This window comes from Gobius niger (genome assembly GCF_951799975.1).
Source record: "Gobius niger genome assembly, chromosome: 10".
NCBI lineage: Eukaryota > Metazoa > Chordata > Actinopteri > Gobiiformes > Gobiidae > Gobius > Gobius niger.
Window position 1 is genome coordinate 4,679,577 of NC_136861.1, and position 66,128 is coordinate 4,745,704.

The following is a 66,128-nucleotide window of genomic DNA, read 5'->3' on the forward strand; positions in this document are numbered from 1 at the left end:
TTCAGTAAAATCACGAGTTTCACCAAAAATGTGACGATGTTAAAATCTTTTCTCCATCGTGGCCCAAACGACAAAGGTTCTGGAGCAAATCGTGAAATAAATAACTTCATTTGAACAGTAGAAAATACAGGGATTATTGAAACTGATGAAACCTGGCAGTGGCTGAAGTGGGACGGACCAACTTTGGCACAAAAGGGTTTTTATTGATGTTCACGGGAGAAAAAAAGAGGTTTTTGGACTTTTAGGTCTATTAGGTTGAACTTAAGTTGACACATATTAACCTGTAAAATGATAAAATGATTCATTAGTTTGATCTCACACACCTGTGTTAACATTTGTTAAAGTGCTGGAGGAGAAATGGGAGTTTTTTCTCTTTGTTTCCCCTGTGGCTGCTTCGAACATGACCATAGATGAGCTCAGGAACATTCACTGTGTCCACTTGTGTTACTGGTGTTATTTGACACTAGAGTTAGAGATGTTCAAACCTCTGACCAGTGTCTCCATCTGCAGGCCGTCATCGGAAGTGTCACTGATCAGCTGTTCTTAACCCCTTAACTCCCACCTGAACCGAGCACATGTTCTACAGTTTGGCTTTACCCCAATCCAAAAGCTTCTGGAACAAAGGTGAGAAAATAGAAACAAAACTGAGACGAAAACAATGATGGAAATGTGACAAAAACTGACGAAAAATTTGACAAAAAAATGACAAAAAAATTACAAAAATGTGACAAAAAAATGGACAAAAAAATGGAGAAAAAAATGACAAAAATGTGACAAAAAATGACAAAAAAATGACGAAAAAATGACGAAAAAATGACGAGAAATTGACAAAAATGTGACAAAAAATGACAAAAATGTGATAAAAAATGACAAAAAAATGACGAAAAATTGACAAAAATGTGATAAAAAATGACAAAAAAATGACGAAAAATTGACAAAAATGTGAAAAAAAATGAAGGAAAAAAATGTGACAAAAAATGACAAAAAAAATGACAAAAATGTGATAAAAAATGTGATTAAAAAATCACAAAAAATGACAAAAAAATGACAAAAATGTGATAAAAAAAAAGACAAAAAATGACAAAAATGACAAAAAAATGACAAAAAAAGACAAAAATATTACTAAAAAATGACAAAAATGTGACAAAAAATGTGACAAAAAATGTGATAAAAAATGTGACAAAAATTGACAAAAATGTGACAAAAAAATGAAGGAAAAAAATGTGACAAAAAATGACAAAAAAAATGACAAAAATGTGATAAAAAATGTGATAAAAAAATCACAAAAAATGACAAAAAAATGACAAAAATGTGACAAAAATGTGACAAAAAATGAAAAAAATGTGACAAAAAAATGGCAAAAAAGTTACAAAAATGAGTTGAATACCCAACAAAACAATGATGGAAAAAAAAATGTGATGACGTGAGGAAAAAGATCCTCTGGGTTCAGGAGTTAAGAGGTTAAGTCTGATGGACGTGTCAGACTCAGGTGTGAGACGGGAGAAAAACCCTCCTTCTTAATTTTCTTTGCAAATATCACAATTGCCATGATTTGATGTTTTGTTTCACACGGGCTGAAAAGTGTGAGAGCCTGATCTTTCACGTCTTTTTCAAAATGTGCCGCTCATAGAGTCATGTGTCGAGTTCAAACTGGATAAAACTAATTCTTAGAAACATCGACATTAAGACAAAAAGTCTGGATCCGTTAATGACGAGGTAATGGAGTCTTTGTGGAAAATAGAAAAAGTCTTTATTGTTTTAGGAGCAAAAAACACAAAGAAACATAACAGAATAAACAGTGACAGACTCTCATTATGACCTGGTCCAGTTAAACATCAAAATATCTTCATGTTGATAAAGTGTAGATTTAAATCAAAACAGATCGACAGTGACACGACTCGGGAGGAACAGAGTTTTAGTGGAGGCAATTTGAGCTCTGACTGTTTTGATTAAAGAGAGAGGACAGTAACATGGAGCTGTAGGTTCTACACTGTTACTGTGATGCTCTTTGGTGAGATCTTCAGAGGAGAATCACGTGTGCTTAAACCTGGAACGATCTCAGTGAAAGAGTCTGTGACTGTGTGAAGGTCTGTGTTTGTGTCGGGGTCAGTGAAGGTCAATGTGTTTGTGTCAAAGTCCAGCTTCACTCGAACTCTCTGCAGGTTCTTCACCGAGAGACGTTTATCTGGGGCTCGGGGAGAAACGGCTGAATATTTACCATCAGTGAAACGTATGGACCAAACTCCAAACTCAGTGTTCGCTCCTCTCTGAACATATCCACTCACACCCACAGCCCAGCCCTGACCCCCGACCTCCACTTCCCAGCTGTGAGTCCCAGAGACAAACCTTTCTGATCCAACTACAGAACCATTGTTATTTCTCCCTGAGTTCTTTGGGACCTTCTGCTTCTTTCCTTTTCTCACTGAGGTCAGATCTTCAGACAGAATGAGATCAGAGCCTGCAGTGTTTGGCTCCAGAACCACAGGGAAGAACTGCACCAGTTTCTTCATGTTCATCCAGATGTTGAAGCCCAGGTTTCCCAGATGTTTGGCCTGGTCTATCAGAGCTTTTTTCCCCATCTGTGGCTTCTCCACCAGGGGGCAGCGCTGCAGCCTCTCCTCTGCAGTCTTGTGCTGGAGCAGGAAGGAGGCGTCTGCTGCTCTCAGCTGCTCCTCTGTCTCTGAGATGGTCTTGGACAGAGCCTCCATGTCTCTGCTCAGGGCGGCCATCTTGTCCATGTTCTGGATCTTCTGCTCCTCTTCCTCCCTCAGAGCCTTCATCCTGGACTCTTCCTCGTCCCTCAGACACTGGTGCAGTTTCTCAAACTCCGCTCTGATCTGTGTCTGTGTTTGTTTGGTCTGGAGTGAGATATGAGCCGCTGCTTCATCAAACTGTGCTCTGCTCTCATCCAGGACCTGAGGAGAAACATCAGAGTTATTTAGAGTCAGACTTCCCTTTCTGTAGCAGGACATGTTGATGTTCCTCTGAGCTCTGTGGACACGTTCTTCTGACTGGAACAGGAGGAGGAGGTCTCTTACCTTCAGTTTGTCCTGTAGAGGTTTGATGTTTCTCCTCAGCTGCTCTCTCAGGTCTGAGGCTGCCTCCTCGATGGGTCTGAACCTGTGGTCTTTGTGAGTCCTGGAGTCTCTACAGACCAGACAGATCAGCTCCTGATGGTCCAGACAGAAGAGCCGCAGCTTCTCAGAGTGAAGGCTGCACTCGGGCTGCTGTGGAGATGGAGATGTTTGCTCTGCAGATGGAGCAGTCTGCCCTTTCTCCTCTGTGAACGTCTCCACCAGGTTCTTCAGGACCAGGTTCTTTGGAGGATTATCCCTGGAGGACCTTCTCTTACAGACTGGACAGGTCTTCAGTACTTTGTCCTCCCACCAGTTCTCCAAACAGACCTTACAGAAGCTGTGGCTGCAGGTCAGAACCACAGGATCTCTGAAGAGCTCACAGCAGATGGGACAGCTCAGGTCCTGCTCCAGTCTGGACGCCATGTCGGAAAGAGCTCTGAAGATCAGACATAACAAAAGAGTCAGATGGAGTGAAAGTCGTTATTAAAAGGTTTGGAAACGGAGAAAGTCACGACAATTTGAAACAAAAAACTCTAAAACTTGAAAACCAGAGATAGGAATAAGAACTAAAGGTCATTCACTGGCACCAATTCATTTTCGCCATATATATAAAAAATAAAAAATAAATTTTTTGCATCTCCAATAAAACGTTTTGAATCCAGAGTCATGAAATTAATGCGAGACTTTGTGGATTGGAGAAAGAACAGGTGAAGAACAAAGGTGGTTCTTCTCCGACTTTTTCATGATGTAAAACTTTTTCAAGCTTTACATCATGTTATTATGTCATTCCCTCATTAAAAACATGCCTGAAGTGTTGCCTTGGCACATTCACGTATTTTTGAGTCATCTGTAAAAACTCTGATGGCGGCCATTTTAGGGATAGGTTTGCCTGAGTCCTCCTAGGAACGCCCCAACCTCCTGGAGACGCCCCCACCTCCTGGAGACGCCCCCACCTCCTGGAGACGCCCCCACCTCCTGGAGACGCCCCCACCTCCTGGAGACGCCTCCGAGCTTTCGTCACCAGCCGAGTAACCAGCCACTGCCCCTCAGCAGAACCCCCTCCCCGCAGTGTCCAGCCCTAAGATGTAAACAGTCGGAGTCTTCATGGAGGATTAGCTTCACAGGGCTGTCAACTCTCACGCTTTCCTCGTGAGACACACACATTTGAGTACCTTCACACGCTCTCACGCTACAGCCCTCATATCTCACGCTCAACCAAAATATATCCCAGACTTTTAGCAGCGAGCGTAGACGCTTTATTTTCATGTTTGTGTTTGTTCGCGCCGCAGCTCGTCTGTGAGATCAGATCTTTACAAAGTGCCTTGTCGTCGCCTCTACAGCAGGTTACAATCAGCCAAATCCAATCAGAGTGAAAATCTCTTAAACTACAAAGATGTTTACCCACAGGTGAGAGCAGCTGTTAATAGCGGGGAGGAGCCAAGCAAAACTCCTCCCTATGGTCTTGCTCTGTGGGCTGAACTGAACTTTAGTGTCGCTGACGAAGCCTTTTGAGCCACTGAGTGTGAGAGGCGAGACATCAGAGATCAACTCAAACGCAAAATACACCGTAATAAAAACATACGACTTACAGTTTGGTGCTTTGCTGGAAGGTTTTTTTAACGCTGAAGCGGCGTGGTGATTGCAAAAGTGTCTGGGGAGCAAAGCAGCGTCTCTGTCCCGCTGTCGCTGCTTTGCTCTCAAGGCTTTTCATGAGGAAGCGGCGCCGCATAATCGCTGATGAATAAATCCACTTCAAACATGTCCACGGTTCAGCTCGTCTGATGCAATCTTTGTCCATCCAACACGACCCGGTGTTTACCCAGTATGTAAATACAGACACGCCCCTTTTTACTGCACACTCCCAAATCTCTCTAAACAAGCCGGTCTGAACCTAAAAGTTTACACTTTTAAATATGCCAATACTGCAGCTTAAACATGGAGAGGCTTCTCCGTGACTTCAACTAAGCGATTCTGCAAAAAAGTGAAAATCACCAATTAAAAAAAAACAACCTTCTTTTGCATTTCTCTCAAAACTTGGGCTGCCGACTTGTGTCCCTGGTTCTCACGACGAGGCACATATTTGAGTGCAAAATATACTTTACTCTACTCTATACTATATACTCTATACTAATTACAAAACATTAAGTGGAAACAGCAGATAATTCTCTAAAATGTGTGCGCATGGACGCAGCACACTCCTCCACTCCTAAAAGTGTCTCCAGTCAAACAAACTATATTTTTGGACTTCGTTTGCCAGATGTGGCCGTGCCGCCTGTGCCGCCTGTTCCGCCTGTGCCGCCTGTGCCGCCTGTGCCGCCTGTGCCGCCTGTGCCGCACAAACATGCTAAACGAATGACTCACCTGGAGGGCGACATTCAGCGTCTGAAGTCTGAGCTGGTGAAGAAAGAAGCTTTGTTCCAGGAGTTTATCAAATCCATGAGATTAGCCTCTCTCACCGCTGCCCCGTGGGACCCTGCCCTGTGGGACCCTGCCCCGTGGGACCCTGCCCCGTGGGACCCTGCCCCGTGGGACCCTGCCCCGTGGGACCCTGCCGCCTGGTGCTCCACTCCAAGAGAAACATCCTTGGTTAAGGAGGTGCTGGTCCGTGGGGCTACATCAAACAGACTCGCGAAAGGCCGTCCACTGTGCCCATCAAAACGTTACGCTGTCCTGGAAGAAACTCCCTCGGCGACACTGCCTCACAGGCCCAGGCCAAGTCCCTGTTAGTTCTGCTGGACCTTAGTTCTGCCTTTGACACAGTGGACCATGGGATGTTACTAGATTACACCGTATGAACCACCTCGGGCCCTGACATCCTCAGGGAGGGGTCCAGGTGGTTCAATATACACTGATGTATTGTTTTATGTATTTTTAATGTAATTCTATTGTGTTTATATTGTATTTTTTTAGCACTTTAGTATAACCAGTTAAAAAGAAAAAAAAGAACATGAAAAGCATCCGTTCGGATGTATGAATATGCAACAAAATAATAATAATAATAATAGCATGTGCCTGGGAGAGGTAGAACAACACCACTCCCAAGTAAACAATTAAATAAGAATCAGAGTAATGTAAACCCACGCCAAGTCACTACATATTAAAAAATACAGAGTCAAATACAAATACAACGTGTCAAATATACAATACTCATACAATCATTTCCTTCATGAGTCTCTGCTCTGGACTCAGCACAAATACTCAGCCTTAAATTTATGTTTATTTATACATGTGTAATGAGGTGGATGAATCCAGAAGATGGACATGTCTGTTCCAGACTTTAACTCCATCATATCTGACTGACCGTTGATCACCAGATGTTTTATATAACGGCAGATGAAGGGGCCGTTTTAGAGCCTGCCGCGTAGGATAACGATGAACCTGATGGTTCTGCATAAAATAATGTTTTATATACGAAGGCCAGTCCTCATCATACAGTGATCTAAATACAAAGGTACAAGTCATTAAAGTATTTATATCAAAAAGAGAGTTTTATTTCAGAAAACAGCGGTGCTTTGGAGCATCAGGTTTGGAAAGAGTCGCTTTACGGACAAACTTCTTTTGTAGAATGAACATTGTGTTTCGGTAAGTGGTGAAAGTATTTCCACAAACAATATTACCATCATTTAAATATGGATAAATAAGACTGGAGTAAAGTGTTAAGAGACATTTACGATTTACTCGGTTTCTAATTTTACTTATGATTCCAATAGACTTATCTTTTTGCAAACCTTTTGGACCTGTTTATCGTCCATCTGAACTCCTAAAAAACATGTCGATGAAACACTGTTTATTTCTTCATTATTAATATACATTTTGATTTGATCTCTGTCATATGTTTTATTACCAGCAAACAACAGAAAATTAGATGTATTAACATTTAATGACAATTTATGGTAAATGGTCTCAACTTATAAAGTGCTTTTCCTCCTACATTAGGCACTCAAAGCGCTTTACAGCTAGAATCCACTCACCCACTCATGCTCTCATTCATACACCAATGCACGCAGACACTGGGGGCCATGTGGGTGAAGTGTCTTGCCCAAGGACACAACGGCAGTGTGCACTTTCAGGAGGTGGGATTTATTCGCTCTGAACCATTCTGAATAATTTTGAAGATCATGATTTATATTTTTAATCAGAGCCTTTAAATCCCTGTCAGAAAGAAATAGATTGGTGTCGTCAGCAAAAAGAACTGGAAAGGTGGTCGTAGAAACAGAAGCAAAATCATTAATATAGATAATAAATAATAATGGTCCCAAAACTGAACCTTGCTTATGCTTTTTATTGCTTTCTTTTTTAATTGTGTCTGGTGTTGCTGTGAGGCACATTGACTTGTACATGTACATGAAATGTGCCTCACAAATAAACTGGCCTCGCCTTAAAATCATCAGATAAACAGTTTATCATCAGAAAACAGTTGGTTTGGTTTTTACTTCCTGTTTCACTGTCGACCTCCGTGTCTGCTGCTCACACGGGAAGGTCTGATTCTCTTTGTTCTGCAGACGAGTTCATTCATGTTGTAACAGGAAGAGATTCTAATGTGTTTGACTGAAGACAAACAGTAGAATCAGAATCAGATGCCCTTCCCTGTTTCAGCTGTAAACCTGTGTCAGAGTCTCTCCCTGAACACGATCTCCCTCAAACTGAAAACTGTACTCGATAAAACATCTCTTCTATTACTGTATAACTCCCTCATACTTCCTTACCTAAATTATGGCCTGGAAATATGGGGAAACAATTATAAATCCAATACTCATCCTATTTTCCTACTCAAAAAAAGGCAATAAGAATTATGACTAAAGCAGATTTCTATCACCAACGAACCCTGTCTTTGTAGAGCTGATCCGACTGAAAATCCATGATCTTGTTGATCTAGATACATTAGTAATAGTGCACAAAGCATTTAACAATCTTCTCCCTCCCCCAGGAGCTTTTTGAACACAGGAAAAGTCAGTGTAACCTCCGAGGAACTGCTATTTTCAAAAAAGCAAAAGCTAAAAAGAATAAAAAGAGTCGATGTATTTCTGTAAGAGGTGTTAATCTGTGGAAGATCAGTTAAAACTGTCCCAAACAGTCAAAGCTTTCAAAAAGTTGTTTAAAGCGGCTAAAATTCAAGAATATATAAGCTTAGGATGAAAAAAATAAAATAAATAAAAAATAATAATGAAGACATGATTTAGTTTCAACTAAATTAACATAAAACAAATGTATGTGACATATTTGTTGGAATATTGAAATGTATGTTACTAACTCCAGATACTTATGCTTATTTCTCTTCTGTTTGACACTTGATATTGTTCATTATTAATGTTTGTGTTTTGTTTTTTCTCTGGTGGAAGTCTGTAAACTGGGTTAGAAGTAATAAGTTTTCACTTCAGCCTAAACCCTTTCGGTCGTGTTGTACACAAAGAATTGGAAATGTTTTTTACGTTTAAAGGAATGAACTGACCGAATAAACTACTACTACTACAACTACTACTACAACTACTACTACTTCCCGTTCTCTGACTCTGTGGATCTGTGACTCTCAGCTCTATTTAAACCCCATTAATGTGAGAAACGCTTCAGACTCACCTCAGTCCAGGCTCCACAGTTTCACACAGACGTTTGTGGTCGAAGCAGCAGCTCTGTGTCTCAGGCTGTTTCCTGCTGTGGGACAAGAGCCGTTTCTCAATCTGTGGCTGTTTCCCAAAGCCGAGGTGCCGAGACTCTGTGGGGCTGGGGGTGACAGTATAATTATATTTTAGTAACTAATAATAAATACATAAAAAGCAGTCAGAGATGATGAACCCGATCTGAAAATACACAATAAAAATATAAGTTGAGCCTCACATTTCCCTTTAGTGCTATATTATCTCCACAGCTGTTTGATAAAGCTGCCGTAGCAAATGATCCATGTGGCTGAAGTGTCGATTAAGTGAAAGCAAAAGCACAAACTGCTTCAAGTAAGACATTTACTGAGGCCTCTCTTTAACACAGGGGTTCCCAAACTTTTTATTTTTCTGGGACCCCAAACATTGACTTGTAAACGACTCGGGGCCCCATTGTATAAAGTTATTGCCTCTTTTGCTACTAGAGGGAAGAAAAATGTTTTTAAATGAAGTTAATATGTATTTAATCAGTTTATTTTGAAGATTTCAATGGATTTCACAAATGATATGCAATTTTACACTCAAAATATATAAAAAACAGTAGCATTTTTCTTTTTATTTCATCCTGAAATCATCTGTGGACCCCCACCTAAAGCCTCACGACCCCCCGAGGGGTCCCGAGCCCCACTTTGGGAACCACTGCTTTAACACACTGACATGTGACGACAACATGTAATTTGTCTCTTTTATAAAGTTTGGCTTGTGCAGAATCTTATTCCATTTTTTTATTTTTTATTATTATTATTAAATGTGCACCTGTCAATCAATGAATCCCTCGAGGGCGGGGCCGAGGGGGGTGGGGGGATTGGTGCAGTGGCTTATGGGATGGCACATAGCTCCTTATCACCGGTTAGTTAGCATTAGAGGTCCCTATGCTAAAGTGGCTATGATAGTTAGCACCAGAGGTCCCTATGCTAAAGTGGCTATGATAGTTAGCACCAGAGGTCCCTATGCTAAAGTGGCTATGATAGTTAGCACCAGAGGTCCCTATGCTAAAGTGGCTATGATAGTTAGCATCAGAGGTCCCTATGCTTAAGTGGCTATGATAGTTAGCACCAGAGGTCTCTATGCTAAAGTGGCTATGATAGTTAGCACCAGAGGTCCCTATGCTAAAGTGGCTATGATAGGTAGCACCAGAGGTCCCTATGCTAAAGTGGCTATGATAGTTAGCACCAGAGGTCCCTATGCTAAAGTGGTTATGATAGTTAGCACCAGAGGCCCCTATGCTAAAGTGGCTATGATAGTTAGCACCAGAGGTCCCTATGCTAAAGTGGCTATGATAGTTAGCACCAGAGGTCCCTATGCTAAAGTGGCTATGATAGTTAGCACCAGAGGTCCCTATGCTAAAGTGGTTATGATAGTTAGCACCAGAGGCCCCTATGCTAAAGTGGCTATGATAGTTAGCACCAGAGGTCCCTATGCTAAAGTGGCTATGATAGTTAGCACCAGAGGTCCCTATGCTAAAGTGGCTATGATAGTTAGCACCAGAGGTCCCTATGCTAAAGTGGCTATGATAGTTAGCACCAGAGGTCCCTATGCTAAAGTGGCTATGATAGGTAGCACCAGAGGTCCCTATGCTAAAGTGGCTATGATAGTTAGCACCAGAGGCTATTATGCTAAAGTGGCTCTGATAGGTAGCACCAGAGGTCCCTATGCTAAAGTGGCTATGATAGTTAGCACCAGAGGTCCCTATGCTAAAGTGGCTATGATAGTTAGCACCAGAGGTCCCTATGCTAAAGTGGCTATGATAGTTAGCACCAGAGGTCCCTATGCTAAAGTGGCTATGATAGTTAGCACCAGAGGCTCCTATGCTAAAGTGGCTATGATAGTTAGCACCAGAGGCCCCTATGCTAAAGTGCCTATGATAGTTAGCACCAGAGGTCCCTATGCTAAAGTGACTATGATAGTTAGCACCAGAGGCCCCTATGCTAAAGTGGCTATGATAGTTAGCACCAGAGGCCCCTATGCTAAATTGGCTATGATAGTTATCATTGAGGCTCCTCCCCCTAACTCCTTCCTAACTGACGGACCAATTTGGACGCTTCTTATCATGAGTTACTCTTTACTTGTACTCGAGTAAATACATGGGCTTCAGCTCCCTCAGATACTTGGAGGTGGAGCTGGAGTGTGAGAGCCTCTGATCTCTTGGTCTTGATCATAGAGTCATGTGTCGAGTTCAAACTGGATGAATCTGTTTGAAAAAAGATGTTTAATTCTTAGAAACATCGACATTAAGACAAAAAGTCTGGATCCGTTAATGACGAGGTAATGGAGTCTTTGTGGAAAATAGAAAAAGTCTTTATTGTTTTAGGAGCAAAAAACACAAAGAAACATAACAGAATAAACAGTGACAGACTCTCATTATGACCTGGTCCAGTTAAACATCAAAATATCTTCATGTTGATAAAGTGTAGATTTAAATCAAAACAGATCGACAGTGACACGACTCGGGAGGAACAGAGTTTTAGTGGAGGCAATTTGAGCTCTGACTGTTTTTCATCAGGAACTTGATTAAAGAGAGAGGACAGAAACATGGAGCTGTAGGTTTCTATATCACGGAGTGGATGGCGTTTTTGAAAATGTGCTTTGTTTTTTTAACTTGTGTTTTTTTACCTCGTTGCTTTGACTACCTCAACACATGACTTGGCTGTCCAATGCCCAGGGGTGCGTAATCAACACACCTGTTGGTGGCGGGACGGGAGAAAAGGCTGGATAAAAGGGGAGACGAAGAGGGCAACGGGGGGACAGAACTACAGAAAGAACGTGGGCCTGTGGCGGACGCCGTAGGGGCACGAGGAGATACAGGACGAGCAGATAAGTCTGGACGGAGGAAGACTGAACCTATGGTGGTGACGGGGCGACCGCGTGAAGACGTAAGGCGAGGACAGAGCGACCCGATGCGGACACGGGGCAGGGCATCAGGAGCCAGTACAATGACGCGTGGTCTGGGAGGGAAAAAGCAGCTGAGAGAGTCTGGGAAGAGCACCACGAAGCGGAACACCAGCAGCGGGGGAGTGGGAAGCTCCCCCTGCGGTGTAAGCATTAAGTACTTGGAGTAGTGGTGCTCATTGGTGGCTCACTTAGAGAAAGTCTCCGGTGTGTTGGCTTCTCTGATGGCCCCTCTTGTGCTCTTTGTGCAGGTGACCCTAAGGCGTGGACCCGGACAGCTCCAGGACCCAGAGAGCTCCCCACCAGTCAGCCTTGCTCCTGCCCCTTGAAGAAGGGGACTGCGTGAGTGCCTCCACGACGACCCCATAGCTTTTCATCGTTATATTATTTTTAGTCCAAACATCCATATTTTTATAACTCTATTAATAAATTGTAAGACCTTTTAAATGTATTTGTCATTATTGGTTGCACTACCCCACGGCTCTCATTACAAACATAGTTCAATAATAACTTTTCTCATCGGCCATGCCAATTTCGAACTTACAATAAACCTCAAACCTGTGACATCTACACTGTTACTGTGATGCTCTTTGGTGAGATCTTCAGAGGAGCGTCATATGTGTATAAAAATGGAAAGATCTCAGTGAAAGAGTCTGTGAATGTGTGAAGGTCTGTGTTTGTGTCGGGGTCAGTGAAGGTCAATGTGTTTGTGTCAAAGTCCAGCTTCACTCGAACTCTCTGCAGGTTCTTCACTGAGAGAGCCAGATCTGGGGCCAGGGATTTGGTAGAAACAGCGAAGTATTTACCTTCAGTGAATTGTATGAACCAAGATCCTCTAACCTCAGTGTCCGCTCCTCTCTGAACATGTCCACCCACACCCACACCCACAGACCAGACCTGACCTCCACTTCCCAGCTGTGAGTCCCAGAGACAAAACTTTCTGATCCACGAAAATAGCCATCACTAAGTCTCCCAGGGTTTTCTGGGACCTTCTGTCTCTCTCTTGCTCTCCCTGAGGTCAGATCTTCAGACAGAATGAGATCAGAGCCTGCAGAGTTTGGATCCAGAACCACAGGGAAGAACTGCACCAGTTTCTTCATGTTCATCCAGATGTTGAAGCCCAGGTTTCCCAGATGTTTGGCCTGGTCTATCAGAGCTTCGTCTTCCATCTCTGGCTCCTCCACCAGGGGGCAGCACTGCAGCCTCTCCTCTGTAGTCTTGTACTGGAGCAGGAAGGAGGCGTCTGCTGCTCTCAGCTGCTCCTCTGTCTCTGAGATGGTCTTGGACAGAGCCTCCATGTCTCTGCTCAGGGCGGCCATCTTGTCCTTCATGTCCTGGATCTTCTGCTCCTCTTCCTCCCTCAGAGCCTTCATCCTGGACTCTTCCTCGTCCCTCAGAAACTGGTGCAGTTTCTCAAACTCCGCTCTGATCTGTGTCTGTGTTTGTTTGGTCTGGAGTGAGATATGAGCCGCTGCTTCATCAAACTGTGCTCTGCTCTCATCCAGGACCTGAGGAGAAACATCAGAGTTATTTAGAGTCAGACTTCCCTTTCTGTAGCAGGACATGTTGATGTTCCTCTGAGCTCTGTGGACACGTTCTTCTGACTGGAGCAGGAGGAGGAGGTCTCTTACCTTCAGTTTGTCCTGTAGAGGTTTGATGTTTCTCCTCAGCTGCTCTCTCAGGTCTGAGGCTGCCTCCTCGATGGGACTGAACCTGTGGTCTTTGTGAGTCCTGGAGTCTCTACAGACCAGACAGATCAGCTCCTGATGGTCCAGACAGAAGAGCCGCAGCTTCTCAGAGTGAAGGCTGCACTCGGGCTGCTGTGGAGATGGAGATGTTTGCTCTGCAGCTGGAGCAGTCTGCCCTTTCTCCTCTGTGAACGTCTCCACCAGGTTCTTTAGGGCCAGGTTCTTTGGAGGATTATCCCTGGAGGACCTTCTCTTACAGACTGGACAGGTCTTCAGTGGTTTGTCCTCCCACCAGTTCTCCAAACAGACCTTACAGAAGCTGTGGCTGCAGGTCAGAAGAACAGGATCTCTGAAGAGCTCACAGCAGATGGGACAGCTCAGGTGCTGCTCCAGTCTGGACGCCATGTCGGAAAGAGCTCTGAAGATCAGACATAACAAAAGAGTCAGATGGAGTGAAAGTCGTTATTAAAAGGTTTGGAAATTAGGGATGTCATAAAGCGGAGCCCCTCTCCCTCTATTAAGGACATGTTCTCCACCCGTCTCACCCGCAAAGGGGACCCTACGCACCCATCACACAGTCTCTTCAAAGTGATGCCTTCAGGGAGGAGACTGCGGGATCCACGGGCCAGCTCCAGTCGACTGAAGAACAGGAAGCTGAACTCCCTGCCTTCCCTGTCCTCCCACCCCTCTCCCCCCACTCCACAATCAAGGATGAGAGAAATATAATTTCAAATCATTCACAAATAAAAAGTCTTTGAATCTTTTGAAAGGTTCCTTGTTTTCATGCAGAGCTGTCATTTAGCTTTCACGGCGAGTCGGAAGGAAAAATCCAATAGTGGTTTTGAGAGTGCTCGTAGGTGCGCACTTTATACCAGTATCGGGTATCGGGCCGATACCACACGCTTGTACTCATACTCACACTCATTCATCAGGTCGCGATACCAGAAACCGATACCACTTGACGTGTGGCCGGTGCTTCTAAAGGACGCAGCTCTCTAAAAAAATCCAAAATAAAGACATACAGCATGTTTATATTGAGCCACAATGAGCAAAACAATGAAAATGCTGAAGCTGCTGGATAAGTTACTATAAACACAGGAGAAAATCCACACGGAGCTGAAGTGAAGGAGAAAAGAGACCATTTATCTGCAGTAATAAGTAACATCTCAATACTATTGTTAAATACAAATATATAAACGAATAAAGCACAAGCATTGAGGAGCTTTAGGACATGAGAACCACAAACCAACCCGACAGCTCCGCTCCTCTGACAGCCACCAACTCCTGGTCCCCAAGACAAAGCTCCGCACTATGGGAGACAGGGCGTCCCAGGCAGCTGCTCCTCGACTGTGGAACGCCCTCCCCAACCATCTGAGGGCACCACAGTCTATCGAGGTTTTTAAAAGTAAACTGAAGACCCACTTATTTTGTGCGGCTTTTTCTTAGTATGTTTATTTTGTGTTTTTAACTGATAATATTCCTCGTGTTTTGCTTGTTTTTTGTGTCAATTGTAGCACTTTGAGATGTGTTCTTCATATGTAAAGTGCAATGCAAATAAAATGTATTATTATTATTATTATTATTATTATTATTATTATTATTATGAGCTGTTCGGTCTATGATGGACAGAGCAATAAAAAAAGGAATAATATTGAATGAAAAATGAATGTAAATGAGTAAATTAACTAATTACAAACCAATCAGCTGTGAAAAAGTCCGTCTATAAACCGTCGATTCACTTCAAAAAGCCTGTTGAAGAAAATGCCTTGTACTCGTATCGGTATTCGGTATCGGCAAGTACTTCAATCAAAGTACTCGTATCGGTTTTAGACAAAGTGGTACAAATACAGTGTGTGCTTGCGCCTGTTCTGAACTTATTAATCAGGAACACAAGAAAGCAGCAGAGATCACTAAACTTTTCCCAGGTCATTTTGATCTTTTCCTCTCGATGTCCTGCAACATGACGCAAAAAAACAAATGACTGAGTACCATAATGTATCCCCTTGATTTTAAGAAAGTAACTCTATTCTAAATACCCTCAAACGAAAGAGTGACTGTACCTGAATGCACGTATTCTAAATACTGTAACTACTGCCCAACACTAGTGAGAACTAATATCTAGTATAATGTTAATGTTTATTCATTCAAAGTATGAGGCAAAGCACAGTCCACTCAGTCCCACTGGCAGAGAAGTGAAACCATGAAAACATTTTAATAAATCCCTTTGCACCAAACCAGTCGACAGGGGCGGGTCAAAGCAGTTCATCTACAGCTGGAGCCAAAGGTGCGATCTACAGTTTATTATATCTCTGCCCTGGACCCTTTTTCAGATCAGTGACAGAGTCTATGTGGCTGCAGATCATTCACAGCGCTGTTTCATCACGTTTTAAACCAAAGGCTAAACTTAAAGTGCACCTTATGACACATTAGACATCATTTTTGTTAAAACATAGTTAAGATGTTGCTAAAGATTTGTTTAGTTTGACCATCTTTGTGATGTTTATAGTTTCACTTCCTTATTGGACACTGACAGGAAGTGAGTTTAGTGGTTTAGGTTTAGTGTTAGCTTGGATTAGTTTAAGTGTTGTCCTGCAGACGTGACGTTAGTTCCTGTGGAAAAGTGGAGCTCCACTGACCTCGTGCCTCTGATAGTCATAGATGTACATAAAGCCTAGATGTGTTAAAGGGATGTTTCAGGATGTTTGACATAGGGCTTCATTTCCTAGTTATCCAGAGTGTTGCTGGTACCTGGAGATATGTTTGTTTGTAATTCATGCAGTTCTTATTTTTGAAGAGTTAGGCTAATGCTAGGCTAGTGCATGTCTATGGTATCAGCTAGCCTGCATTAAAAACTCCACAGAGCACCTGAGGCAAATCATTTATAACACCAGACCAACCATATAAATGTCTGTGTCCATAGAATCATTTAAAATACCTTATGTTTGAGCAGCATCAGCTTCGTGGTTGTATAAGCTACGCAGCGGTGGAGTGATCTGCGAGAAAATAGTCCCTCAGAATGTGATCATTCATGTGATGCAGGTCATTTATATGGTTAGTCTGGTGTTATAAGTGATTTGCCTCAGGTGCTCTGTGGAGCGGGTCACACTGTTTTTAATGCAGGCTAGCTGATACCATAGACATGCACTAGCCTTGCATTAGCCTAGCGCCACGAAACTCTTCAAACATATGAAATATCTCCAGGTATCAGCAACACTCTGGATAACTAGGAAATGAAGCCCTATGTCAATAATCCTGTAATATCCCTTTAAGGCAGAGTCACTTCCGGCATAACTGGCGGCCATCTTGCCACAGGGAAGCTTTCTGGCGAGCTCGAGTGAGTGAGTGATCAGCACCAACACAAATCCTCATATCTCACTCAAATCTTCACGGATTTACAAACGGTTTGGTTTCTTACACACGTGATTAACGTGACTATAATTCTGAATGGAACATGTTGAAATAGAGATTTTCTTTTTTATTCATATGTATGCAGTATCATACCTACACCTCTGAGGTTTATAACAAGCCAAAGCGAAAATTGAGCAAGTTCTGGTTATTTAAAAGTACATCCACCATAAAACACAATGTTATGAGTGAGCTCCCTGTGGTAAGATCCTCCATGAGACATCTAGCCTTTATATATATCTGTAGCATTGAGGCTCCTTTTCCTAACTCCTTCCTAACTGACAGCCCAATTCGGACGCTCCTTATCATGGCGGACGCACATCGGGTTTGGCGTAAGACCTTTTACCAATTTACTGGTTTGGGAAGGGGCCAAGGACTTATTAGTAGCCACTAACCCTGTATAAGAATTATTTCACAAAGCCACCCTGAACCTCATAGGGTCAGGGAACCCCGATCTACATCCACCCCGCAATAGACAAAGGACACGCAGGTCCGTAGAACTGAAAGAACATTTTTATATAAAAAATACTTTCTTCTATTAGGTCTTAATAATAAAAAGTTTAGATCAACATTTCATTCGCTGAACTGCGTCTCTACAAACAAATATGTGATAAGGTCCATTGTTAGTTGTTAAACAGAACCCAGTTAAAGGTGAGGGGTCGGGCCATGTAAGAAATGAGAAATGAGTCAAACTGCTGGAACTTTACCTTTATCTACTGTATGTCACTTCCTGTCAGTAGCTTAAAGAATCAAATAAAAATAACTTTTCTGCCCAGCATTTCTTCATGAACTTGCAACATATGATCGAAATGAGTCATGTTTTCAAAAGCATTAAAACCTGTCATATGGACTTTAAGGGAAGGATTCATTGGTCTCATTGAAGACTTTGTCCCTTTATTTGTTGAAAGCAAACACCAATCCACTTCACCACCTTGGAACAGGAAGAGATTCTAATGTGTTTGATTGAAAACAGTAGAATCAGAATCAGATGCCCTTCCCTGTTTCAGCTGTAAACCTGTGTCAGAGTCTCTCCCTGAACACGATCTCACTTCCTGTTCTCTGACTCTGTGGATCTGTGACTCTCAGCTCTATTTAAACCCCATTAATGTGAGAAACCCTTCAGACTCACCTCAGTCCAGGCTCCACAGTTTCACACAGACGTTTGTGTCTGATCCGGGTTTCCTGGTTTGGGACGAGGCGTGTGCAAAGACTCACAAACTTCTGACGGAGGTTTTTAAAGACACAGATGGAACTCACCTCTTTACTCAAGTAAGAAACAGATACTTCATTATAATTTTACTCAGGTAGAAGCAAAAAGTATTGTGTGAAAAAACGACTCTAAGAAGTTCTTGGAAAGGTTACTTATGTACTTGAGTAAATGTAACTGAGTACTATCCACCTCTGCATTTCTGCCACATTTCCCCCAGTCCTCCCCATATTCTCACATTGAAGATATTGTACATTTCTTTATCTTCCAAACAGCAATTTTGATATTATCTCGTAGACGATTTATAGATATATTGTCTACAAGATAATATTGAAATATCACAACTATAACACCACAGAGCCCGGTCGTACTTTTAAACTCTTAATATTGGAATGCTTTTAAGAGTCAGTGTTAAATATGAACGGGATTATCACTTCCAGACTCCAGTAAAGGAGCGTAAGTGTCCTGGACTGTTGAGCTCGATTTACTCCAGTTACTTCACATGCTGTAGCCATTGTTCACCAGCAGATGGCGCTGCTTCACTGAGGAAGTGATGGAGAAGGAAACAGCTGCAGATATTTTCTATACATTTCTCTGACTGTAAAAGTTAACTTCTTACCCCCGCCTTAATCATTTTCTCCATTTCAGCTTTGCCCAAATCCATAAGGTCACAGCCTGTAGAGCAGATTTGAAAGAAGTTGTTTATTAGTTGGGTTTTTGTCAAGTTGGCGTCGTTTTTGTCACTTTTTAATGTTTTTTGTCACTTTTTTGTCGTCTTTTCAATTTTTTTGTCACTTTTTTGACGCTTTTGACGATTTTTTGTTTTGTTTTAGTCACTTTTTGTCGTTTTTTTGTTGTTTTGATCACTTTTTTGTCTTGTTTTTGTCACTTTTTTGTCTTGTTTTTGTCACCTTTTTGTCGCTCTTTCATCGCTTTTCTTTCTCATGTTTTTGTTGCGTTTTCATCCTCGTTTTGTCGCTTTTTTAATATTTTGTCAGTTTTTTGTTGTTTTTAAATTTTTGTCGTTATGTTTTTGTCAATTTTTTGTCTTTTTTTGTTTCTTTTTTGTCACTTTTTTGTCGCTTTTTTTTTACGCTTTTTCACCTTTTTTATGTTGTTTTTATCACTTTTTTGTCATTTTTTGTTTCTTTTTTGTCATTTTTTGTCACTTTTTTGTTGTTTTTTAATTTTTTATCGTTATGTTTTTGTAACTTTTTTGTCGCTTTTTGTTTTTTTTTTTACGCTTTTTTACCTTTTTTATCACTTTTTTGTCATTTTTTGTTTCTTTTTTGTCTTTTTTTGTCACTTTTTTGTTTTTTTTGTCACTTTTTGGTCGCTTTTTTAACGCTTTTTTTACCTTTTTTATCTTGTTTTTGTCACTTTTTTATCGCTCTTTCATTGCTTTTCTTTCTCATGGTTTTGTTGCTTTTTCATCCTCGTTTTTGTCCGTTTTTGTGGCTATTATGACCCTTTTTTCCTTTTAGATTTGGATAAAGCCAAACTGTGTGCTGGTTCCCGTGGGGGTTAAGAAGTGTGTCAGAGGAGTTTAAAGCACAAACCTCTGAAGTCCTGACCCTAAAGGGTTTTCTCTGTTTGCAGATAAACCAGCAGCTGAAGGCAGAGCTGAAGGTTGAATTCCCGCTCAAGGTTCACCATCATCGGACCGGCTCCGTGGACCTGCAGCAGATCATCCACAGGTCCGTCCTCTTCTTACTCGAACTATACAGACAATCTGACCTTTAAACAATGTGGTAGATCTGATCTCTTTATGTTAACCCCTTAACTCCCGCCTGAACCGAGCACATTTTCTCCAGTTTGGCTTTACCCCAGTCCAAAAGCTTCTGGAAAAAAGCTGTGAAAATAGCAACAAAACTGAGACGAAAACAATGATGGAAATGTGACAAAAAAGTGCCAAAAATTTCACAAAAAATTGACAAAAAATGTCATCAAAATGATGACCAAAAAAAATGACAAAAAAATGATGACAAAATGACAAAACATTTACAAAAAGTGACAAAAAATGGACGGAAAAATGACAAAAATGTGACAAAAAATGAAATAAAATGAAGAAGAAAAGTTACAAAATGAGTTGAAAACCCCCCAAAAAATGATGGAAAAAAAATCTGACGTGAGGAAAAAGATCCATTTAGATGAGTTTTGTAGATCTTAGCTTTCAAATGAGGCGTTACACTGGCCTACAGGATTTGGGTAAAGCTGAACTGGAGAAAATGTTCTCGGTTCAGGCGGGAGTTAAGAGGTTAAAGACTTGAAAATGAAGCTGTCATTTGAGTCGACAGTTTTGAAAATCTGAGAAAAATGTCATTTGCATAATAATTTGGAACTCAGTGTATTGTCTCGTTTAAACCACTTAAAGTTGACATTATTCGTCTGAAATCATTTTCCTTTGTGTAAATCATGGTGTTGACAGAGCTCTGTGTGTTTTTCAGCTGGAGGAGCTCGACCTCAAAGACTGTGAGTTTGTGCTGAGATAAAAGTCTGTGGAAATGTGGGGAAAGTCACTTCCACTGTGTTTTTCATGTTTTATTTGTGAAAATGAGCTGATTTCAGATTATTTATGTAATACATTTTTAGGAAAACAAGACTTTGTTTGTCATTTATTGAAGAGAATTGAGCTGCACAAACTTATTTAACCCCTTAACTCCCACCTGAACAGAGCACGTTTTCTCCAGTTTGGCTTTACCCCAATCCAAAAGCTTCTGGAAAAAAGCTGTGAAAATAGCGACAGAACTGAGACGAAAACAATGATGGAAATGTGACAAAAAACTGAGAAAAACATTGACTAAAAAGTGACGAAAAATTGATGAAAAATTGGCAAAAATATCACAAGAAATTGACAAGAATTTGATAAAAAATTGATGAAAAAATGTGATTAAAAAAGTGACCAAAAAATGACAAAAATGAGTTGAATACCCAACAAAAAAATGTTAAAAAAATTGCAAAAATGTGACAAAAAAATGACAAAAATGTGATGAAAAATTGACAAAAAAATGACAAAAATGTGATAAAAATTTGACAAATAAATTGATGATGATCTGATGTGACTTTATTGTTTAACGACATGAAGTGAAGATTCAGAATTTCAAACATCTACAGATTATTTTTTTTATTAAGAGACAAAAAGTTACAGATTTTCTTTGACGACGTGAATTTGCTTTTCCACTTTTCCTTTACGGAACTTGGAACAAAGGAACATTTGAAAGCGGTGGGTGAGGAACCTTTGTGGTTTAGTTCTGATCATTTTAACCTCTTTTAACCTTCTACACTGTTACTGTGATGCTCTTTGGTGAGATCTTCAGAGGAGCGTCACGTGTGAGTAAACCTGGAACGATCCAAGTGAAAGAGTCTGTGACTGTGTGAAGGTCTGTGTTTGTGTCGGGGTCAGTGAAGGTCAATGTGTTTGTGTCAAAGTCCAGCTTCACTCGAACTCTCTGCAGGTTCTTCACCGAGAGACGTTTAACCTGGTCTGGGTCAGAAAAGGCTGAATATTCACCGTCAGTGAAACGTATGAACCAATATCTAACCTCAGTGTCCGCTCCTCTCTGAACACGTCCAAACACACCCACATCCCAGCCCTTACCCCCGACCTCCACTTCCCAGCTGTGAGTCCCAGAGACAAACCTTTCTGATCCAAGTACAAAACCATCTTTAAGTCTCTCTGAGTTCTCTGGGACCTTCTGCTTCTCTCCTTTTCTCACTGAGATCAGATCTTCAGACAGAATGAGATCAGGGGCTGCAGAGTTTGGCTCCAGAACCACAGGGAAGAACTGCACCAGTTTCTTCATGTTTATCCAGATGTTGAAGCCCAGGTTTCCCAGATGTTTGGCCTGGTCTATCAGATCTGATCGTTCCATCTTTGGCTCCTCCACCAGGGGGCAGCGCTGCAGCCTCTCCTCTGCAGTCTTGTACTGGAGCAGGAAGGAGGCGTCTGCTGCTCTCAGCTGCTCCTCTGTCTCTGAGATGGTCTTGGACAGAGCCTCCATGTCTCTGCTCAGGGCGGCCATCTTGTCCTTCATGTCCTGGATCTTCTGCTCCTCTTCCTCCCTCAGAGCCTTCATCCTGGACTCTTCCTCGTCCCTCAGAAACTGGTGCAGTTTCTCAAACTCCGCTCTGATCTGTGTCTGTGTTTGTTTGGTCTGGAGTGAGATATGAGCCGCTGCTTCATCAAACTGTGCTCTGCTCTCATCCAGGACCTGAGGAGAAACATCAGAGTTATTTAGAGTCAGACTTCCCTTTCTGTAGCAGGACATGTTGATGTTCCTCTGAGCTCTGTGGACACGTTCTTCTGACTGGAACAGGAGGAGGAGGTCTCTTACCTTCAGTTTGTCCTGTAGAGGTTTGATGTTTCTCCTCAGCTGCTCTCTCAGGTCTGAGGCTGCCTCCTCGATGGGACTGAACCTGTGGTCTTTGTGAGTCCTGGAGTCTCTACAGACCAGACAGATCAGCTCCTGATGGTCCAGACAGAAGAGCTGCAGCTTCTGAGAGTGAAGGCTGCACTCGGGCTGCTGTGGAGATGGAGATGTTTGCTCTGCAGCTGGAGCAGTCTGCCCTTTCTCCTCTGTGAACGTCTCCACCAGGTTCTTCAGGGCCAGGTTTGTTGGTGGAGGACGCTTCGAGGACCTTCTCTTACAGAATGGACAGGTCTTCAGTGGTTTGTCCTCCCACCAGTTCTCCAAACAGACCTTACAGAAGCTGTGGCTGCAGGTCAGAAGAACAGGATCTCTGAAGAGCTCACAGCAGATGGGACAGCTCAGGTCCTGCTCCAGTCTGGACGCCATGTCGGAAAGAGCTCTGAAGATCAGACATAACAAAAGGACGAGTCAGATGGAGTGAAAGTCGTTATTAAAAGGTTTGGAAACGGAGAGTACATGTACTTTAGTAACGTTTTGAAGAACTTGTACTTCTTGAAGTAGTTTTATCAAACAGTACTTTTTACTTCTACTTGAGTAAAAATATAATGAAGTTTCTGTTTCTTAGTCGAGTAAAAATAATTGTTACTTTTTCCACTGTGAGTAAATCTTTAAGTGGTAAATTCTTCTTTTTGATCGATGAAGCAGATGTCGTTCAGAATATTTGAGTTTTTCTGTATTTTCTTGGATTTCTCTTTGGAAATATCACGATTTCCACAGGTTTTATGTTTCGTTCAAGGTTCAAGTTAATAATTGTCCTGAAGGGAATAATAACGGCGCAGGAATCCACACATGACACAGTAACAACTATTGTATTTAGAACAAGGATCCTCCGGTCACAGCCGTCATCAGTCCGGCTCTGAACAGCTGAGAGACGATTGTTTAATGTGAGAAACCCTTCAGACTCACCTCAGTCCAGGCTCCAGGTTTCACTCAGACGTTCGTGTCTGATCCGGGTTTCCTGGTTTGGGACGAGGCGTGTGCAAAGACTCTCATAAACTTCTGACGGAGGTTTTTAAAGACACAGGTCCTGATTCAACTCATCCTGTTTTAATGCTGTTTATTCAAGTTTCTATATGTTGTAGTTGGTTTCAGAGCAGTCATAAAGACACTGATATTGTTTCTCTAATTCTCAGGTCAAAGCTCAATAGCAGGTAAGTTGTTGCTTTATTGTGACGGTGAAAGTTGTGAAATGAGCTGTGAAGAACTGGGATGTTTGGAAAGTTAGAAATATGAAATTAAAAATGGCCCAGTTTTCTGGTTCTGTTCGGTGATGTTGCATTAGTATCTGAACAATAGGTCGATACAAACCCAGTGTCAGTTAACCTCTTAACTCCCGCCTGAACCGAGAGCATCCAGTTCAGCTTTACCCAAATCCTGTAGGCCAGTGTAACGCCTCATTTGAAAGCTAAGACCTACAAAACTCATCTAAATGGATCTTTTCCCTCACGTCATCAGATTTTTTTCCATCTTTTTTGGGGGGGTTTCAACTCATTTTTGCAACTTTTTTTGTCATTTTTTTGTCATTTTTTTGTCATTTTTTTGTCATTTTTTTGTCATTTTTTGTCACATTTGTTGTATTTTTGTTTGTATTTTTTGGGGGGGTTTTTGTCATTTTTTTGTCACATTTTTGTAATTTTTTTGTCACATTTTTTGTCATTTTTTGTCACTTTTTTGTAATTTTTTGTCATTTTTTTGTTTTTTTGTGTTTTTTTGTCATTTTTTTGTCATTTTTTCGTCACTTTTTTGTACTTTTTTCGTCACTTTTTTGTACTTTTTTCGTCACTTTTTTGTACTTTTTTGTAATTTTTTCGTCACATTTTTGTACTTTTTTCGTCACATTTTTTTCATTTTTTCGTCACTTTTTTGTCACATCTTCATCATTGTTTTTGTCTCAGTTTTGTCGCTATTTTCACACCTTTTTTCCAGAAGCTTTTGGATTGGGGTAAAGCCAAACTGGAGAAAATGTGCTCGGTTCAGGCGGGAGTTAAAGAGAAGAAACCTGGCCACGCCCTGCTCACCTGTCCGGGCCATATTGACAAGAATGAATATCTCAGTATTACTTACGGACTCCATAACGATGATGACGTGAGGAAGTGCAAACATCTTTCTTTACTTTGTCGCTCAAAAGGATAATTGTCCAGAACAGACGACAAAAACACTTTCAAAATTCCCCCATTTTACATTTTTGTTCCCAATTTCCCACCATTTTTTCCACTTGTTTCTCCCATTTCTCCAGATCTGGGCAGAGCAGCCGATATATTCACTCAAGTAAGAGTAACGTTACTTTGATCATTTATTCTATCCATCAAAATGAAGCATTTGCCGCTGAAATATTTACTCACAGTGGAAAAAGTAAGTAAGCAACAGATACTTCATTCTAAATTCACTCAAGTAGAAGTGAAAAGTATTGTGAGATAAAACTACTCTTAAGAAGTACAATATCTTCAAAAAGTTAAGTACATGCACTTGAGTTCATGTAGCTGAGTACTATCCGCCTCTGCATTTCTGCCCCATTCTCCGATTTATAGATATTTCGTCTTCAAGATAATATCGAAATATCACGACTAACTCTTAATATTAAACTTTAAACTATATATGAAACTCTTAATATTTGAATGTTTTTAAGAGTCAGTGTTAAATATGAACGGGATTATCACTTCCAGACTCCAGTAAAGGAGCGTAAGTGTCGTGGACTGTTGAGCTCGATTTCCTCCAGTTACTTCACATGCTGTAGCCATTGTTCACCAGCAGATGGCGCTGCTTCACTGAGGAAGTGATGGAGAAGGAAACAGCTGCAGATATTTTCTATACATTTCTCTGACTGTAAAAGTTAACTTCTTACCCCCGCCTTAATCAAGTCGGACAGAAATCTAACCGGCACCTGCGTCTGCAGTCGCCTGTAAAACTGCGTCCGTCTGGCTCATCTCGGACGAGAAAAAGTGCAATATTTTTACAATTATGTACATGTTATTTACAACATATACATTTTAAGATGTGAGTACAATTAATGAAGGTCTTAGAGTTGCCTTCTGTGCTCAGTAGTTAGAGTCTCGAACGTTTCACCTCTCATCCAAAAGGCTTCATCGGTGAACTCTGTTCAGCCCTCAGCCCAGATAAAGACCACAGCGGGGAGTTGGTCTTGGCCCGGCTCCTCCCCGAATCACCTCTACTCTCACCTGTGAGTAAACACCTTTGAAGTAGAGCATCTCTGACGACCTGCTCCCCCCAGAGGATCCATGTGTCCTGTCCTATTCACGGCTGTTCACTCTGATTACCTGCCTATTGTTCTGCTGTCGGCTGATGTCCCGCCTCATTGGACTGGCACTGCCCTGTCCCGTCTCATTGGACTGGCACTGCCCTGTCCCGTCTCATTGGACTGGCACTGCCCTGTCCCGTCTCATTGGACTGGCACTGCCCTGTCCCGTCTCATTGGACTGGCACTGCCCTGTCGGCTGACGTCCCGTCTCATTGGACTGGCACTGCCCTGTCCCGCCTCATTGGACTGGCACTGCCCTGTCCCGTCTCATTGGACTGGCACTGCCCTGTCCCGTCTCATTGGACTGGCACTGCCCTGTCGGCTGATGTCCCGTCTCATTGGACTGGCACTGCCCTGTCGGCTGACGTCCCGTCTCATTGGACTGGCACTGCCCTGTCCCGTCTCATTGGACTGGCACTGCCCTGTCCCGTCTCATTGGACTGGCACTGCCCTGTCGGCTGATGTCCCGTCTCATTGGACTGGCACTGCCCTGTCGGCTGATGTCCCGCCTCATTGGACTGGCACTGCCCTGTCGGCTGATGTCCCGCCTCATTGGACTGGCACTGCCCTGTCGGCTGATGTCCCGTCTCATTGGACTGGCACTGCCCTGTCGGCTGATGTCCCGCCTCATTGGACTGGCACTGCCCTGTCCCGCCTCATTGGACTGGCACTGCCCTGTCCCGTCTCATTGGACTGGCACTGCCCTGTCCCGCCTCATTGGACTGGCACTGCCCTGTCGGCTGATGTCCCGCCTCATTGGACTGGCACTGCCCTGTCCCGTCTCATTGGACTGGCACTGCCCTGTCCCGCCTCATTGGACTGGCACTGCCCTGTCGGCTGATGTCCCGCCTCATTGGACTGGCACTGCCCTGTCCCGTCTCATTGGACTGGCACTGCCCTGTCCCGCCTCATTGGACTGGCACTGCCCTGTCGGCTGATGTCCCGCCTCATTGGACTGGCACTGCCCTGTCGGCTGATGTCCCGCCTCATTGGACTGGCACTGCCCTGTCCCGTCTCATTGGACTGGCACTGCCCTGTCCCGCCTCATTGGACTGGCACTGCCCTGTCCCGTCTCATTGGACTGGCACTGCCCTGTCGGCGAAGGAGATTAGAGTAAAGTGGAGAAAGATTAAATCTGAAGACGACTCTAAGACCTTCATTGAAGATGGACAACTCCTGTACGACTGAGAGCTTACACAGACATGTGAGTAAAATTCTTTGTTCTGTGTTAATATGGAAACCTAAAAGTTTTGTATACAACATACGTGTTTACTTTTTTATACTGACGCGTATACGCGGCAAATTCCGGAATTTTAGACGGGAAAATGGTACAGTCTTTCAAAGTAAACTTCCGACACCCTGTCAAAATAAGTTTTCTGTTGATTTTTTGAAGTTTGAAGCATCCTTGTGTTTGGGATGGACAATGAAAAGTTGAATGTCGAAGTGGAGAAGTACAGCACACTTTACGATGCTCAACACAAATTTTACAAAGACAACGTGAAGAATATGCAGGCATGAGAAATGTTATTACTCACCCATTTTATAGGCAAAATGATCCCAAGTGATTTGGGGAAGAGCAGAGACACACACGTAGCTTTAGCTGCTTTGACGCCGTATGTGTAAATTTGCGCTTTCGAAAATGCGCGCGTATCACGCGTCGCGTATGTCACATTCAGTAATAGCTCCTGGTGTAAATTCGGCGTAAGGCTCAATGTGTCTAAAGTGTGAATCCAGAAATGGTGAACTCACTTTCTCTATCCTCATGTATCTCAGACATTGTGTCTGTTTTTTGTGAAATGTTTCACCACTAGACTTTTATCATCATGATTGTGACTGTTTGATCTGTGTTCTGAGATTCTAGTTTTTAAAGGTCTGGTTGTATATATACAGTGTATATATACTAACTCTTCCTCACCCTCCGCGGGCGGTCTCTTTTTCCTCCTGCTCGGGTCCTCTACCAGAGGCCTGGGAGCTTTAGGGTTCTGCGCAGTATCTTTGCTGTTCCTAGAACTGCACTTTTCTGGACCGAGATGTCTGATGTATTTCCTGGGATCTGCTGGAGCCACTCCTCCAGTTTGGGGGTCACTGCCCCGAGTGCCCCAACGACCACGGGCACCACTGATGCCTTCACCCTCCAGGTTTTCTCCAGCTCTTCTCTGAGCCCCTGGTATTTCTCTAGTTTCTCGTGTTCCTTTTTCCTGATGTTGTATATATATATATATATATATATATATATATAGCCCACAGGGACATTTCATTTCAGCATATATGTCACATTGTTTGTATTGCAGGAAATCACACAGTGAAGTTGCGCTGAGTGCAGTGACCACATCGATAGTTTCCTTGTGGTATTTGCTGTAGAAAGTGCGGCTGATGTTATTTAAGTTGGGCGGTCTTTTCAAAACAAAGCGGGGCGGTTCCAAGAGCTCCTTTAGATTTGCATCAGATTGTATGATGTACCAGTACTTCCTGATAGTGTGTTCCAATTCTTTGCTGAGAGGTGAATATTGAACAACGCGATCGACTCTGATGGTGTTTTGTTCTTTGTGTTGTGTTGAAGACACTCCTGTTGTGAGACAGAGTTGAACTTGTTCCGTGCCGTGGTGATCCCTTCGTCCTTATATTATCTTTTTTGGAAACGTTTGGATATCATAGTCTGAGTCTGCACTGCAGATCCCCCGGATCTGATTGAATTGGGAGATTGGTAGGCTCTTTTTCAAGTGTGCTGGATGATATGAGTGTCCATGTAAGATTGAATTTCTGTCAGTACTCTTTCTGTATAGATCAGATGACAGTTTGTTGCATTTTTTATTAATCAGTATGTCTAAGAAATGTATTTTATTGCAATCATATTCCATAGTGAATCTAAGGTGATAAAGTGAGTTTATAAATTCATGAAATGACCTCAGTTGATCTGTTGTGCCCTTCCAGATAAAGAAACATCATTGTTTCTGATTAGAGATGTTCATGAAGTGTGGATTCTGATTCTCATTGAAGATAATGTTGTGTTCAAAGTGTCCACAGTGGAGAGATGCAAAGCTCAGGGCCGTCTTGGAGCCCATGCTTGTGCCGGACATCTGTAGATAAAAATCAGATTGAACGCCCTTTGTCCTGTTGTATGACCCACTTCTTAACAAAAACAAACATGCAACACAACTGAAATAAATCACAGCAAACCATATCAACCATGCAAACAAAAAGTTCAAGAAAAAAACTAAAATTATAATGGCCATGGGCCCACATATGCACGAATAATGTCAATGAAACCACATCTACATAAAGAACCGTTAAACAATGATCACACACTGAGCCGGGCTGGTTGATTTTGAAGTTTATTGCTCACATTTCATCTACAACAGGTAATAGTTGCATCCAACAGATCAGTTTGTGGATGCAAAACAACTTTCTCCAACTAAACTCAGACAAAACTGAGATCATTGTTTTTGGCCCACAGGCACAAAGACAGAGTGTTATCAGTCACCTTGAGTCTCTCTCTCTAAAACCAAAAAATCAGGTTAGAAATCTAGGAGTGATCATGGACTCAGACCTGAACTTAAACAGCCACATCAAAGCAATAACATCAGCAGCTTTTTACCATTTGAAAAACATTGCTAAGATCAGAGGAATAGTGTCAAAACCAGACTTAGAGAGACTTATCCATGCATTTGTCTCCAGCAGATTAGATACTCTAACGACTCACTGGCCTCTCTAAACGAGCTGTCAGAGCTACAGTACATCCAGAACGCTGCTGCTCGAGTCCTGACAAGAACCAGGAAATACGACCATATTAGTCCAGTGCTCCGGTCTCTGCACTGGCTTCCTGTCACTCAGAGAATAGACTTTAAAATAGCTCTGCTTGTGTACAAGTCTTTTCATGGTTTAGCTCCAAAGTACATCTCTGACATGTTAGAGCCGTATGAACCATCTCGGGCCCTGAGAACTTCAGGGAGGGGCCTCCTGGTGGTTCCCAGAGTCAATAATAAACACGGTGAGGCTGCGTTTCAGTTTCATGCAGCTAAAATCTGGAACAGTCTTCACGAGGATGTGAGACAGGCCTCAACTCTGACAATGTTCAAATCCAGGCTGAAAACAGTTCTTTTTACCAATGCATATGACTGAAAGTATTTTATCTGCACTCTCGCCTTTTACTGTAATTGATTAATTCTATGTTGATGTTTTTATTGATTCTATTTGTTTTCAACTGTGAAGCACTTTGAATTGCCTTGTGTATGAATTGTGCTCTACAAATAAACTTGCCTTGCCTTGCCTTGCCTTGCCTAGTTGATCAGTTTTCTCAGCAGCGAGCTCGCATCGACTCTGTATTATGCACTAATAATGTCAATGAAGCTGGTAACTACATAGAGCAGCCTTTATAAAGATCACTGAGACGGGCTGGACACATTTGTGGTTTATTGTAGACTTTTAATCAATGAGCTGTAGGTGATTGTAACATGCTAACCGGGCTAAGCCAAGCCACTGGTACAAAATCTGTCCCTCTATTCAAGCGTATGGGGGTTAAATACTGGGAGATCCAGGTGCTGTCCATGGGGGTATAGTTAAAGAGTCACAGGACATGGCAGTAGCAAAGAGCGACTGGTTAGCCCCAAAACAGCAGTTATTTTTCAGGCAAAAGCTCCTTCAAAGATGCGGCTGATCTGCAGAACAAACTCTGAGCTGACGTTCGCCAGAGACGCCAGAGCGTCTTGACGTTCAGTGACGTTTGTAACAAACGCCTGACTTCAATAAGCACAGGCGTCCAACTAGGGGCTTTAGGCGCCATTTTGAAGCCTGAGAAGCTTACGGTCTGAATGCTCCATAAGCCCTGGCTCAGACCTGCTGCAGACCACACTCTGCCATCTCTAATATTTACAAACGTTTTACTTTGGATTTAAGTTATAGTCTTGCTTCACTTTAAGAAAACAGCTGCATTTGCACTTCAGCGCAAATGCAGCTGTTTTTGGACTCACTGTGGGTCATATGTTGTTCGGAACCCAGCCCTAACTGTCTTTCGTAAGATCTTCAGAGGAGCATCATATGTGCTGAAAAAGGGAAGGATCTTAGTGAAAGAGTCTGTGACTGTGTGAAGGTCTGTGTTTGTGTCGGGGTCAGTGAAGGTCACTGTTTTTGAGTTAAAGTCCAGCTTCACTTGAACTCTCTGCTGGTTCTTCACTGAGAGAGGTTTAAATGGGCCTGAGTCAGAGACGGCTGAATATTCACCATCAGTGAAACGTATGAACCAAAGTTCACACTCAGTGTCTGCTAATCTCTGAACAAGTCCACACACACCCACAGACCAGTCCTTTCCTGCCCCGACCTCCACTTCCCAGCTGTGAGTCCCAGAGACCAAACCTTCTGATCCAAATAGAGAGCAATCTCTAAGTCTCCCTAAGTTCTTTGGGACCTTCTGCTTCTTTCCTTTTCTCACTGAGGTCAGATCTTCAGACAGAATGAGATCAGAGTCTGCAGAGTTTGGATCCAGAACCACAAGGAAAAACTGCACCAGTTTCTTCATGTTGATCCAGATGTTGAAGCCCAGGTTTCCCAGATGTTTGGCCTGGTCTATCAGAGCTTCGTCTTTCATCTGTGGCTCCTCCACCAGGAGGCAGCGCTGCAGCCTCTCCTCTGCAGTCTTGTACTGGAGCAGGAAGGAGGCGTCTGCTGCTCTCAGCTGCTCCTCTGTCTCTGAGATGGTCTTGGACAGAGCCTCCATGTCTCTGCTCAGGGCGGCCATCTTGTCCTTCATGTCCTGGATCTTCTGCTTCTCTTCCTCCCTCAGAGCCTTCATCCTGGACTCTTCCTCGTCCCTCAGAAACTGGTGCAGTTTCTCAAACTCCGCTCTGATCTGTGTCTGTGTTTGTTTGGTCTGGAGTGAGATATGAGCCGCTGCTTCATCAAACTGTGCTCTGCTCTCATCCAGGACCTGAGGAGAAACATCAGAGTTATTTAGAGTCAGACTTCCCTTTCTGTAGCAGGACATGTTGATGTTCCTCTGAGCTCTGTGGACACGTTCTTCTGACTGGAGCAGGAGGAGGAGGTCTCTTACCTTCAGTTTGTCCTGTAGAGGTTTGATGTTTCTCCTCAGCTGCTCTCTCAGGTCTGGGGCTGCCTCCTCGATGGGTCTGAACCTGTGGTCTTTGTGAGTCCTGGAGTCTCTACAGACCAGACAGATCAGCTCCTGATGGTCCAGACAGAAGAGCCGCAGCTTCTCAGAGTGAAGGCTGCACTCGGGCTGCTGTGGAGATGGAGATGTTTGCTCTGCAGCTGGAGCAGTCTGCCCTTTCTCCTCTGTGAACGTCTCCACCAGGTTCTTCAGGACCAGGTTCTTTGGAGGATTATCCCTGGAGGACCTTCTCTTACAGACTGGACAGGTCTTCAGTAGTTTGTCCTCCCACCAGTTCTCCAAACAGACCTTACAGAAGCTGTGGCTGCAGGTCAGAACCACAGGATCTCTGAAGAGCTCACAGCAGATGGGACAGCTCAGGTCCTGCTCCAGTCTGGACGCCATGTCGGAAAGAGCTCTGAAGATCAGAAATAACAAAAGGACGAGTCAGATGGAGTGAAAGTCGTTATTAAAAGGTTTGGAAACGGAGAAAGTCACGACAATTTGAAACGGAAAACTCTAAACTGAGGAACTTCTGGGTCCAAACTGTTGGACAAACACAGCAAAAAAACACAACTTTATCTGAATCTCCTGCTGAAAGAACAGTTTGTAAATTCCCTCCTGCTCAGTGGGCGGCTGTGGTGACACGGCAAACCAAACAACGGGAAAAAGTCCACCAGAAAAACAGCCTTTACTTCAGCCATGAGGGGGCAGCACACACACGGGTTTAGCACAGATGCTGGAGCGAGTCATGACCAGAAGGTCGGGGGTTCGAATCCCAACTCCTAAAGGTGCACACTGTGGTTGTGTCCTTGGGCAAGACACTTCCCCCTCCTCACCTCCAGTGTCTGTGTATATTTGAATGGGTGAGTGGTTCCTCACTGTAAAGCGCTTTGGGCCGAATGAAAGTAGAAAAGTGCAAATAAGTTGAGACCATTTACCATTTAAGAGCAAAATATACTTATTTACACTAAAGTTACAAAACATTCAGTGGGAAAAGCAGATAATTCTGTAAAATCATCAGATAAACAGTTTGGTTTTTACTTCCTCTTTCACTGTCGACTTCCGTGTCTGCTGCTCACACGGGAAGGTCTGATTCTCTTTGTTCTGCAGACGAGTTCATTCATGTTGTAACAGGAAGAGATTCTAATGTGTTTGACTGAAGACAAACAGTAGAATCAGAATCAGATGCCCTTCCCTGTTTCAGCTGTAAACCTGTGTCAGAGTCTCTCCCTGAACACGATCTCACTTCCTGTTCTCTGACTCTGTGGATCTGTGACTCTCAGCTCTATTTAAACCCCATTAATGTGAGAAACCCTTCAGACTCACCTCAGTCCAGGCTCCACAGTTTCACACAGACGTTTGTGGTCGAAGCAGCAGCTCTGTGTCTCAGGCGGCTGTTTCCTGCTGTGGGACAAGAGCCGTTTCTCAATCTGTGGCTGTTTCCCAAAGCCGAGGTGCCTTGCCTTGCCTTGCCTTGCCTTGCCTTGCCTTGCCTTGCCTTGCCTTGCCTTGCCTTGCCTTGCCTTGCCTTGCCTTGCCTCGCCTTGCCTTGCCTTGCTGTTGAAGGCGGTGCCTCCAAACTCACTTCCTTCAGTCCAAGGCTTTGGTCCAAAAAGAGCATCTAATGGAAGACGCTTCAGAGGTACAGGAAGTGACATCACAGAATCAAAAAAGGAAGTGATGTTTCATCCGGGGAGGGGGGAGGGTCTGCTGAGGAGGGGGAGACTCTGTGGGGCTGGGGGCGACAGTATAATTATATTTTAGTAACTAATAATAAACACATAAAAAGCAGTCAGAGATGATGAACCCGATCTGAAAATACACAATAAAAATATAAGTTCCTTTTATATCAATGAAATGAAATGAAAACAAATCATGTCCTTTGCTCCAGGAAACACTGACATTTGCTTTAATGTTTGAATCAAATCAGGCCTATTTACATTTCAAGTTAACAAAAGACATTTTTATGAACAAAAAGAATATTTTTTATTATTTAACTAAAAAGAGAAAAACCTAAAATTAATTATTTGACCAAATCTTGACAAAAATATTTCCTTTTTTGTAAACAGTCAAATGGACACTGGCTGCAGAGCAATGGAACGAGTCAAAGTTTGTATTTTGTTGTTAAAAAGTGTAATTAAAGTGCTTTAAGTCACACCAGCACCACCTTTATTTCTTCCTTGTGTTATTGAGAGCCGAGGTGCATTATGGGTGATTTTGGCTGGAGCAAGGCAGTGACGGCTACACTGATGTGTCCTTGGGCTGCGTCTGAAACCGTCACATTATCGCCTCTATGTCCGAACCCGAGCTCCTGACCCTTGACCTTTCATGGGGTCGACTGTTAGATCTGTGCAGAGAGTGAACTAGAGCTTCAGCAGCTTTTGCCCAGTTGGACCGTCCTTACCCAGGGGAAGGGGAAGTGACATCACCAACAGCTGCTGTTCTTCTTCTTTAAGGTTATTGGCAGACTGCAGGCAAACAAAAGCACATGTCGCCCCCTACTGTCCTGCATATGCAACAACATAGTGTCCAAACAAAGACATTTAAGGAGAAAAAAAAAAAAAATGAGCCTCACATTTCCCTTTAGTGCTATATTATCTCCACAGCTGTTTGATAAAGCTGCCGTAGCAAATGATCCATGTGGCTGAAGTGTCGATTAAGTGAAAGCAAAAGCACAAACTGCTTCGAGTAAGACATTTACTGAGGCCTCTCTTTAACACAGGGGTTCACAAACTTTTTTTTTCTGGGACCCCAAACATTGACATGTAAACGACTCGGGACCCCCATTGTATCAAGTTATTGCCTCTTTTGCTACTAGAGGGAAGACAAATGTTTTTAAATGAAGTTAATATGTATTTAATCAGTTTATTTGGAAGATTTCAATGGATTTCACAAATGATATGCAATTTTACACTCAAAATATATTAAAAACAGTAGCACTTTTCTTTTTATTTCATCCTGAAATCATCTGGGGACCCCCACCCAAAGCCTCACGACCCCCCGAGGGGTCCCGAGCCCCACTTTAGGAACCACTGCTTTAACACACTGACAGGTGACGACAACGTGTAATTTGTCACTTTTATAAAGTTTGGCTTGTGCAGAATCTTATTCCATATTTTTTTTTAATTATCAAATGTGCTCCTGTCATTCAATGAATCGGGGGGGCGGGGGGATTGGTGCAGTGGCTTATGGGATGGCACGTAGCTCCTTATTGTAGTAAGGTGGGGTAGGTGTCCCTGCGTTAAGCCAATGGCACGTAGGGGGCGCACTATAAAAGGGGCCTCTTCCCCATCACCTGCCCTCTCACCTCTCTGACGTCACACCTGCTGCGGGGCTTCGCTAGCGGCTAGTCTGGGGTTGCTTGGTTGTGCGTCGTGTCGGGAGCGTCAAGCCGGCGACGTAGGCTTAAGGCCGTCAACTTTGTATGCAACTTCCATGCCTCGATGATAAGCGTGGTGTTCGCAGCTTGTGTCTTGTCATGCGGGTGCGTTGTCTAAGTTCCTGCTGTTCACATAGCGCTGCTGATGCCGGTCCGAGTGGGGCCGTATAGCTGGACGTGGTCCGGGGTCTGCGGGCTCGTAGGGTGTCTCGCTTTGCTTTCGCTACCTGGTAGGATCTTTGTTTTGTTTTGTTTTTGTCAGCTGTAAAATGTATTCTGTACTCATGTTAAATGTAATTGCAGGGTCTTGGCAGCACCATCATGCCTCCCCTGCCTGTATGTCTGTCAACTTGTTCATCTCTGTACGTCCTGGATTCTCCGCTTTTAAAGAACGAAATATCTAAAATGGACTTTTTAAGAAACCAAACTTAACTTTTATAATAAAACAGAACATGCTTTTGTAAATCATTTGCCTCTGCCCGGTCCTTTTTAACGAACTTGTGTGCCTTAGACTTGTTTTAAGGTATTTCCCAGTTACACTGGGTGGCGTTGTGGCAACATATTTATTTTATTTATTTTATAGTAACCTCCACTCTGCTACATTATCACCGGTTAGTTAGCATTAGAGGTCCCTATGTTAAAGTGGCTATGATAGTTAGCATTGAGGCTCCTCCCCCTAACTCCTTTCTAACTGACAGACCAATTCGGACGCTTCTTATCATGAGTTACTCTTTACTTGTACTCGAGTAAATACATGGGCTTCAGCTCCCTCAGATACTTGGAGGTGGAGCTGGAGTGTGAGAGCCTCTGATCTCTTGGTCTTGATCATAGAGTCATGTGTCGAGTTCAAACTGGATGAAACTAATTCTTAGAAACGTCGACATTAAGACAAAAAGTCTGGATCCGTTAATGACGAGGTAATGGAGTCTTTGTGGAAAATAGAAAAAGTCTTTATTGTTTTAGGAGCAAAAAACACAAAGAAACATAACAGAATAAACAGTGACAGACTCTCATTATGACCTGGTCCAGTTAAACATCAAAATATCTTCATGTTGATAAAGTGTAGATTTAAATCAAAACAGATCGACAGTGAAAAGACTCGGGAGGAACTGAGTTTTAGTGGAGGCAATTTGAGCTCTGACTGTTTTGATTAAAGAGAGAGGACAGTAACATGGAGCTGTAGGTTCTATGTCACGGAGTGGATGGCGTTTTTGAAAGTGCGCTTTGTGTTTTTAACTTGTGTTTTTTTACCTCGTTGCTTTGACTACCTCAACACATGACTTGGCTGTCCAATGCCCAGGGGTGCGTAATCAACACACCTGTTGGTGGCGGGACGGGAGAAAAGGCTGGATAAAAGGGGAGACGAAGAGGGCAACGGGGGGGGACAGAACTACAGAAAGAACGTGGGCCTGTGGCGGACGCCGTAGGGGCACGAGGAGATACAGGACGAGCAGATAAGTCTGGACGGAGGAAGACTGAACCTATGGTGGTGACGGGGCGACCGCGTGAAGACGTAAGGCGAGGACAGAGCGACCCGATGCGGACACGGGGCAGGGCATCAGGAGCCAGTACAATGACGCGTGGTGTGGGTGGGTTGCCTTCTCTGATGGCCCCTCTTGTGCTGTTTGTGCAGGTGACCCTAAGGCGTGGACCCGGACAGCTCCAGGACCCAGAGAGCTCCCCACCAGTCAGCCTTGCTCCTGCCCCTTGAAGAAGGGGACTGCGTGAGTGCCTCCACGACGACCCCATAGCTTTTCATCGTTTTACCTTAATTATTTTTAGTCCAAACATCCATATTTTTATAACTCTATTAATAAATTGTAAAGACCTTTTAAATGTATTTGTCTTTATTGGTTGCACTACCCCACGGCTCTCATTACAAACATAGTTCAGTAATAACTTTTCTCATCGGCCATGCCAATTTCGAACTTACAATAAACCTCAAACCTGTGACATCTACACTGTTACTGTGATGCTCTTTGGCGAGATCTTCAGAGGAGCATCATATGTGTATAAAAATGGAAAGATCTCAGTGAAAGAGTCTGTGACTGTGTGAAGGTCTGTGTTTGTGTCGGGGTCAGTGAAGGTCAATGTGTTTGTGTCAAAGTCCAGCTTCACTTGAACTCTCTGCAGGTTCTTCACTGAGAGAGCCAGATCTGGGGCCAGGGATTTGGTAGAAACAGCGAAGTATTTACCTTCAGTGAATTGTATGAACCAAGATCCTCTAACCTCAGTGTCCGCTCCTCTCTGAACATGTCCACTCACACCCACAGACCAGACCTGACCCCTGACCTCCACTTCCCAGCTGTGAGTCCCAGAGACAAAACTTTCTGATCCACGAAAATAGCCATCACTAAGTCTCCCAGGGTTTTCTGGGACCTTCTGTCTCTCTCTTGCTCTCCCTGAGGTCAGATCTTCAGACAGAATGAGATCAGAGCCTGCAGAGTTTGGATCCAGAACCACAGGGAAGAACTGCACCAGTTTCTTCATGTTCATCCAGATGTTGAAGCCCAGGTTTCCCAGATGTTTGACCTGGTCTATCAGATCTTCGTCTTCCATCTGTGGCTCCTCCACCAGGGGGCAGCGCTGCAGCCTCTCCTCTGCAGTCTTGTACTGGAGCAGGAAGGAGGCGTCTGCTGCTCTCAGCTGCTCCTCTGTCTCTGAGATGGTCTTGGACAGAGCCTCCATGTCTCTGCTCAGGGCGGCCATCTTGTCCTTCATGTTCTGGATCTTCTGCTCCTCTTCCTCCCTCAGAGCCTTCATCCTGGACTCTTCCTCGTCCCTCAGAAACTGGTGCAGTTTCTCAAACTCCGCTCTGATCTGTGTCTGTGTTTGTTTGGTCTGGAGTGAGATATGAGCCGCTGCTTCATCAAACTGTGCTCTGCTCTCATCCAGGACCTGAGGAGAAACATCAGAGTTATTTAGAGTCAGACTTCCCTTTCTGTAGCAGGACATGTTGATGTTCCTCTGAGCTCTGTGGACACGTTCTTCTGACTGGAACAGGAGGACGAGGTCTCTTACCTTCAGTTTGTCCTGTAGAGGTTTGATGTTTCTCCTCAGCTGCTCTCTCAGGTCTGAGGCTGCCTCCTCGATGGGACTGAACCTGTGGTCTTTGTGAGTCCTGGAGTCTCTACAGACCAGACAGATCAGCTCCTGATGGTCCAGACAGAAGAGCCGCAGCTTCTCAGAGTGAAGTCTGCACTCGGGCTCCTGTGAAGATGGAGATGTTTGCTCTGCAGCTGGAGCAGTCTGCCCTTTCTCCTCTGTGAACGTCTCCACCAGGTTCTTCAGGACCAGGTTCTTTGGAGGATTATCCCTGGAGGACCTTCTCTTACAGACTGGACAGGTCTTCAGTAGTTTGTCCTCCCACCAGTTCTCCAAACAGACCTTACAGAAGCTGTGGCTGCAGGTCAGAACCACAGGATCTCTGAAGAGCTCACAGCAGATGGGACAGCTCAGGTGCTGCTCCAGTCTGGACGCCATGTCGGAAAGAGCTCTGAAGATCAGAAATAACAAAAGGACGAGTCAGATGGAGTGAAAGTCGTTATTAAAAGGTTTGGAAATTAGGGATGTCATAAAGCGGAGCCCCTCTCCCTCTACTAAGGACTTGTTCTCCACCCGTCTCACCCGCAAAGGGGACCCTACGCACCCATCACACAGTCTGTTCAAAGTGATGCCTTCAGGGAGGAGACTGCGGGATCCACGGGCCAGCTCCAGTCGACTGAAGAACAGGAAGCTGAACTCCCTGCCTTCCCTGTGCTCCCACCCCTCTCTCCCCACTCCACAATCAAGGATGAGAGAAATATAATTTCAAATCATTCACAAATAAAAAGTCTTTGAATCTTTTGAAAAGTTCCTTGTTTTCATGCAGAGCTGTCATTTAGCTTTCACGGGGAGTCGGAAGGAAAAATCCAATAGTGGTTTTGAGAGTGCTCGTAGGTGCGCACTTTATGCCAGTATCGGGTATCGGGCCGATACCACACGCTTGTACTCATACTCACACTCATTCATCAGGTCGCGATACCAGAAACCGATACCACTTGACGTGTGGCCGGTGCTTCTAAAGGACGCAGCTCTCTAAAAAAATCCAAAATAAAGACATACAGCATGTTTATATTGAGCCACAATGAGCAAAACAATGAAAATGCTGAAGCTACTGGATAAGTTACTATAAACACAGGAGAAAATCCACACGGAGCTGAAGTGAAGGAGAAAAGAGACCATTTATCTGCAGTCATAAGTCACATCTCAATACTATTGTTAAATACAAATATATAAACGAATAAAGCACAAGCATTGAGGAGCTTTAGGACATGAGAACCACAAACCAACCCGACAGCTCCGCTCCTCTGACAGCCACCAACTCCTGGTCCCCAAGACAAAGCTCCGCACTAAGGGAGATAGGGCGTCCCAGGCAGCTGCTCCTCGACTGTGGAACGCCCTCCCCAACCATCTGAGGGCACCACAGTCTATCGAGGTTTTTAAAAGTAAACTGAAGACCCACTTATTTTGGGCGCCTTTTTCTTAGTATGTTTATTTTGTGTTTTTAACTGATAATATTCCTCGTGTTTTTACTATTGATATGTTCTGTTTTGCTTGTTTTTTGTGTCAATTGTAGCACTTTGAGATGTGTTCTTCATATGTAAAGTGCAATACAAATAAAATGTATTATTATTATTATTATTATGAGCAGCTGTTCGGTCTATGATGGACAGAGCAATAAAAAAAAGGAATAATATTGAATGAAAAATGAATGTAAATGAGTAAATTAACTAATTACAAACCAATCAGCTGTGAAAAAGTCCGTCTATAAACCGTCGATTCACTTCAAAAAGCCTGTTGAAGAAAATGCCTTGTACTCGTATCGGTATTCGGTATCGGCAAGTACTTCAATCAAAGTACTCGTATCGGTTTTAGACAAAGTGGTACAAATACAAATACTAGTACAAATACAGTGTGTGCTTGCGCCTGTTCTGAACTTATTTATCAGGAACACAATAAAGCAGCCGAGATCACTAAACTTTTCCCAGGTCATTTTGATCTTTTCCTCTCGATGTCCTGCAACATGACGCAAAAAAATAAATGACTGAGTACCATAATGTATCCGCTTGATTTTAAGAAAGTAACTCTATTCTAAATACCCTCAAACGAAAGAGTGACTGTACCTGAATGCACGTATTCTCAATACTGTAACTACTGCCCAACACTAGTTAGAACTAATATCTAGTATAATGTTAATCTTTATTCATTCAAAGTATGAGGCAAAGCACAGTCCACTCAGTCCCACTGGCAGAGAAGTGAAACCATGAAAACATTTTAATAAATCCCTTTGCACCAAACCAGTGGACAGGGGCGGGTCAAAGCAGTTCATCTACAGCTGGAGCCAAAGGTGCGATCTACAGTTTATTATATCTCTGCCCTGGACCCTTTTTCAGATCAGTGACAGAGTCTGTGTGGCTGCAGATCATTCACAGCGCTGTTTCATCACGTTTTAAACCAAAGGCTAAACTTAAAGTGCACCTTATGACACATTAGACATCATTTTTGTTAAAACATAGTTAAGATGTTGCTAAAGATTTGTTTAGTTTGACCATCTTTGTGATGTTTATAGTTTCACTTCCTTATTGGACACTGACAGGAAGTGAGTCATGAGCATCTGGCCGCTGTCAGTGGAGAGTCACGTGATTAGTGGAGATCCAGACCTCCACAGGAAGTTCTGTCAGCTACACTTTTTCCCCCGCAACGTTCATTGTAGTTAATCTCAATAAAACGCCTTTCGTACACTCCGCTATCCTTAGGTTTAGTGTTAGCTTGGATTAGTTTAAGTGTTGTCCTGCAGACGTGACGTTAGTTCCTGTGGAAAAGTGGAGCTCCACTGACCTCGTGCCTCTGATAGTCATAGATGTACATAAAGCCTAGATGCGTTAAAGGGATATTTCAGGATTTTTGACATAGGGCTTCATTTCCTAGTTATCCAGAGTGTTGCTGGTACCTGGAGATATGTTTTTTTTTGTAATTCATGCAGTTCTTATATTTGAAGAGTTTCGTGGCGCTAGGCTAATGCTAGGCTAGTGCATGTCTATGGTATCAGCTAGCCTGCATTAAAAACTCCACAGAGCACCTGAGGCAAATCACTTATAACACCAGACTAACCATATAAATGTCTGTGTCCATAGAATCATTTAAAATACCTTATATTTGAGCAGCATCAGCTTCGTGGTTGTATAAGCTACGCAGCGGCGGAGTGATCTGCGAGAAAATAGTCCCTCAAAATGCGATCATTCATGTGATGCAGGTCAGTTATATTCCCAACATGATTCTATGGACACAGACATGTATATGGTTAGTCTGGCGTTATAAGTGATTTGCCTCAGGTGCTCTGTGGAGCGGGTCACACTGTTTTTAATGCAGGCTAGCTGATACCATAGCCTTGCACTAGCCTTGCATTAGCCTAGCGCCACGAAACTCTTCAAACATATGAAATATCTCCAGGTACCAGCAACACTCTGGATAACTAGGAAATGAAGCCCTATGTCAAAAATCCTGTAATATCCCTTTAAGGCAGAGTCACTTCCGGCAAAACTGGCGGCCATCTTGCCACAGGGAAGCTTTCTGGCGAGCTCGAGTGAGTGAGTGATCAGCACCAACACAAATCCTCATATCTCACTCAAATCTTCACGGATTTACAAACGGTTTGGTTTCTTACAAACGTTATTAACGTGACTATAATTCTGAATGGAACATGTTGAAATAAAGATTTTCTTTTTTATACATGTTGTGGCAGGGACAGGTGTGATCAGGTGATCACATGAGGCTATAAAGGGAGGAGCTACACAGGCTTGCTTCCTCTTTCTGAGCAGGCCTGTGCACACGTTGCTTCCTGCACTGTTAAAAGTCGTATGCCCATTTTGTTATTGTAACGTAAGAGTGTAATTTGTTTTCACATGACAATGATTGTTTTAAATGTTTAACTTATGTCAGTAAGTTCAAAGGTGAATAACTCTTTGAGGTGTGTTGGGGTAACATTTAAATGTGAACTTGACTTAGTTTGGTAAGTTTTAGAAAGAGACCGGATCTTGTAACCCCACAACCATATTACTGCGCCACACATATAGTGCAAGAAAATAATATAAAATAATATTCAGCTTTTTTGAGAGTGAATACTTATTTTTAATAATAACTCTTACTGAAACAGCTTAAGAAATGTTGGTAAAAATCAATCTGGACAAAACTGGCGGAAGAATACAATCCACATCAGTCCGTCCTACGGTACATTTCAACAGTTTTGTTTTCAAATGGAGTGAACGTTTCTTCGCTGAGCATCGCGCTAAAGTAAGGAAACAATCTTTCACTTGTGTTTTAGTCAAATATAATATATGTTCAATATCACCCTAAGCCATGTCCTGCCCATATATGGATATATGGATATATTTTTTTTTGTAAAGTAAGCCATGCGGTGCTAAAGCTAGCTTCAAAAGGGGTGGGCTATTTGAAGAAAGTTGTCTTAGAGTGGGGTTTTTAATTTGCTCTAAAAGCTTCATCGTGGTCATATTTTCTCGTGTAGCCCAGCAGGCAGCAGGCGAAGTCCAGGCCAGTCTCCCAGAAAGGAGAGAGACGAGGAGAGAGACAAGGAAGAGGGAGCTACTGAGCTAGTGATGCCACAGGTTTCATCTGAGTTCGTGTCTGTGCAAAGGTAAACTACTAAGGCTGTCATTTTACTGTTTAGCAAGTACTTTAACCGCTCAAGCAATGACTTTGCTGCCGATAATTTCCGCATTACGTTATTATTTGTTTTGTACAACGCTGCGCGCCACTTTTCTCTGCTTAGTGGAGCGGCGGTGCTAAGCTAACCTAGCAGGGGTGCTAAGCTAAGCTAGCGCAGTTCAAGCCCAAGAACAGGCCACGCTCTGCGGTCACTGCATGTGTCTCCGGCCGCAGACCCGTCTCGGTCACTGGGCTGGTAAAGCCCCGTGCTCCGTATGGAGGTTTGAACGTGACCAAGTGATTCTTTCACTGTCAGTGCGGTCTGCGTTTTGGCCCAGTTTTACATTAAATGCTCGTCAAACGTCTGTGCGTCACTGTTAAAATGAAATGATTATTGTGTTGTCATTCTGAGTAAATGCTCGGTGTGGGTGTATGACACGTGCGTGTCTCCGTGAACATGACGTGGAGACAACACGCGTTCACGAAGGTCTGGAAATGCAGTACTATAATAATTATAGATTCACATTCACTTGCATTGTCAGGGGAGGATGAGAGAGGGGGCACTAGTGCAGTAAAGGCAGAAAGATGAAATGTGTTTTAATATGTATTTTTATACTAATACATTGTATACATACTTACTGCTTTTAAATACCTCTGGTGTGCTTCAAAATGCCTAATAAAGTATGTGAATTAAATTGAGGGAGTAACCCTTGGTTTTATTTATTGGCACATGACAAAAAGTAATTACTTTAATGTGTTAGCATATAAACTTGGATTATAAAATTCCACAACTTGGGTCAACCTGGATATGTAGCAAACGTGTTTTGATTGTGTGCTTATTTATGCAGTATGTTGGAGATTAAGTAGGTCTAAGCTTAACATATTTCAAAAGGAGCCTCAAGGAGGTGACTGTGAAGAAGAAATGGAGGAAAACTGGAAGAATATGGAGAGAAATTCGTAAAAACAGCCCCATTCATGACAAAACCAATGCTGGGCCCAGTGGAAGAGAGAGCTTGTCGGTGATGAGGTGGTGTAACTGTTTACTGTTTATTGTTTTGTTTTTTTTGCGCGCTTGCTAATATACATTATTTGTATTTTGTTCTCAGATAAAAGCTGAATTTCAATGAGTGGCTGTAACTGAACTGCTGGCTTCATTTCTGGACGGCCTTGAGGAAGTTTTTCCCCGACTGCTAGAGCTTCAATAATGTTCTAGCAATTCCTGGAAGGTGTTTCTCCTTGTGTCATGTAAACAATGTAAGTATAGTGGGAAATTAAGTTATCCTTTATTAATCTCTGTAGAGTAATCTCAATCCTTAAGACTCTGGAACTTCTAAATGCAGTAGATGCCATTTTATTCCTCAGTGTCTAGTGCTCATAAACAACATTTGTCACTTTTTGCAGAACATAAGAGGAACAGGACTGCTGCTCTGGTGGTGGGATCACCACTGCCTCCGAGAAGATCCATCCAGTGTTTTTGAATGTGTGCGGTGAGTACAATAAATTTGATCTAAAATTAAAATATTAACAACAATAATATGCATATTTGTTCGTTCCTGGCTTTCATTGTGAAACATGTTCGTTAAAAGTACACACTAACAATTTCATGGACACATTTCCCCCTAATTGCATTCTGCTGCGGTGTTATCAAATGTATGGTATCGTACAGTGTTGTGCTGTCATTCATGTGTCCATGCGTTTGTCCCAACACACACTATATCGTCCTGTTTTTCCAGTCGCTATTTTTATTTTCACACGTATCCTTCTGGTTATTGATTTATTGTCTATAGGTAGGACTTACAGGGTGTTTCCTTTAATTTTGCAGCTTATTTAAATATTGAGTAAATCAGCCGTACTAGCTCTGAAAGATGTTGAATGATCACAAAAAAGTAAAAAGTAATGTAGAACAATGTATTGCAAAGGTTAATGGCAAACACTTTAAATTACACTATATTAATCCCAGACCTAAATAATTCACATCATCATGAAAGGTAAAGACGCTTTGATGTTTTGACACTTATAGTATGACTTTTCTTTCTTAAGGACCATTCAAAACATCTGGATGAAGCGAATGGAACTTGGACTGCTTAATATCTATGAAGAGGAGCAGGATGCTGTTGCACATCAGGACTTTGTAGCAGTTGTGGTCACAGAAAGCCTCGTGCTTCACCGTGAGAAAATCAACGTCACGTTTCTGCTAAAGGTCATCATGAAAATCAAACTAGAACAGGCTCCGCTGGAGTACATGGACTGTGCAGGTACAAGATACAAACCATTATCATGGGCAAATGCTGTTGTATTTTTTTTTTTCATCCTCGGTCACTCTTATGAACCATTTTTGATATGTAACAGGCCTGTTTAATTGGCCACTTTTAGAAGTAATTTTAAAATGAGTTATTTTTGTTACCACCAACATTACAGTTTTTGTCAGAGTGGCATCAAAGGCACTGCCATGCCTCCAAGTTTGTCTACAACACAAGTGTAGGCCTGTCACAATCACACAATAACCACTAAAACAAAATCTCAGTAAGCAGTTGTTCTAAAAGTACATGTTAAGAGATCTTCAACAACACGAGTTGCAATTAACATTTACTTTGGTAAAATGCTAAATTATTGTAGATTTATATGAAGTAGATATATGAACTTTTGTGACAGGCCTACACAAGTGCATACAAAAAATATACATGTATTTGCTTAAATGTATGAACAAAATTTGTAAGTTTCATCAGATTTTAACATTTGTAACTTTATAAGCACTTGTATATTTTTTTTTACTGGAAAATTAAAATGCCTTGACTATAATTGTCTCTTGTCACTTGTATCTATCTGTTAACAGGAATTACAAGTAGATGTTCTGTTAACTTACTAGTGTTTGTGAAGTTTCTGCCATAAACATTTGAGTTCTTTTAACATTAGACTGTAAGTGGTACCATTATTTAAAAAAGTAGTATTTTGTGTTATAGTAGCAAATATATTTGGTTTCATTCAACTGCAGTGAATGAGTTGAAATCTGTTCATAACTTAACCTGATATGTTCATAGAGCTCAAAACATTGTTTTCTTTTGACATTCAATTATAAGTCAAAGATGTTTTTAACTTAGCCTCGTGAGTTTAAAAAACACACACACTTGCGTTAATATGAAGAAGCAATACAAGTTTATGGTTGGCACAACAAAACATGTTGGTTTGTTAAAACTGAAACTGTTAAGTTGAAACAATTTATAGCAATGCTTTATGGACCATTTATAACTTACTGGTTTTACTTGATTGAAACAATATCAGTACCTTCAATGAGCTCAAATCTTTATGGCAGAAAGTTAACATAGAATTTTAAGTTGAACTGCTATATTATTTATTACAGTGTGGTGAGAACTGTTTTAGGTTTTAAGGTTTTTATTGTAAAACACTAACATTGTAAATGATGTTGTATTCTTTTAAGGGTCTTAACAGTCCAGTTTTAAAGGTATGCTTTTAGTTGTAAATTGTTCTGTTATATTGTTTAATAATTGCACTGTGCTTTTATAGGCTCAGTGCTGGTTGCCGTTTATTTTTGAGTTAGTTTCAGTTTACTGTGTCATTTCATTTTAAACAAGATCTTCCCCAATTGGTGTGGACCTAATCTAGCAACAGCTGGGTGGGATAGGGGTTCACTCTGGGTGGTGATTTTATTTGTAGTTTTGGTGGTGGTGGCACATGTATATATGGGTGATTTCTGTTATGGAAATGGTGTTTATTTGTGTTTAACCTTGTGTTTGTTTTTCACAAATAGTATACCCCTCTCACCCCAGCTCGAGGCCACACCATTACCGTTCCAATTCAACCATTTTAGTATTTGTTTAATTGTAAATAAACTTTGCCTTAGGGCTGTTGGACCCACACTGACTGTCTGGCTTTGTTATTGAAGCTCACCTGTGGTTTAACACGATTGCTAGTGTTACAATGTGTATGCAGTATCATACCTACACCTCTGAGGTTTATAACAAGCCAAAGCGAAAATTGAGCAAGTTCTGGTTATTTAAAAGTACATGCACCATAAAACACAATGTTATGAGTGAGCTCCCTGTGGTAAGATCCTCCATGAGACATCTAGCCTTTATATATATCTGTAGCATTGAGGCTCCTTTTCCTAACTCCTTCCTAACTGACAGCCCAATTCGGACGCTCCTTATCATGGCGGACGCACATCGGGTTTGGCGTAAGACCTTTTACCAATTTACTGGTTTGGGAAGGGGCCACGGACTTATTAGTAGCCACTAACCCTGTATAAGAATTATTTCACAAAGCCACCCTGAACCTCATAGGGTCAGGGAACCCCGATCTACATCCACCCCGCAATAGACAAAGGACACGCAGGTCCGCAGAACTGAAAGAACATCTTTATATAAAAAATACTTTCTTCTATTAGGTCTTAATAATAAAAAGTTTAGATCAACATTTCATTCGCTGAACTGCGTCTCTACAAACAAATATGTGATAAGGTCCATTGTTAGTTGTTAAACAGAACCCAGTTAAAGGTGAGGGGTCGGGCCATGTAAGAAATGAGAAATGAGTCAAACTGCTGGAACTTTACCTTTATCTACTGTATGTCACTTCCTGTCAGTAGCTTAAAGAATCAAATAAAAATAACTTTTCTGCCCAGCATTTCTTCATGAACTTGCAACATATGATCCATCGAAATGAGTCATGTTTTCAAAAGCATTAAAACCTGTCATACGGACTTTAAGGGAAGGATTCATTGGTCTCATTGAAGACTTTGTCCCTTTATTTGTTGAAAGCAAACACCAATCCACATCACCACCTTGGAACAGGAAAAGATTCTAAAGCGTTTGATTGAAAACAGTGGAATCAGAATCAGATGCCCTTCCCTGTTTCAGCTGTAAACCTGTGTCAGAGTCTCTCCCTGAACACGATCTCACTTCCTGTTCTCTGACTCTGTGGATCTGTGACTCTCAGCTCTATTTAAACCCCATTAATGTGAGAAACGCTTCAGACTCACCTCAGTCCAGGCTCCACAGTTTCACACAGACGTTTGTGTCTGATCCGGGTTTCCTGGTTTGGGACGAGGCGTGTGCAAAGACTCACAAACTTCTGACGGAGGTTTTTAAAGACACAGATGGAACTCACCTCTTTACTCAAGTAAGAAACAGATACTTCATTATAATTTTACTCAAGTAGAAGCGAAAAGTATTGTGTGAAAAAACGACTCTAAGAAGTTCTTGGAAATGTTACTTATGTACTTGAGTAAATGTAACTGAGTACTATCCACCTCTGCATTTCTGCCACATTTCCCCCAGTCCTCCCCATATTCTCACATTGAAGATATTGTAAATTTCTTTATCTTCCAAACAGCAATTTTGATATTATCTCGTAGACGATTTATAGATACATTGTCTACAAGATAATATTGAAATATCACAACTATAACACCACAGAGCCCGGTCGTACTTTTAAACTCTTAATATTTGAATGTTTTTAAGAGTCAGTGTTAAATATGAACGGGATTATCACTTCCAGACTCCAGTAAAGGAGCGTAAGTGTCCTGGACTGTTGAGCTCGATTTCCTCCAGTTACTTCACATGCTGTAGCCATTGTTCACCAGCAGATGGCGCTGCTTCACTGAGGAAGTGATGGAGAAGGAAACAGCTGCAGATATTTTCTATACATTTCTCTGACTGTAAAAGTTAACTTCTTACCCCCGCCTTAATCATCTTCTCCATTTCAGCTTTACTCAAATCCATAAGGTCACAGCCTGTAGAGCAGATTTGAAAGCTCAGACCTACAAAACTGATCTTAATGAAGCTTTTTCCTCACTTTGTGTTTTGTTGTTGTTTATTAGTTGGGTTTTTGTCAAGTTGGCGTCGTTTTTGTCACTTCTTGTCGTTTTTTTTCCACTTTTTTGTCCCTTTTTTTTGTTTTTTTGTTATTTTTTGTCCCTTTTTTTTGTTTTTTGGGGTTTTTTTGTCACTTTTTTGTTGTTTTTTTGTTATTTTTGTTACTTTTTGTCTCTTTTTTATGCTATTCTGTCATGTTTTTGTCACTTTTTTGTCCCTTTGTTGTTGTTTTTTTGTTTTTTGTCACTTTTTTGATGCTTTTGATGATTTTTGGTCACTTTTTTGTCACGCTTCTATCATTTTTTTGTCTTTTTTGTCACTTTTTGTCGTTTTTTTTGTTGTTTTTATTTTTGGTCATTTTTTTGTCACTTTTTTGTCACTTTTTTGTTATTTTTTGTCATTTTTTGTTTCTTTTTTGTCATTTTTTTGTCACTTTTTTGTCGCTCTTTCATCGCTTTTCTTTCTCATGGTTTTGTTGCATTTTCATCCCCGTTTTTGTCCGTTTTTGTGGCTATTTTTACCCTTTTTTCCTTTTAGATTTGGATAAAGCTGTGTGCTGGTTCCCGTGGGGGTTAAGAAGTGTGTCAGAGGAGTTTAAAGCACAAACCTCTGAAGTCCGGATCCTAAAGGGTTTTCTCTGTTTGCAGATAAACCAGCAGCTGAAGGTTGAATTCCCGCTCGTGGTTCACCATCATCGGAAAGGCTCCGTGGACCTGCAGCAGATCATCCACAGGTCCGTCCTCTTCTTACTGTGACTATACAGACAATCTGACCTTTAAACAATGTGGTAGATCTGATCTCTTTATGTTAACCCCTTAACTCCCGCCTGAACCGAGCACATTTTCTCCAGTTTGGCTTTACCCCAGTCCAAAAGCTTCTGGAAAAAAGGTGTGAAAATAGCAACAGAACTGAAACGAAAACAATGATGGAAATGTGACAAAAAAGTGAGAAAACATTGACAAAAAAGTGCCAAAAATTTCACAAAAAATTGACAAAAAATGTCACCAAAAAATGACCCAAAAAAATGACAAAAAAATGACATAAAAAGTGACAAAAAATTGACGGAAAAATGACAAAAAAAACCCGTAAAAATGTGACAAAAAATGAAATAAAATGAAGAAGAAAAGTTACAAAAATGAGTTGAAAACCCCCCAAAAAATGATGGAAAAAAAATCTGATGACGTGAGGAAAAAGATCCCATTTAGACGAGTTTTGTAGACCTTAGCTTTCAAATGAGGCGTTACACTGGCCTACAGGATTTGGGTAAAGCTGAACTGGAGAAAATGCTCTCGGTTCAGGCGGGAGTTAAGAGGTTAAAGACTTGAAAATGAAGCTCCCTGTCATTTGAGTCGACAGTTTAGAAAATCTGAGAAAAATGTCATTTGCATAATAATTTGGAACTCAGTGTATTGTCTAGTTTAAGCCACTTAAAGTTGACATTATTAATCTGAAATCATTTTCCTTTGTGTAAATCATGGTGTTGACAGAGCTCTGTGTGTTTTTCAGCTGGAGGAGCTCGACCTCAAAGACTGTGAGTTTGTGCTGAGATAAAAGTCTGTGGAAATGTGGGGAAAGTCACTTCCACTGTGTTTTTCATCTTTTATTTGTGAAAATGAGCTGATTTCAGATTATTTATGTAATACATTTTTAGGAAAACAAGACTTTGTTTGTCATTTATTGAAGAGAATTGAGCCGCACAAACTTATTTAACCCCTTAACTCCCGCCTGAGCACGTTTTCTCCAGTTTGGCTTTGCCCCAATCCAAAAGCTTCTGGAAAAAAGCTGTGAAAATAGCAACAAAACTGAGACGAAAACAATGATGGAAATGTGACAAAAATGGAAAATTGGCAAAAATATTACAAGAAATTGACGAAAAAAAATGACAAAAATGTGACAAAAATATGATTAAAATTTGACAAAAATTTGACAAAAAATGACAAAAAAGTTACAAAAATGAGTTGAATACCCAACAAAAAAATGCTGAAAAAAAAAATCTGATGACGTGAGGAAAAAGATCCTCTCGGTTCAGGCGGGAGTTAAGAGGTTAAAGTCTGATGACTTTAATGACTTTATTGTTTAACGACATGAAGTGAAGATTCAAAATTTCAAACAACTACAGATTTTTTTTTTATTAAAGAGACAAAAAGTTACAGATTTTCTTTGACGACGTTAATTTGCTTTTCCACTTTTCCTTTACGGAACTTGGAACATTTGAAAGCGGTGGGTGAGGAACCTTTGTGGTTTAGTTCTGATCATTTTAACCTCTTTTAACCTTAAACCCACTTTGGCTTTACCCAAATCTGAAAGATTCTTTGAAAAAGTGTCAAAACAGCAACCGAAACGAAACGAGGATGAAACAAGAGGGAAATGTGATTGAAAAAGTGATGAAAAATGCGGCAACAACGTGAGGAAGATTGGTTTAGATGAGTTTTGTAGGTCTTGGCTTTCAATTGAGGAGTTACTCTGGCCTCGGCTGTGACATTTTCTCAAGCAACACTTTCTTTTACTTGAGTAATTGTTTCGGTCACTACTTTTTACCTGTACTTGAGTAAATATTTGGGCTTCTCTTCCCTCGTCTGCTGCTGATACTTCAACTCCCCAGAAAACTTTTAGATGGAGTTCAGGCTGAAAAGTGTGAGAGCCTTTTTTAAAAACTGTGTCATAGAGTCACGTGTCGAGTTTAAACTGGATGAATCTGTTTGAAAAGAGATTTTTAATTCTTAGAAACATCGACATTAAGACAAAAAGTCTGGATCTGTTAATGACGAGGTAATGGAGTCTTTGTGGAAAATAGAAAAAGTCTTTATTGTTTTAGGAGCAAAAACACAAAGAAACATAACAGAATAAACAGTGACAGACTCTCATTATGACCTGGTCCAGTTAAACATCAAAACATCTTCATGTTGATAAAGTGTAGACATTTCACACCTGTTACTGACAAAACAATCGAAGAGGTTATCTCTGGTCTGAGTTCATGTACATGCTGCCTTGATGAATTACCCACTAAATTTCTGAAGTCTGTGCTGACCAGCTTGTTACCACAACTTGCTCAGTTAGTTAACATCTCACTCCAGACTGGAGCATTTCCAAAGGCCTTGAAAACAGCAGTCATTAAGCCTCTTCTAAAAAAGAGCAGCCTTGATGCCAAGGTAATGAACAACTACCGGCCCATATCAAACCTGCCATTCTTAGGAAAAGTCCTAGAGAAAGTAGTATATCAGCAGCTCACTTACTTTCTCCTGTCTAACAATGTGTTTGATACTTTCCAGTCAGGCTTTAGGCCCCACCACAGCACTGAGACAGCTCTGATCAAGGTGACAAATGATATCCGCATGAACACCAACGCAGGTAAGGTCTCAGTCTTAGTTCTGCTGGACCTGAGCGCTGCCTTTGACACAGTGGACTACGGGATCTTACTTCACAGGTTAGAAAACTGGGTGGGAATCTCTGGTACTGCTCTAAACTGGTTTAAGTCCTATCTCGAGGACAGGACGTACTTTGTTGAAATTGGCAACTGTGTCTCAGACAAAATTGCCATGACCTGTGGAGTCCCCCAGGGGTCAATCTTGGGACCCCTCTTATTCAACTTGTACATGCTTCCATTGGGTCAGCTAATAAACAGCAACAATGCGTCGTACCACAACTATGCAGATGACACTCAAATCTACGCGTCACTGACGGCTGGTGAACATGGGCCTGTAGATACACTCTGTCACTGCATCCAACAGATCAGTTTGTGGATGCAAAACAACTTTCTCCAGCTAAACTCAGACAAAACTGAGATCATTGTTTTTGGCGCACAGGCACAAAGACAAAGTGTTCTCAGTCACCTTGAGTCTCTCTCTCTAAAACCAAAAAATCAGGTTAGAAATCTAGGAGTAATCATGGACTCAGACCTGAACTTAAACAGCCACATCAAAGCAATAACATCAGCAGCTTTTTACCATCTGAAAAACATTGCTAAGATCAGAGGAATAGTGTCAAAACCAGACTTAGAGAGACTTATCCATGCATTTGTCTCCAGCAGGTTAGACGACTGTAACGGCTGCTCAGCTACAGTACATCAGAACGCTGCTGCTCGAGTCCTGACAAGAACCAGGAAATATGACCATATTAGTCCAGTGCTCCGGTCTCTGCACTGGCTTCCTGTCACTCAGAGAATAGACTTTAAAACAGCTCTGCTTGTGTACAAGTCTTTTCATGGTTTAGCTCCAAAGTACATCTCTGACATGTTAGAGCCGTATGAACCATCTCGGGCCCTGAGAACTTCAGGGAGGGGCCTCCTGGTGGTTCCCAGAGTCAATAATAAACACGGTGAGGCTGCGTTTCAGTTTCATGCAGCTAAAATCTGGAACAGTCTTCACGAGGATGTGAGACAAGCCTCAACTCTGACAATGTTCAAATCCAGGCTGAAAACAGTTCTTTTTACCGATGCATATGACTGAAAGTATTTTATCTGCACTCTCGCCTTTTACTGTAATTGATTCATTTTATGTTGATGTTTTTATTGATTCTATTTGTTTTCAACTGTGAAGCACTTTGAATTGCCTTGTGTATGAATTGTGCTCTACAAATAAACTTGCCTTGCCTTGCCTAGATTTAAATCAAAACAGATCGACAGTGACACGACTCGGGAGGAACAGAGTTTTAGTGGAGGCAATTTGAGCTCTGACTGTTTTTCATCAGGAACTTGATTAAAGAGAGAGGACAGTAACATGGAGCTGTAGGTTCTACACTGTGACTGTGATGCTCTTTGGTGAGATCTTCAGAGGAGCGTCAGATGTGCGTAAATATGGAAAGATCTCAGTGAAAGAGTCTGTGACTGTGTGAAGGTCTGTGTTTGTGTCGGGGTCAGTGAAGGTCAATGTGTTTGTGTCAAAGTCCAGCTTCACTCGAACTCTCTGCAGGTTCTTCACTGAGAGACGTTTAACTGGGGCTCGGGGAGAAAAGGCTGAATATTTACCATCAGTGAAACATATGAACCAAGATCCTCCAACCTCAGTGTTCGCTCCTCTCTGAACACGTCCAAACACACCCACAGACCAGACCTTACCCCCGACCTCCACTTCCCAGCTGTGAGTCCCAGAGACAAAAGTTTCTGATCCACGTACTAAGCCACCTTTCTGTCTCCCTGAGTTCTCTGGGACCTTCTGCTTCTCTCCTTTTCTCACTGAGGTCAGATCTTCAGACAGAATGAGATCAGGGGCTGCAGAGTTTGGATCCAGAACCACAGGGAAGAACTGCACCAGTTTCTTCATGTTCATCCAGATGTTGAAGCCCAGGTTTCCCAGATGTTTGGCCTGGTCTATCAGATCTGATTGTTTTATCTGTGGCTCCTCCACCAGGGGGCAGCGCTGCAGCCTCTCCTCTGCAGTCTTGTACTGGAGCAGGAAGGAGGCGTCTGCTGCTCTCAGCTGCTCCTCTGTCTCTGAGATGGTCTTGGACAGAGCCTCCATGTCTCTGCTCAGGGCGGCCATCTTGTCCTTCATGTCCTGGATCTTCTGCTCCTCTTCCTCCCTCAGAGCCTTCATCCTGGACTCTTCCTCGTCCCTCAGACACTGGTGCAGTTTCTCAAACTCTGCTCTGATCTGTGTCTGTGTTTGTTTGGTCTGGAGTGAGATATGAGCCGCTGCTTCATCAAACTGTGCTCTGCTCTCATCCAGGACCTGAGGAGAAACATCAGAGTTATTTAGAGTCAGACTTCCCTTTCTGTAGCAGGACATGTTGATGTTCCTCTGAGCTCTGTGGACACGTTCTTCTGACTGGAACAGGAGGAGGAGGTCTCTTACCTTCAGTTTGTCCTGTAGAGGTTTGATGTTTCTCCTCAGCTGCTCTCTCAGGTCTGAGGCTGCCTCCTCGATGGGACTGAACCTGTGGTCTTTGTGAGTCCTGGAGTCTCTACAGACCAGACAGATCAGCTCCTGATGGTCCAGACAGAAGAGCCGCAGCTTCTCAGAGTGAAGGCTGCACTCGGGCTGCTGTGGAGATGGAGATGTTTGCTCTGCAGCTGGAGCAGTCTGCCCTTTCTCCTCTGTGAACGTCTCCACCAGGTTCTTTAGGGCCAGGTTTGTTGGTGGAGGACGCTTCGAGGACCTTCTCTTACAGACTGGACAGGTCTTCAGGAGTTTGTCCTCCCACCAGTTCTCCAAACAGACCTTACAGAAGCTGTGGCTGCAGGTCAGAAGAACAGGATCTCTGAAGAGCTCACAGCAGATGGGACAGCTCAGGTCCTGCTCCAGTCTGGACGCCATGTCGGAAAGAGCTCTGAAGATCAGACATAACAAAAGGACGAGTCAGATGGAGTGAAAGTCGTTATTAAAAGGTTTGGAAACGGAGAGTACATGTACTTTAGTAACGTTTTGAAGAACTTGTACTTCTTGAAGTAGTTTTATCAAACAGTACTTTTTACTTCTACTTGAGTAAAAATATAATGAAGTTTCTGTTTCTTAGTCGAGTAAAAATAATTGTTACTTTTTCCACTGTGAGTAAATCTTTAAGTGGCAAATTCTTTTTGATCGATGAAGTCGATGTACACTGTGTTCCAAATGATTATGCAAATTGTTTTTCAGAGTCATTAAAAAAACAGTTTTTCAATGAAGCTCATGGATGGTCCTGGTGGTGCTGGGCCAACCTCCGCCATCTCGACCCATCACTATGGGTCATAAATCCACTTCCCATCGGGCCGACCTCTACAGCCCAAGAGTCACAAACAAGTGACACATACATAGTGACAACGAGGATTCCCACATCTCTCAACACACAGATACATGTGACCACAGAGGGAAAGAAACACGCACACACCATCATTAGTGCCGGCAATGACTACAGTGTTTTAATACGTGGCCTCATTATAAACAGACACGATGGCACCACGGCCACAACACTTGATAAGTCAATCAGTCGCCATAATAAGCGTAAAAAAATAAAATAAAAACAGCTTACAGGCTTACAGGGCATCATCAGTTGCACTGGAAAAGTTAGCCTGGAAAAGTTCACTGGTTTTACACAGAAAAACGAACCTCTGCTGTAACTGATCCCTCCAGGATTTCACAGACGTTTTTTGTGATTGTTGTGGGTAAAACGCCTGATTTCCCATTTTTCCAAAAGTTGCGATGAAAAGTTTCAATATTTTTCTGCTTAAAACAATATATTTTTACATTAAAAAATAACTTCTCTTTGAATTTTACATCAGTTTTATTCAAAGAGGCTCTGGGGAATAATAAAGGACTTAAAATATCAGTTATTTTAGATAATTGTATCATTTAAAAAAAAAAAAAACAGCCATGTGCGCCCGTCTCGTCTCCTCCGCTACAGAAAGTAGGCGGGGCTAACCGGCACCTGCCTGTTTCTGTGAGCGCAGGCTCTGACTCCACACACATCTGATAAGACAGAGCCACAAATGAGAACCCGAGGAGAACCCGAGGAGAACAGACCAAAGGACGAATGTTTATTTCACACATCGAGCTTTGGCTCCGCTTCAACAGAGCTGTGACTCCGAAAGTTCGCGCAGTAAAAGCACCAGCCCCTCACACTAACAACACCGCATCACGGGGGAAAGACGCGTCCGAACGCACACGCAGCTGCGTTTATCTGTCAGATAAAGCCGATATCGCCAAATAAAGATCCAGTTGCAGAGAAGCAGCTTGGACAGAGGTAGGATCATAAAGCGGCTCAGGCTGTAAAGGCTCGAGTGAGAGGAGGCGGAGCTTCAGGCCCAGGCGACTGAGAGGAGGCGGAGCTTCAGGCCCAGGCGAGTGAGAGGAGGCGGAGCTTCAGGCCCAGGCGACTGAGAGGAGGCGGAGCTTCAGGCCCAGGCGAGTGAGAGGAGGCGGAGCTTCAGGCCCAGGTGACTGAGAGGAGGCGGAGCTTCAGGCCCAGGCGACTGAGAGGAGGCGGAGCTTCAGGCCCAGGTGACTGAGAGGAGGCGGAGCTTCAGGCCCAGGCGACTGAGAGGAGGCGGAGCTTCAGGCCCAGGCGAGTGAGAGGAGGCGGAGCTTCAGGCCCAGGCGACTGAGAGGAGGCGGAGCTTCAGGCCCAGGCGACTGAGAGGAGGCGGAGCTTCAGGCCCAGGCGAGTGAGAGGAGGCGGAGCTTCAGGCCCAGGCGAGTGAGAGGAGGCGGAGCTTCAGGCCCAGGCGACTGAGAGGAGGCGGAGCTTCAGGCCCAGGCGAGTGAGAGGAGGCGGAGCTTCAGGCCCAGGCGAGTGAGAGGAGGCGGAGCTTCAGGCCCAGGCGAGTGAGAGGAGGCGGAGCTTCAGGCCCAGGCGACTGAGAGGAGGCGGAGCTTCAGGCCCAGGCGAGTGAGAGGAGGCGGAGCTTCAGGCCCAGGTGACTGAGAGGAGGCGGAGCTTCAGGCCCAGGCGACTGAGAGGAGGCGGAGCTTCAGGCCCAGGCGACTGAGAGGAGGCGGAGCTTCAGGCCCAGGCGAGTGAGAGGAGGCGGAGCTTCAGGCCCAGGCGAGTGAGAGGAGGCGGAGCTTCAGGCCCAGGCGAGTGAGAGGAGGCGGAGCTTCAGGCCCAGGCGAGTGAGAGGAGGCGGAGCTTCAGGCCCAGGCGACTGAGAGGAGGCGGAGCTTCAGGCCCAGGCGAGTGAGAGGAGGCGGAGCTTCAGGCCCAGGCGAGTGAGAGGAGGCGGAGCTTCAGGCCCAGGCGAGTGAGAGGAGGCGGAGCTTCAGGCCCAGGCGACTGAGAGGAGGCGGAGCTTCAGGCCCAGGCGAGTGAGAGGAGGCGGAGCAGAAGCCAAAGTCCTTCAGTCTGAGGCAGGGGTGGACTGGGACTAAAAAACGGCCCTGGACTCTGACCGGCCCAGGTTAGTGTAAACACACGCGTCCACAAAGACATATTTTGACATCAATTTATAAAAGGCCTAATTTTTATTGCGCAATTGCTGTGTCACCAATGAACAACAGAGCTGTTAAACAAGTAGAATAGAGATTTTGTTCTTTTTTTGCTGCTCCGCTGTGCAATTGCAAGGCCGGGGTCGCAGCACCCCCTTACAGACTGATGGCCCTCAAGCCTCAGCCCTTCTGTGCTCCTCCAGAACGGACCTATGGCCAGTCCGCCCCTGGTCTGAGGCGGAGGCATATACGCAAAAATGTAACTAGAAAAATAGATTTCAATGATCAGAAACTCAGTTGTGCATAAGTTGCGCAGTTAAGGAAAAGTTGCGAAACAAATTGCGGATTATTGGAAAAGTTGCAGGATTTTGGAAAAGTTGCAGTGATTTCGCGGAGTTTGCCTGATGTTGCGTTAATTGTTGCGATCGCAACATTGCAAAATCCTGGAGGGACTGACTGATGATAATGTCCCGTCTGGCACCGCGGGGAAGTTGGTTAGACATTGGATATTTGGCAGATATTCAGAGCGGGAGCTGCCGGCTCTTATGAACGGGTCTTTACAGTGAACGACATGAACGGCTCTTTTTTGTTTTTCTTTCCTCTTCAGGAGGCGTCACTTTGTTGTACTTATACCATGGTCTGGGTGAATGCTGGATTCTGATTGGCTGGTGCATTATTTTGGTGTAACCGCACACGTAGTCCGGTAGTTAAATCACTGGGATATCCCTCCGCTGTGGCGTCGCCATAGCAACGCCTGACACAGCTGAATCAGATAAAGGCGTAATTAGTGACTGACAGGAACGTATGAGATGGATTTAGTGTTTGCTAAATGTTTGTAGAGGAGAGTGAGCAGCTAGGTTAGCTACTGTTAATAACATATGAGCTTTACATTTCTATTGAAAACGGTTAAGGCTATTCATCATTTTCAGGCGTACATAAAATGATCCTGCATTGAAGCATATTTGTCTGGATTAGTAAAGTCAAACATAAAAGTTTGAGTTGGGGGGGCCCAGGTGTGAGCGACTCCACCGCAGCTGTTTCCATAAACAGTTGAACTCGTTGAGCTAGCTAGCTTTAGCTTCAGGTTAAACAGTGTAAAAGGTAAATAACTCCTGCCCACGAGTGTCGCATATCGGTGTTTCCTTCCAGGGAATAGTGTTTCCGGGTTAGTCCTGTTGTGTTGTGATTCTGTGCTGATGTTGTGTCGTTGAGCCTGACTGAGATCCTCGTAATAGCTGCGGAGAATGACTCGCTCTGAGACCAGCCTTCAGTGACCGGCTAATAACCCACACAAAATAGTCCCGGTGGACTGGCATATTAGTGAGTTTAGTCAATGAAAAACACATTTATTATAAATGTTACGTTTGTGGGACCCTGGTATAAGCGGATTAAACAACGAGGAGCCGCGTTAGACGTTATAATGCAGGAGGAACAACACTGTGTCGGGCGTTAGAACCGTCTAATGCACGGCTCTGAGTTGTTTAATCCTTACTTATTTTGCGAAACAAAAGTCACTGCAGGACTGGGGCGGACGGAGAGAGGAGCGGCAGAGGGACAGTTTGTGAACGCACAACCGCGGTGAGCCAGCTCTGTCCCGGGCCATGGGAGAGAAAGAGGCGCGCGGGGTCCGTGAGTGACGAGGCGGCTACAGGAGCGACACCACCGCCCACTGCCTCCTCCTCAGTCCGCCCCGGTCGTCTCCACCGCCCCACGAGCGAGGAGTGAGCAGCATAAGGCAACGAGTTTGAGAAATAAAAGTCCTAATGACATAATAAACAACGGTTACAGAGGAGATCGCGCTGTTTAGTTAGTTGGGACTTGATCTGATGTATTTGTCAGATTAAGTGATGTATTATTTTATGGTCCCCAGCCCTGTTCAGGACATTTATGTTCAGCAAGTTCTTCAGAGCTCGTTGTAAAGACAAACACAAAAGAGAATTGGACAAAATCGCACATTTTTCATCTAAACTGAAGGCAGAAAAGTGTTGACTCTAAGTTCAGACCATTTACACTAAAAAAAACATTATGTGTGAACAGCAAACAGTAAAAACTTGTACAATAAAGCACTTCCTTCCTTATAGGAGCGTCAGATGCCCTTCCCTGTTTCAGCTGTAAACCTGTGTCAGAGTCTCTCCCTGAACACGATCTCACTTCCTGTTCTCTGACTCTGTGGATCTGTGACTCTCAGCTCTATTTAAACCCCATTAATGTGAGAAACCCTTCAGACTCACCTCAGTCCAGGCTCCACAGTTTCACACAGACGTTTGTGTCTGATCCGGGTTTCCTGGTTTGGGACGAGGCGTGTGCAAAGACTCACAAACTTCTGACGGAGGTTTGGAAAGTTGCAGATCCTGATTGAACTCACTGATCCTGTTTTAAAACATTCATTCAAGTTTCTATTTACTTGAATTGGTTTCAGGCTCACAAACAGAAACGGCTGCAGTGGCTCAGAAATACATGAAGACTCATTTTCAAACAGTCTTGTTCATGATGAGGCCGTGTGACCCTGGATGGTCAGATGGATCAACCAAATCAATCAATCAAATGTTATTTATAAAGCCCTTTACAACACTCAAGGCGACCAAAGTGCTTTACAATAAAACCACATAAATCCATTAAAAACATTCACACAACCAAACAATAAACAGATCAAATGTACTAAAGTGTGGCCGTGCTACTGAGTGTTGAAGCCAGTCTGAATAAACGCGTCTTGAGCCTGGATTTAAAAAGGCCAAAATATCAGGGGGCGGCTTATTCCAGAGTCTGGGTCCAGCTGCTGAACACGACCGATCACCCAGTGCTTGGACTCGGTCCTGGGCACTTCCAGCAGGAGCTGGTTTGACGACCTCAAGGATCTGCCCGAGTCACGAACAGTTAAAAGTTCAGACAAGTACGAAGGGGCAAGACCATTGAGGGCTTTAAAAACAAGAAGAAGGATTTAAAAATCAGCTCTAAAAGAAACTGGAAGCAACGAAGAAAGGACTGGGCTGATGTGCTGACGTCTGGGTGTGTGTGTTAAAAAACGAGCTGCAGCATTTTGCACCAACTGAAGACGATTAAGACAGGACTGGGAAACTCCAAAATAAAGGGCACAATAATCAGTTCTTGAACTGATCAAAGCGTGGATGGTTCGCTCCAGGTCTGAGCGGTTTAAAAAAGGCTTTACTTTAGTTAAAACACGCAGCTGATAAAAACTGACCTGACCACACTGTCAATCTGTCAAAACGAAGCCAGTTGTCAAAGACGACCCCGAGGTTTCTGACCATAGGTTTAAAATAAGAAGACAGCAAACCAAAGTCTGGATAATTCGAGTCACCAAATAAAATGAAATCTGTTTAATCCTCGTTTAAATGGAGGAAATTCTGGTGTAACCACAGTTTTATGTCAGATATGCCGTCCATGAGACATTTGACAGCGTCACTCCTGTTTGATGAAACGGGCAGATATTTTCAGATGAAATACCAAGTTATGTTGGGCGATAATGGACCCCAGTGGCAACATATAAAGAGAAAACAACATGGGGCCCAAAATAGAGCCCTGGGGCAAACCGCACGACAAGGAGGCAACAGAGGAGGACAGATCACCAATCATAACAGAGAATGTTCTATCACTGAGATATGACTGGAAGCACCAAAGTGCAGCACCACAAATGCCAACATGAGGCTTCAGGCGAGACTAAAGAACAGAATGATCCACAGTATCAAACGCTGCTGTTCGATCAAGAAGCACTAAAACCACAGGGCCTTTAGCATCAGCACAGGGTCACATCACTGTGTGCTCTCAACACACTCTGGGCTATGTCTTGGTCTGAACACAGACTGAAATGTTTCAAGAATTGAATTACTTTCTAAAAACATGTGTAGCTGCATAAAAACAACTTTCTCAAGGATTTTTGAAATGAACACGCGGTTTGTGCGTGACCAGATCCTGATTCCGCTGTGGAGTTCACAGACTTCCATCCGCCCGGCTCTCCCTCTGTCAGCCCCGCCCTCAGCGCGTGATGTAAACAGCCAGACACGCCAGTCGTGGCGTCACCGCATGGAGAGAAACGTGAGTCACTGCGCACGACAGACTCAGAGGCCGCGTCATAGCTCCAGTTCTGACTCTGGTCACTACAGCCGCCCACAGCAGCGGAGATCATCAGGCGCGTCCTTTTCACGGAGGAGGAGGGGCTTATCCCGGAGAGGCTCTATGTATTTCATCAGGAAGGGGTTGGGGGGTCAAATGGGGAATCAAGGCATTTTTTGGGAGGGTCTTGAGACCCCCCAAGACCCCCCTGGGGCCGGTGATTACGGGTAACATTATTTTATGGTCCCCAGCCCTGTTCAGGACATTTATGTTCAGCCAGTTCTTCAGAGCTCGTTGTAAAGACAAACACGAAAGAGAATTGGACAAAATCGCACATTTTTCATCTAAACTGAAGGCAGAAAAGTGTTGACTATAAGTTCAGACCATTTACACTAAAAAAAAACATTATGTGTGAACAGCAAACAGTAAACACTTGTACAATAAAGCACTTCCTTCCTTATAGGAGCGTCAGATGCCCTTCCCTGTTTCAGCTGTAAACCTGTGTCAGAGTCTCTCCCTGAACACGATCTCACTTCCTGTTCTCTGACTCTGTGGATCTGTGACTCTCAGCTCTATTTAAACCCCATTAATGTGAGAAACCCTTCAGACTCACCTCAGTCCAGGCTCCACAGTTTCACACAGACGTTTGTGTCTGATCCGGGTTTCCTGGTTTGGGACGAGGCGTGTGCAAAGACTCACAAACTTCTGACGTGGGTTTGGAAAGTTGCAGATCCTGATTGAACTCACTGATCCTGTTTTAAAACATTCATTCAAGTTTCTGTTTACTTTAATTGGTTTCAGGCTCACAAACAGAAACGGCTGCAGTGGCTCAGAAATACATGAAGACGTCAGTAAGGAGGGGGCGGAGTCAGTAAGGAGGGGGCGGAGTCAGTAAGGAGGGGGCGGAGTCATGTTTTGGGCTGTGCTTTCCTAAAACATACTGTAACAAGTCTTGGCCCCCTTTAACTTTTCACTGAACTCCACTAAATAGAGTCGACCTGTGTTTCTAATGTCGGGTCAGATACAGCTGCTCTGTGATGGTCTCAGGTCTGAGACGATTGTGGAGCAGAAGCTTCATGAAGTCCAAGAACTCACCAGACAGGTCCAGGAAAAAGTTGTTGCGACGTATAAAGCTGGGTTAGTTATAAAAAACATCTCTCAAAGTACAGTTAACCTCTTAACTCTCGCCTGAACCGAGAGGATCTTTTTCCTCACATCATCAGATTTTTTTCCCAACTTTTTTTTTGTTGGGTTTTTAACTCATTTTTGTGACTTTTTTGTCATTTTTTCGTCCATTTTTTATCAATTTTTCGTATTTTTTTTGTCACATTTTTGTAATTTTTTGTCACATTTTTGTAATTTTTTGTCACATATTTGTCATTTTTTGGTCAAATTTTTATCACATTTTTATCATTTTTTTGTAAATTTTTGTCATTTTTTTGTCATTTTTTGTCAATTTCTTGTGACATTTTTGCCACTTTTTCATCAATGTTTCGTCACTTTTTTGTCAATGTTTTCTCACTTTTTTGTCACATTTCCATCATTGTTTTCGTCTCAGTTTTGTTGCTATTTTCACACCTTTTTTTCCAGAAGCTTTTGGATTGGGGTAAAGCCAAACTGGAGAAAATGTGCTCGGTTCAGGTGGGAGTTAAGGGGTTAAATCCACCATCCAGGAATGTAAAGAGTCTGACATCACTAACCTACCAAGACCCGGCCGTCCTCCTAAACTCACTGACCGAACAAGGACAGCTCTGACCACAGCTGTTACAGAGAAGCCTGTGATGACCCTGAACTGCAGAGAGACACAGCTCAGGTGGGGGAAACTGTCCACAGAACAACTATGAGTCGTAACTGCACAAATCTGGCCTTTATGACGGAGACATTTTGTAAAGAAAACCATAAGAAGTTCAGTTTCTGTTTGCCAGAGGCCACATGGAGGCTTCTGGCAAACGGGACTTCTTATGGTGACTCTATTTAGTCATTCAGAAATCATCAGGAAACTTCTGAAGGCAATTGGTTTCACTAAAAGGAAAGGAGGGGCCGTACTTTTGCACATCACACTATTCAGTTTATTTATTTATTACAAAAAATCTAAATCATGTATAAATGTCATTTCACTTCACGATTGCGTCACTTAGTGTGTGTCTTTCACATAAAATTTAAATTACCGTAAATGCTCTAATATCGGCCGGGCCTTTATTTACTCAAGGGCATCAGGACCAGGCCTTTATTGGAACCAGGCCACAATTAGAGACAGGCCTTTATTTCTATTTGAGCAAAACGGACGACCAGGAAAACGAAGAAAAAGGAGATTTGTTCCATTTGCAGCTAAAATATTAGGTTCATTTATTAATTAACATTTCAAACCCTCTCCCAGCGGCTGGAACATTGACGCCTTTTATTTTGTCGGGACAACAGGAAGTGTTTCGTTGCTGTTAGCGGAGCTTTGACATCAATGTCACTGCAGGTTTCTGTTTCGTTTTTACCGGACCGGATTATTTGTTGTTGTCTTGTGTGAAAGGCGAGTTTAGACGGAGCGTTTGTGTTTGTGATCGATCATGAGACTGACCCGAGAGAAGACGAGACGCTCGCGCTGATGGGAGGAGTTATTTTGAGTCGTGGGACTGACCTGCACACGGAGCAGCTGGACGTGCTTTGAAGACGCGATGGAGACTTTATTAAAACCCTGGAGGGTCAGAAACATTTGTTGCCCTGTTTCCAAATATCGTCACAGGAGGTTTGAAAAGTGGCTAAATCTGTGTCAAAGTTACGCTCGGATCAGCTCCTCCGCAGCGTCGCCCTCGGCCCGGGTTCAGTTTGTTACTTCCTGCACGTGAGTTTTCATTTACACCAGTATGAGACACATTCCTAACATGGGGAATATTTCTACTGCTATAATTTCTAATAAAAGCCCCGGCCTGTTTTAGAGACCGGCTTTAATTTGCCTCCACCAGCCGAGAACCCGCCCTCTGTCGGAGACCCGGCCGCTAATGGAATACAGGCCAGTATTAGAGAATTTACGGTAAATATATTTATGTTTATGGTCCATAGTGTGGGCAAAATGTGGAAAAGTTAAAGGGGAGCCCAAACTTTCGCATAGCACTGTACTTATAAGAAAGAAAACACTAAATATTTAAAAACACGGCGAAATCGTTTCATAGCTTTAGTTCATAACGTTTTAGACGAATCAAACATACGACAAACAGAGCTGAGTAACTTGGATTTTTTCGAAAAATCGATGCTAAAAACTGAAAAGGTGCCTCCGGGTCAAAACTGCTGAGAGTTCCATAAACAAACAGCAAAAAACACACAACAGGAAAAACACTTGGTTAAGACGGGGGTTTAGAGGTTAAAGTCATTAAGGCGTCACAGAGTAAACGTAATATTTCTTTGTTTCTTTGTAGTTAAAGTTGGACCTGAAGTGGAGCATCTTCAGTGGCAGATTCTGAACATCAGATCAGGACATTTCCACAAAAACAAACTCTCTGATCTCCAAATAAAAAACAACCACAGGATGTAACTGTTTATTTCAATCATTATCTTCGTACGAGCGTTTTTATACAAAGAAAAGCCGTAATATTTATTCACCGTAAAAACTCGACAGCCATAAAAATCCAGCGTAAACTATAATTTACAACACGCACATTTAAACAACTGTACAAAACAATGTCATTTTACAGCAAATGTATCCGGGCCACGGAGAGAAAGAAACACTTTATTGATCACGTTTGTTTTAGGGGGAAAGTTTCAGTAAAATCACGAGTTTCACCAAAAATGTGACGATGTTAAAATCTTTTCTCCATCGTGGCCCAAACGACAAAGGTTCTGGAGCAAATCGTGAAATAAATAACTTCATTTGAACAGTAGAAAATACAGGGATTATTGAAACTGATGAAACCTGGCAGTGGCTGAAGTGGGACGGACCAACTTTGGCACAAAAGGGTTTTTATTGATGTTCACGGGAGAAAAAAAGAGGTTTTTGGACTTTTAGGTCTATTAGGTTGAACTTAAGTTGACACATATTAACCTGTAAAATGATAAAATGATTCATTAGTTTGATCTCACACACCTGTGTTAACATTTGTTAAAGTGCTGGAGGAGAAATGGGAGTTTTTTCTCTTTGTTTCCCCTGTGGCTGCTTCGAACATGACCATAGATGAGCTCAGGAACATTCACTGTGTCCACTTGTGTTACTGGTGTTATTTGACACTAGAGTTAGAGATGTTCAAACCTCTGACCAGTGTCTCCATCTGCAGGCCGTCATCGGAAGTGTCACTGATCAGCTGTTCTTAACCCCTTAACTCCCACCTGAACCGAGCACATGTTCTACAGTTTGGCTTTACCCCAATCCAAAAGCTTCTGGAACAAAGGTGAGAAAATAGAAACAAAACTGAGACGAAAACAATGATGGAAATGTGACAAAAACTGACGAAAAATTTGACAAAAAAATGACAAAAAAATTACAAAAATGTGACAAAAAAATGGACAAAAAAATGGAGAAAAAAATGACAAAAATGTGACAAAAAATGACAAAAAAATGACGAAAAAATGACGAAAAAATGACGAGAAATTGACAAAAATGTGACAAAAAATGACAAAAATGTGATAA

The 66,128-nt window shown here is 42.8% G+C and overlaps 5 protein-coding genes across 5 annotated transcripts; all 5 read right to left on the reverse strand.

Moving 5' to 3' along the window:
- Positions 1 to 1,985: 1,985 nt before the first annotated feature.
- LOC306969179 (uncharacterized protein) lies at positions 1,986 to 13,710 on the reverse strand (the record flags this gene model as incomplete). Its single annotated transcript, XM_079564779.1, has 7 exons — positions 1,986 to 2,915; positions 3,156 to 3,513; positions 5,534 to 5,643; positions 10,837 to 10,919; positions 11,570 to 11,756; positions 12,424 to 13,125; positions 13,249 to 13,710. The coding sequence occupies 7 exons, from the start codon at positions 13,708 to 13,710 to the stop codon at positions 1,986 to 1,988; spliced, it is 2,832 nt and encodes a 943-aa protein (XP_079420905.1).
- A 7,485-nt stretch (positions 13,711 to 21,195) lies between these two features.
- On the reverse strand, positions 21,196 to 22,713 carry LOC306969102 (E3 ubiquitin-protein ligase TRIM35-like; the record flags this gene model as incomplete). Its single annotated transcript, XM_079564704.1, has 2 exons — positions 21,196 to 22,128; positions 22,252 to 22,713. 2 exons carry the CDS (start codon positions 22,711 to 22,713, stop codon positions 21,196 to 21,198), a joined length of 1,395 nt encoding a protein of 464 aa, XP_079420830.1.
- A 7,512-nt stretch (positions 22,714 to 30,225) lies between these two features.
- Positions 30,226 to 32,108, reverse strand: LOC306969103 (E3 ubiquitin-protein ligase TRIM35-like; the record flags this gene model as incomplete). Its single annotated transcript, XM_079564705.1, has 3 exons — positions 30,226 to 30,340; positions 30,571 to 31,523; positions 31,656 to 32,108. The coding sequence occupies 3 exons, from the start codon at positions 32,106 to 32,108 to the stop codon at positions 30,226 to 30,228; spliced, it is 1,521 nt and encodes a 506-aa protein (XP_079420831.1).
- Positions 32,109 to 37,041: 4,933 nt separating this feature from the next.
- On the reverse strand, positions 37,042 to 38,568 carry LOC306969104 (E3 ubiquitin-protein ligase TRIM35-like; the record flags this gene model as incomplete). Its single annotated transcript, XM_079564706.1, has 2 exons — positions 37,042 to 37,983; positions 38,107 to 38,568. The coding sequence occupies 2 exons, from the start codon at positions 38,566 to 38,568 to the stop codon at positions 37,042 to 37,044; spliced, it is 1,404 nt and encodes a 467-aa protein (XP_079420832.1).
- A 14,721-nt stretch (positions 38,569 to 53,289) lies between these two features.
- Positions 53,290 to 54,868, reverse strand: LOC306968918 (E3 ubiquitin-protein ligase TRIM35-like; the record flags this gene model as incomplete). Its single annotated transcript, XM_079564501.1, has 2 exons — positions 53,290 to 54,283; positions 54,407 to 54,868. 2 exons carry the CDS (start codon positions 54,866 to 54,868, stop codon positions 53,348 to 53,350), a joined length of 1,398 nt encoding a protein of 465 aa, XP_079420627.1. The 3' UTR covers positions 53,290 to 53,347.
- Positions 54,869 to 66,128: the final 11,260 nt, after the last annotated feature.